This window comes from Hirundo rustica, unplaced genomic scaffold, assembly GCF_015227805.2.
Source record: "Hirundo rustica isolate bHirRus1 unplaced genomic scaffold, bHirRus1.pri.v3 scaffold_163_arrow_ctg1, whole genome shotgun sequence".
NCBI lineage: Eukaryota > Metazoa > Chordata > Aves > Passeriformes > Hirundinidae > Hirundo > Hirundo rustica.
In genome coordinates this window covers 18,309-87,880 of record NW_026690238.1, presented here as the reverse complement: position 1 = coordinate 87,880, position 69,572 = coordinate 18,309, and the positions used below count along the sequence as shown (strand labels likewise).

At 49.0% G+C, this 69,572-nt stretch overlaps 3 protein-coding genes across 3 annotated transcripts in view; all 3 read right to left on the bottom strand.

The window, feature by feature from the left end:
- Positions 1 to 8,987: 8,987 nt before the first annotated feature.
- LOC120747690 (interferon-induced very large GTPase 1-like) lies at positions 8,988 to 18,454 on the bottom strand. The gene is made up of 2 exons (XM_040053711.2): positions 18,430 to 18,454; positions 8,988 to 14,882 (listed from the first exon to the last, which is right to left on the bottom strand). Exon 2 carries the CDS (start codon positions 14,878 to 14,880, stop codon positions 9,361 to 9,363), a length of 5,520 nt encoding a protein of 1,839 aa, XP_039909645.1. The 5' UTR covers positions 14,881 to 14,882; positions 18,430 to 18,454; the 3' UTR covers positions 8,988 to 9,360.
- Positions 18,455 to 38,081: 19,627 nt separating this feature from the next.
- Positions 38,082 to 51,566, bottom strand: LOC120747688 (interferon-induced very large GTPase 1-like). Its single transcript, XM_040053709.2, has 3 exons — positions 51,404 to 51,566; positions 49,365 to 49,572; positions 38,082 to 46,380 (listed from the first exon to the last, which is right to left on the bottom strand). Exon 3 carries the CDS (start codon positions 46,376 to 46,378, stop codon positions 39,053 to 39,055), a length of 7,326 nt encoding a protein of 2,441 aa, XP_039909643.1. The 5' UTR covers positions 46,379 to 46,380; positions 49,365 to 49,572; positions 51,404 to 51,566; the 3' UTR covers positions 38,082 to 39,052.
- Positions 51,567 to 64,251: 12,685 nt separating this feature from the next.
- The window catches only part of LOC120747689 (interferon-induced very large GTPase 1-like), a 16,747-nt gene continuing 11,426 nt past the window's right edge, over positions 64,252 to 69,572 (bottom strand). The window contains exon 3 of the mRNA XM_040053710.2: positions 64,252 to 69,572. This exon is cut by the window's right edge and continues 3,077 nt beyond it. Within this exon, the coding sequence (XP_039909644.1) occupies positions 65,328 to 69,572 (4,245 nt within the window). The 3' untranslated portion in view covers positions 64,252 to 65,327.

Below are 69,572 nucleotides of genomic sequence, written 5' to 3'. Positions count from 1 at the left end.
TCAAAGCCACGGGGATGGAGGCTAAGAAATGACAGCCAGGATCTCGGTACTTAGGTAGGCTGGTGGATGCCTCCACCTCCACGTCTCATCCAGAGAGGACCGGCTCAGGGCTGCTCCCTGGGACCCAGGGGACATCTTCCTCAGCCTGAGCCAGAAGCGGGGGCAGGCCTCAGAGTCAGATGGATGTTAGCAGCTACTTAGACCTGGGCTCAGGCGGGACAGGGCATAATCCTTCCCCTCCCTTGGCCCCAGAATCATTGGGCCCACCCTGGCCAAGACGGCTGCAGACCGGGCTGGGCCCAGCCCAGGCCACCAGACCTGTGAGGGCCACGTGGTGGAGCAGGGCTGGCCCTGTTACCTGTTCCAAAGCAGAGAGGAAAAGGGCAGTTTCCCAGGATCCTCCCATATTTAACCCTGGGTGTTCACAGAGACATATAATTTGCCTATTGCCTGTATTAGCTGTCATTTCAAAACCAATCACTAATTGGTTTAGCTATAACTTCTGGAAAAATCAATTCCCTAATGTCAAACTAACACGCACAGGTGAGAGCTATGAGCTACTCCTATGTGTCACAGAATCATTGGCTATCTGTTATTCCCCTTCCGTCCCTGACAATTTTATGACAATAACAGAAAAAAAATTCACTGCTAAGCGTAAACACATAACTGGGACCCCTATGCTCCAGCAGCAGCACAGCGATCCCACTGAGCCAAAGAAGTGACACCACAGCCAGTACCTCCATTGTCAGTCTGCCTCCAGGAGCCGGCCCAAACCCTCTCCCAGTCCAACTGCCCCCAGTCCCTGGCACTCAGCCCTTACAGCACACGTTCACACAGCCCAGCTCTGGCTCCTGTCACTGGCTCCGGGTCTGCTTGGCCAGGGCTGGGCTTGGCAGAGTTTGGGCTCATTCCTCTTTTGTCCTGCAGGTTCAAAGCTGAGCAGCTCCAGAGCACAGATCCTCGATGGGCTCAACCTTCTCAGCCCTCCATGTGTGTGACAGGCCAGGCTTGGTTCCCAGCGCTGCCTCCCTTCGCACTTACCACTGACATTGGTTTCCCTGGATGTTGTGGTTTGGGGCTTCCTGCCCTCTCTGCTCTCCCTGCAGACAGTGAAGCTGCTCCTGGAGCAGAGACCCTGAATGGAGCAGAGCCTCTGCTGCCACACCCCCTGCCCCAGTGCCACCCCCTGTCCCCTGTCCACCTGCAGCGCACAGAACTCGAGTCACCCCCAGCTGTGGCTCTCCTGAACACAAAGGAGACACAGAGCAGTGCAGTCCAAATCAACTCCTTTATTAGCAGAGCCTGCAGGGGATGAGGCTGAAGCAGCCCTTCAGCCAGCTCTCCAGGAGGGCTTGGCCCTTGCATTGCCAGCAGGGTTGCAGCACCTGCACAGCAAAAGCCCCCACAGCTCCCTGGGGCAGAGACACCTGGTGTCACCTTCTCCAGAGCACGGCTCTGGTGCCACCAGCCACTGGACAGCACCAGCACTGGCTCCAGGGCTGCTGCAGAAGGTGCTGGCAGACAGGATTCTCCACATGGGGCATTCCAAAGGCTTTTGCTCAGCTGAGAGGCCAAGGACAGGAGCAGCTTCTGCTGAGGCTGAGGGCTGGAGGGAAGGGCAGCAGCCCCAGGCACCTGAGCAGGAGCAGCTGCCCTGGACAGAGACACAGCACCTCTGAGACAAGGAGTGAAAGCACTGCCTGACCACCAGGGCCGTCATGTCACTGCTTTCCTGAGCGTGGAGGTATAACAGCTCTTGCCAGGAAAACAGTTGATCCAGAAGGCTGCAATGAGAGAGGGAAGGAGGACACCCAGAAGCCGAGCAGCCCAGCTTGCAGCCAGCATGGAGCTGGCCTCAGGTCCTGCAGCCGTGCAGCCCTTTCTCCAAGCAGGACACCTCCTTGCTGCAGGAAAACTGCCTTTAGGGCACTGTCCATTGTCACCGAGACACACAAAGCAATCACACGCAGACAAGAGATTTTCGCAGAGGTTCTTCTGATCCAGCTCCCAGCTGAAAGAGCGGAGAGAAGAGACCGCTTTGTTTATTCTTTTACTTTTTATATATTTGTGGGTCTAGCAGAAGATTGGCTTTTTGGAGTTTCTACCCCTCAGCCTCAGCGGCCAGACGAATTGTCAGTTACAATTGTTTTCAGGTTAGAAATACGCAAACAAAGGACAGAGAATGAAAAAGAAAGGATTTGTTTATATTACTTCTGTGGGAAAGGTAGAAAACTGCTCTAATATTCTACAGTAACTAAAAGATCTGACTCCATTTATGAAAATCAAAAGGCTAATGAAGAAACTCAGAAAAACCAGGGTAACATCTCACCCTTTTAACTTTAAAAAAAGAAAAAACAGAAAAAGAAAAATGAACAAATTTACAAAGGGAATATGTACAAATTCAATCGCTGTCTGTGGAGGAATCATCAGAGTGATTACTCGAGGATTCATTCACTTGGTGACTTTCAAGTTGATCACGGCTTCCACCTTGCCTGTCAGCTGAATTCTGCCTCTGTGGTCACGGGTCAGGACGGACACACTTTGAAGGTAGCCAGCGTGTCCCAGTGTCCGTGGACACACACGCATACCCATGCCCCATGGCGATTAGGTCATAGGGTCCTTCCCATTGCTTGGTGACTAAATTTTGGACCTGTACCTTCACTCAAGGCTGTTGCTCACCGTCCGAAGCCTGCAATGAGAGATGATGGTTCAAAATGACAGGATTATTTGAGTTCTGCGGCACCGTAAGGTGATTGATGGTGTACAAAGCCTTTGCCAACCAACTGTGCGGGGTTTCACTCTGCATTCCCCATTTCTGCTTCTGAAGAACACGCTTGAGTGTACCATGAGCGCATTCTACAATCGCCTGTCCCGTCGGAGAATGAGGGATGCCAAAGTTATGTGACACACCCCATGACTGCAGGAACTGCCGTTCCTGCTGTGAGGCATAAGCAGGACCATTGTCGGTTTTCACAGCAGAAGGTATGCCAAGAACGGCAAAGGCCTGCCTCCAGTGGGCAATGACATCACGGGCTTTCTCTCCAGTGTGAGCAGAAGCCCACATCGCAGAGGAGAACGTGTCCACCGTGACATGCACATACTTGAGCCGGCCAAACGCGGCGACCTGGGTGACATCGGTCTGCCAAAGCTCCAAGGCTTTAAGGCCTCTGGGGTTAACCCCTGCCGGCAATGGCGCACTAAGGGCGTGACAGTCGTCACACGACTCGACAATCTCACGAGCCTCAGTGGCTGTCAGTTGGAACTGCTTCTGTAGCAGATGCGCATTTTGGTGGAAAAACCCATGCGATGCCTTGGCCTGCGCGAGCACGTCAGGCTGAGGGGCTACCCACGCTGGGTTAGCCAACTTGTCAGCCCTCGTGTTACCTTCCGCTACAAACCCTGGCAAGTTAGTGTGACTCCGTACATGCAGAACGTAGTATGGATGAACTCTGGCCTGAATTGCACACCACAGGGCCTTCAGTAAATTAAACAAGGCAGGGTTACTGACCTCCTTCAAAACTGAACAACCCAATCGCTGTGCGATGTCGGCAACATAAGCAGAGTCCGTGATCAAATTGAAAGGTTCCTGGGAAAATTTCTCAAATGCCATGACAGCAGCCTTTACTTCAACCAGTTGGGCTGACCCATTCTCATGGCCTTCCAAAACCTGCCACTCAGATCCATCCTGCCAGGTAACAATGGCTTTTCCTGTTTTGCCCGAACCGTCAGTGAAGACGGTGGGACCTTGCACTGGCTCTTGGCTATTTTTGGGTCGTAGAGAAAATTGAGTATTTTTGGCCACTTGTAATAGCTTGTGGCTAGGCAGATGATAAGTGATCTGCCCTGAAAAACCCTTGAGAGCACTTTGCAGCGAAACATTGTTCGCATAGCTCCAATCAAATTCCTCCCTCTGAACCGGGAGTATGATCTTTGAGGGATCTGCACCCATCAATTGCAAACAGCATTGCCGGCACTTGATTATCAAGCGCGCAATCAATTCAAACAGCGCCGTCGCCGTCTTATGCGGCTGATGAGGCAGGAAGACCCATTCCAAGACATGCAGAGGATCAGTCCAATCATCATTCCATTGGCCGATGATACCTGTAGGATGTAAATCAGGAGTGGTGATGAACACAGTGACATCAATGGAAGGTTCAATGCGGTACACCTGGCGAGCCAAAACAGCTTGCTGAACCTCCTCCAGCACTTTTCGTGCCTTAGGGGTCAATTCACGAGGTGACTTTGAATCAGTGTCCCCTTTCAACAATTCAAACAAGGGAGACAGTTGTGCTGTGGTCAGTCCCAAGTAAGGACGTAACCAAGTGATAACACCTACCAGCTTCTGAGCATCATTCAGTGTCTTCACCGATTGCACAAATTGCACCTCCTGGTGATGGATTGTCCGTTCCAGAATTTTGACTCCCAAATATTTCCAGGGAGGTAATTGTTGTACCTTTTCTGGAGCCACCTGCAGTCCATGTGAATGCAGAGCATTCAACAACTGAGGCTGTAGCCTCAGCAGCTCTTCCTGAGTGGGCATAGCCACCAAAATGTCGTCCATATAATGATAGACATGAACATCAGGAAACTGCTTGCGAACTCCAGACAAGGCACGAGCTACATACCATTGGCATAACATTGGCGAATTCCGCATTCCTTGATGCAAAACTCTCCATTGATACCGCTGTGCGGGCTTGGCATTATTTATTGTTGGTACCATGAAGGCAAATTTTGGTCTGTCATCGGGATGCAGAGGGATCGTAAAAAAACAATCCTTCAGATCCACAATGAGGACCGGCCAGTCCGCAGGAAGCATGGTAGGCGATGGCATACCAGCCTGCAATGTCCCCATGCCTTCCATCACGGCATTGATCTTTCGGAGGTCTTGTAGCAACCTCCATTTCCCAGACTTCTTTTTGATACAAAAGACAGGAGTGTTCCAGGGACTGGTAGATGGTTCCAAATGCCCCTGATCCAACTGCTCCTGTACAAGTTCAAGAAGGGCGATTAGCTTGTCATGAGGGAGGGGCCACTGGTTCTCCCAGATGGGTCTGTCCACCAGCCACCGTAAAGGAGGCGTGGGACACTCTGTGCCCTTCATCACAGTGGCCCCAATCAAAAATTCGTCCCCAATCGCACCCCCCACACGGCCAAAACATCCCTCCCCCAGAGGTTCTGAGGAATCTCCGTAACATGAGGCCAAATTATGGCCGTCTGTCCCTCCGGGTTCGTGATGGCCACGGGATTCTGGCTCACGTAGCATTGCTTCGTTCCTCCTAAGCCCGAGATCGATGTCTTTGCCAGGGTCAAAGGCCACTGCGGGGGCCAAGCAGCCAGGGAGAGAATGCTCACGTCAGCCCCCGTATCTAGGAGGTCAAGAAGGTGAATCTCCAACGGCGTAGCACCAGGCATGGACATGGTACACAGCGTCTCAGGACGGTCTTTGGTCAGAACAGCAGTCCAGCGCACTTGAGGCGGCCCAGTAGAGCCGAAGCCGCTGTCACCTCGTGACCGGTCCTCGGTTCTGGAAACAGAAGGCTTAAAAGGAACAAGCTGAGCAATTCCTGTGCCTTTTGGGATAGTCAGAGGAGGGGTGGGTGTGGAGACCATTGCGTGAATCTGTCCCGAAAAATCCGCATCAATCAGTCCCAGGTGCACCATGATACCCTGAATGGTGGCACTGGACCTTCCCATCAGGAAGGCACTCATGCCATCACCCAAGGGACCAAAGGCATCCAGGGGAACCTTGTGTATTTTGTCCGAATCAATCACGACAGACTCGGCTGTGCAGACATCAACACCTGCTGAACCGCGGGTGCTGGCTGCAAGCCTGCTGAGCAGATCTCCATTGGTTGGGGCTGAGGCAGAGACATTTGTGTCGGCACACGTCTCGCCTTTGCGCTCTGCGTTGCGTTTCCCGAACTGACCAACGAATTACCATTCACGTGCACTGTTGCCTTACACGTGTCTGCAGCGTGATTCGGCCTTCCACATCATGCACAATAAAACAAGACAGCCGTAGGCTTCTGTGCCTTTCTGCCCTGTTTCTTCCTGGCCTGAGCACCCCATTGCTGCTGGTGCACCCCCTGGGGAACGATTGAGGCGGGCTGCACAGCAGCAGCCACAGCTGGTTGCACAGCTGTAGGTACGGCTTGTTGGACAGCTGTAGCCACCGTCAGTTGGACAACCGTAGCCACGGCTCGCTGTACAGCCGTAGCTACGGCAACCATCTGTTGGCTGGAAGGGGTTACCCTTGCACAGGCCTCAACCATCTCCGACATGGATGGTTCCCCAGGAAGCACCTCAATTATTCTCTTGCAAACAGCATTGCAGTTGCTTCAAGCAAGGCACTGAAGCATGAGCTTCCTTGCCTCAGGATCACTCACCTGCTTCTCCACTGCAGCCGTCAGCCATCCTGCAAAGCACAGGAAGGGCTCATCAACTCCCTGGATGATTACAAAGGACTCCTGCGGAGTAGCCAGCTGTAAGGTCTGAACCAGGGCTGCCATGCCTGTCTGCTGGCACTGCTCCTGGACCAAGGGCTCATAACCAGCCTGCCCTTTGGCCCTGGTATAATTGCCTGTTCCCATTAGCATATCAATATTAACCATACGCCTAGGGTCTCCTGGACCCAGTGTCGTATTCCGTTCCACCACTCTGACTGCCAACTGAGTCCATTTATGCTCAAAGAAGTCATATTCAACCGGTGGGAAAAGGGCCCGAGCCAAGCTCTGAATGTCAAAGAGTGTCAAAAGACTGGCATTAAAATAACAGAGAACCTGCATCACCTCAGATGAGCCCAGACCATACTTCCTGACTGCATCACGCAGTTCTCTCAAGGCCTGCCAAGCCAAGGGTTGATAGGTGTTATGAGTAGCACCCTACTCATAGGGCAGGGAAGGCCTGAAGACCCTCAGATGAAGCAGCAGCACCTGCCATATTCTGCCCTGTGGGCCCCACAGGGTCAGAGGCAGGCACTCGGCTGGGGACTGGCTGAACACCAGACACTGCAGGTCCAGCACATCGCTCAGTCCTTCAACCTTAGTTTTCACCTCCCCCCAGAATCGCCTGCGGCCTTTCGGGCGTACGGTCAACTGACGGGGGGAGCGTCCAGGCTGTGGACGAAGAGCCAACAGCGTGGGGCCCTTTGCTCTTGTCAAAGACTGGCTGCATTCCAGCCGTGTCCCCATTCGTGCTGAACTTAAACACCTCAGCGCCCGCAGCTGCCGTAACGTTCGCAGCAGGAAGCAGAGGCGGGGCCGGACCAGCCGCTGGTGCTGGGCCCGCCGCATATTTAGCGGGGCTGGAGCCCACCAGCAGCGCCGCAGCACCGGCCACCAGAGACCGGTCAAAGGGCTCCGTGGCGGGCACACATCCCGGCGCAGCTGGGAAGCTGCATTGAGGCGGAGACAGCGACAGCACCTCGGCCACCGCCAGGGTCGTGCCGGTCCCCACCGGCAGCCCATCAGAGCTGGCCGTACCAGAGTCTCTCCCTGCCCCATGAGCACCACCCCCAGCCACAGCCCTCGGGGCTGGTGCAGGGAGCCGAGTGTCCAGAACCCCCCCAAGAAGAGTCCCATCGGGGGGGCAGAGGCCTGCAGGCACCGCCACCCCTGAGCAGGGCGGAGCTGTCAGCCCACCCATGGGGGCGGCGTCCATGGAAGAACTGACCGGGATCTTGCCTCCGGCAGTGTCCCCGCCCTGCGGCCCCTCAGCAGGCAGTGCGGGGACAGAAGCAGCCAACACACCCCACTCCGGCCCCAGCCCGGGTGGCAGGGCAGGGTGCTCCGCTTCACCCAGCTCCATTGGATAGGTGATGGTTGTGCCGCAGCACGGACACCACACAGTGACCAAATCCCGGTCAAACGACAGTGGGGGCTGCACTCCCGGGCCGCCCCCCCCCACCAATGCTGGAAAGGCATGGAGGGGAGGCGGCCCTGCCCCGCTCCGGTGGCTCTGCAGCACAGGGACAGGTGGGACCAGCCCCGGGCTAGGCGGGGTCCCGCCCCCCTGCTGCCTGAGCAGCGCCGATGGGGTCAGGACGCGCCCCCCCGTTGGAGATCAGCGCCGGAGCCCGAGGGGGAAAAACCACCCAGCGCAGCGACTGGGGAGGGAGAGGGAGAGTCCGTCTCACAAGAGAGCTGAAGTTTGGGCTCAGACAATACTTCTGGGTCTGATATAATGACCCCACCCCCCTCCAGCTCCCCATCCTGCTTCGAAACGGGGCTGGCAGCCTGCGAGCTGGGGGAGGTCGACCTCAACAGAGCCCTCTCAAATAACTTCCACTGCAGCAACAAGCGTGCAATCTCCTCATCATATTCTATTTCAAGGGCCTCCATCAGACATTCCCTCAGGAGGAACCACACCTGCCGACTGAGCACAGCATTTGGTGTGGGAAAGAACCCACGCTCTCTGTCCCACGCGAACAGATGCTGAAGCCCCTCCTGGGAGACCTCAGCGTGTTTCCGCTCCAAGAGGTCCCCCCAAAGCTCCAATACCAGAGCGTCTTGCATGGCAGGCACACAATTGGGAAAGAGGGGAAAGAAAACCTCACCAGACTGTTTCTCCCACACGTCGAAGAGTCACCACTTGTGATCGCAACACGCAAAGCAACCACACAGAGACGAGAGATTCGCAGGGCAGAGACGTTCCTCCGAGAGAGCCCAAGGCTGAGCCAAGGCCGAGAGCCCCTCTGCCTGTTTATTTCTTACTTTTTATACATTTGTGGGTCTGGCTGTGGATTGGCTTCTGGAGTTATCACCTCCCAGCCTAATGGCAGGACCAACAGTCAGTTACAATTGTTTTCAGGTTAGAAATTTGAAAACAAAGGACAGGGAATGAAAAACAAAGGATTTGTTTATGTTACAAGTGTGAGAAAAGACAAAAATGCTACTAATATTGTACAGTAGCTAAAAAGTCTGACTCCATCTTAAGAACAATTAAAAGGCTTTAAAAAACTCAGAAAACCCAGGGTGACATTCCCTTCTTGTCTCACAGCAGCTGATCCAAGTGGGCCTTGGAGTGCTGCCTTTGCCCTTGCCCTGGCCTTTGGGCTCAGGCTTGGCCATGAGGCCGATCACCCGAAGGAGGGGGTTTGGTTTGGCTCTAGGAGAAAGCAGAGGGAAATGTTTATGGCAAGAAGACAAGGGGATTCTGGCCTTCCCATGATGCAAAGGAGTTGATGAGTGACAGCCACAGTAACGTGCCTTATTTCACCAAATTTGGAAGCAATTGGATACTGGTAAATGCCTTCTTTGGGCTTGAGAGCGTCATCATTGTAAATGCATTTTGTGGAGAGCCTGGTACAAAGTTCTCCTGAACTGCAAAGCTGTTGTGCTTCTTCCTTCCCATGGATGTGGCCTAACACCTGTCCAGCTCAGACAGTGCTTCCTGCTTGGTAATTCTCTGCCAGGCCTCAGGGATTTCTCCTTTACCCTGAAATTTCCCATTGTACAAAGCTTCCAGCTGTGTCGTGAAATGAGACACAAACCATTTCCAGTATGCCTGCATGGATGAATCAGGGAGAATGTTCCAAGTGGCAAAACGGGGTCCTGCATCACGGTATTTCTTGTACGGGATCAAATTACTGTCACCAACTTTGAATAAGCAATCACTTCCAACGAGGCTGGAACAAATATCAATGACCAGGTGGTCTGTCTCACTCCACTTGGCTCCCACAAACGCTCGTGGGCGGTGGAAGACCAGATGATGGTCTCCATCATGTCCCTGCATGGTGTTTGTGCAGAGAGCCCCACAAAAGGGACACTGTTCCCAGCACCCCGAAAAGTGCTCTGCTAAGATGGTGTGAGGCTGTGTTGAAAACAAGCTCATGTCAGCATCAGCAAATTCATTCTTGAGCCTGTCCCTCAGGTCACCCAGAACTTCTGCCATGGCACTGCTCAGGAACTCAATGTCTGTGACCTCCTGGTGCTCAATGCCCTTCAGGTCACTTCTGGGCAAGCTGATCACCTCTGTCAGTTCCCTGCAAAATTCATCCAGCCAAAGAGAGACTTTGTCTTCTCTGTCTTTTCTGCCTTTGACAATTTGGGTTGATAAAGAAACAGCTGACAGGATGTTTCGATAGAGGAGATCAAGGGAGGAATCTAAAAACTTCTCCAGTCTCCGACTCCCATCTAAACAGTGACTCTTCACTCGTGTCTCAATGTAACTCTGAAAAAACTCCTTTGGAAACTTCAGGTACTGCTTGAAATACTCAAAATTTTCTTGTTCTGCCAGGTATCTCAAGATGCAAACTTCCAGATTGGCTCTGTTGCCCCTGAAATCTGGGAATTTGCCCTGCATGTCCTCAGCAATGTCCTTAGCCGTCCTCTCATAGACAGAGCGGCGAAGAGCTGGTTCAATCTTCTCACAAAGGAAACCAGCAAAAGTTGTGATTGAAGTGGCTCCTTGGCAGGAAATCTGGAAACATTGGAAGAAATCTTCTCTCTTGCTGCTCAGGTACATGACTGGGTCATTTGCCTTTTGGAATGCTTCATGCATAGCTTTAAACCTTTCTGCTGCCATTTTGCACAGATACAGAGACAAATCTATGCTGTACTCTCTGTTAAAAGTACATTTTGCATCACAGGGGACGGAGTTCACACCTTCCTGGACTTCATTGAGTATTTCATGGATAAAATTCTGACTGTAATCACGTTTCTCCTCTTCCTTCTTCTCAATGTTTCCTATCACACGTGCTATGATGTTGTCTGTGATGTCCTGCAAGTTGATCACATCAGCATCACAAATCCTCCCAATGGTGACACCAAAACGCTTTTTTTTCATGACATGTTTCTCTAAGTGGAAAGAAAATTGTCTGCCTTTGGGAAATGACCTGATCCGCTCATGGAAACCCGGCTCCTTAAAGTGCTCTAGAAGGACATCTTTGATTTCTGCATCAATATACACCCGTTCTGGAGGAGGAGCAGCACGGGAGACTTCAGCAATCCAGTTGTTCCAGACAACAACAAAGTTGTCTCTCAGTGCTCTCTCACTGAGGCTTTTCCCTTTCAGAGTCACAGCCAGCTCCCTACTCCTTCTCAGGAGCTCATCTACATATTCCAAGTTCCTTACATCCAGTTTCCTCCGCTCCTTCTGTAGCTTGATAAGATTCTCACATTTCTTTTTTGTTTCAAGAAGAAGAGTCACTTTTACTTCTTTCAGCTTCAGCTCTGTGCTTGATTTCCACTGCGCCAGTATCTCATGGTCTTTGTCTTCACTGAAATACTTTTCCACTCCTTTCTTAATGGCATCACTTGTCTCTTGCACCAGCCCATCAAAATGTTCTCTGGTGACATTCTGTAAGTCCCCATTGCGAATTCTGTTGTCCAGTCTCATCTGTATGTCTAAGATCTGACTCCGCAGCTTCCAGGTCCACTGACTAAAGGCACTTTCCAGTCTCCTGTACACAGCAATCTCCAGGGAATTCTTGAAGCTGAAAACAAAGTTTTCATTCAGCAAAGCATTCCAGAGGTCACCAATACGATCTTTCAGGCTCGAGAGCCTCAAAATGCTTCGCTGTGACTGCTTCTGGGCAGCCTGGAGGATTTTACTCTTTAGTTGCTGGACGTTCTGGCTGTAGCTGGGGTTGGGTGGTGCCATTGGGGGGTTTCCTTCCCACAGGTGAGCAAAGTAGTGAATGTGGGTCTTCACATCAAAGCCAATGACATCACTGAAGGAGGAGATGTCACAGAATTCCTGCTGAGCTGCTACCACGGTCATTTCATCCAGCTTTTCCTGCAAACGCCTTTGTCCTTCCATGTTCTGCTCCTTGGCAGATATTGCTCCCACATTTTGGTGGACAAAGAGGCAGCCTGGGGAAAGATTGACTTTCTTCATCCTCAGGAAAGCCTGCACAGCAGTCTGCAGAACATCTTGCATTTCTGATGGATTTTCTCCAAAGATATTGATCACGGTCAAGTTGCCAACACCAATGACAAAGGTGGCCAGCTCGTTGTCATGGTTCAGGGACTGTTTATTGACCATCTCGATGGCACGAAGTCCCTCTGTGTCAACCACCAGCACAAAATCAAAGCCCAAGTCTTGCTGCAGCTCCTCGCCCACTGGGATGAGCTGCATAAAGGCTCCGCGGGTGCATCTCCCCGCGCTGACGTTGAACTGCAGCCCAAACATGGCATTCAGCAGGGTGGATTTGCCGGTGCTCTGGATGCCCAGCACGGAGAGCACAAACACTCGTTTGTCCCCCAGCCTCTCAATTAAGCTGTCAAAGATTGCTCCCACCCATTGCAAGGGCAGGTAAGAAGCGTCCCCATCCAGCAGCTCTATGGGATACCCTGAAACCATCAGCTCTGCTGCAATTTCTGGCAGTTTGACATAATTGTAATTCTTTGTCTCCATTAATTGCAGAGCTTCATAAATCTGCCCTACTTCTCTCAGAAGGTGCTCCAGGCCGATGGATGAATCACTGATTTCATCAGCGAGGGCATCCAAGCGACTTAGCAAATCACAGTTCAGCATGGTTTTTATCTTGCTTTTCTTTTTTGCCAGGGTTTCAGACCATAAATCGTGATAGTCTCTCCTCAGTTCTTCAAGGCGACCGCAGGACAGCTCATCCATGAAGACCTTCATCCACTGCAGGAAGTATTTCTTGGTATCTGCTGGCTGGGTCTGGAGAAAGCCAAGGAATGATTTCATCAGTGGGTTGAGAGGGAAAGCTTGCTCAAGTTGCTTCCTTCTTATTGCTTTCTTCTCATATTCGATTTGGCTGCGATGATGCTCAATGCTCTTGTTCCCCTTCTCCTGCAAGCGAGTGAGTTCCTTGTCCTTTTTGCACCATTGGTCCCACAGTTTTCCTTGAAGCGGCAGCAGCTGGGATTTGATCTCAGACAGCTTCTCTTTCTTCAGAAGGTCCACCAGTTCCTTTGCCTTTGCTTTGGCCGTCACACATGCAGGTTGATCTATATCCACTATGAATCCGTGCTGGCGTGCTTTGCCCACACAGGTGTCCAGGCTGAATCGTACATTAGACACTTCCAGGAGATCCCTGATACTTTTAGTCAGCTGGTCCATCAGTTCTGCTTCATTTCTGTTCTTGATCCCTATTGTCATGGTTCTGCTGGCTTGTCTTGCTGCAACGTTTTTTTGCTCCGTGAGAAGACAAATCAATGGCCGTGGTGACTGCAACAGGCCCTGCAGAAGCTTTTTCCCCCTGTTGTCCATGTGCTCCAACTCAGATACGAGAGCCACATTGACAGCAGATATCTCCTGCAGGAACTGCAGCTGTGCTCCATGATCCCTGGCATCTCCATGCAGGTTGCAGAAAGCCACGCAGCACTCAAAGGTGTCATCGGGGCTTCCACGGGGGCAGTACCAGGCGATCTCCACCACCCCTTCCATCAGCAAACGCTCTCTGGTGCTGCCTCTGCAGTGGCGGTGGAAGAAAGTGTCATGTTTGCGTTTGCTCAGCAGAGCGTTCAGGAGCTGAGACTTGGAAGAGGAGGCCGAGCTGCCAATGCGGATGAAGGACACAATGGGTGTCTGCGCCTGAAAGATGAGTTTGTTATTGTAACTCTTTGCTCCAGCCTCCTTTCCTGACTTTGTCTCTTTCCAGCTCCTTTGGATTTGGCTGAGGGCGTAGAGCGGGAACTCGATGTGTGAAGTGCACGGGTTGGGCACCAGCAGAGGCAGCGCCAGTTGGCAGAAGGCCAGCTTGGTTGCAAAGGTCTGTCTGAGGAAGTCATCAGCACAATGGAAAATGGCCATCTGCAGGTCCATGGGGTGCACATGGCCGTCCCTGACTGCACCTTCAGGGGCTGCTTCTGGGAGATTATCAATAATGTTTTCAAAATAGTCTGAGTGTTGGTGCTCTTTCACTTTGGTTTGTGGCAGGGTTGCAGATTTTGGGTTGCTCTGATCCCAGCAAGTCAGATACCTCACCTGGTAATCCCCGATTAACAGCTTTTGCAAGAAGTAACATGGCAGTTCTGTGTCCTTGCTGGGCTGGCTGTTCTGCAGAGATATCTTGCAGATAGTGTAGAAATCTCCCATCCCCATTTTTCTTGGATAGTGACTTTGGAGTCCAAGGCGCTTGAGCAACTGCACGAACTCCTGGTTTGATCTACTGATCAAGGAATGCAAGTCTCGTTCCAGCATCTCCGATTCTTTGCCTCCACTGTGCTTTTGGAGGAGATTCAAACGCTTCTTCTGCTCAGGGGACAGCTCTTGACTTTCGGGTGTCACAGCCAGACCAAACGGCAGAAGGGAGGCCTCAGCTCTGTTGGCATCTTGCTCCTTCAGGTTCACGTACTCCTCATGTGCTGCTGCCATTTCCTTGGCCATGTACTGAATTTCTGGATGTCCAAGGAGGTGCTGGAAAGTGCTGCTTTCCACCTGGTACCCTGTGCTGCTCGCAATCAAGAGCACCAACAGTTCCATGTCCTTCTGAGCCCGTTCCTGGAGGGACTGGAGTAAGGAATAAATGGCGAGGCTGCTGGTCAGGGTGATTTTCTTCTTTGCTTCATGAATGGCAGAAGCAGAGGTTCCTGGTGCGTCAGTGACCGTATGGATGTGCTCCTTCATTTGCTGCAGTGTTTTGATGAGCTCTTCAAGGTGAGTGACTATGGGAGATTTGGGAAGTGGGTGCTCAGCCTGGAAGGTCCGTTCAACATTGATGGAGGACACTTTGTCTCTTATTTTCAGGAGTTTCTGGAGTGCCCTTTTCTCCCAGGGGTGTCGTACCTCACACTCCAGCCTGAGGTAGTCTTCATATTCCACATGTTGCAGGGCTTCTCTGCACTTGATTCCCAGGATCTGCATCACCTTGGGCAGCCAGTATCCAGCATCCAATCCCTCCTTCTCTAATTCCTCTGCCAGGAGCTGTGCTTTTCCATCCCCTTCTCGTGTGTCCTCCTGTGAAGCCATGTCTGTGGAGGAAGAAAATAGACTTTGCCTAAGGTGTTGTCAGAGGCTCCATTCTCCTGACAGAGGCCCTGCAGCAGCTGCAGCCCTGGGGATTGCTCCCACCCGGCTGCTGGAGCCCAGCGTGGGATGGCACAAGAGCCAGGGTCTCCTTCCCAGCACACTGGATGTGCCTGTTGCTTTCCTGTTTGCAGGATCAACCCTGAAATTGAGTGTGTATCCCAGAGAAAGCAGAGACACACAGACATAGAGACAAACAGACAGAGAGACAGACTCACTCACAGCCTGCCCTAGACCAGGTGCTGCCTTCACCATCACCCACATCCTCTCACCAGAACTACCCAGTTCCCAAGTGCAGACAGCCAGGGGCATTCCTGGCTCCCTGGAGCACTGGCACAGCCCCTGTGCCCATCCAACAGCCCTGCCTGCATCCTGCACCCTCTGCCCAGCCCCACACCTGCCCTGCTCACTGCCTGGCCCAGCCTGCTGCTCCCAGCACACGGAGGCAGTGCTCACACACTCCCCCCATGGGCACCCCACACTCCCCAGACACACTCCCCCCATGCCCAGCACGGCCACACGGGCTCTGAGCTGTGCTCCTGCTCCAGCTGCCAGCACAGCCCCTCCCTCGCCCCACTCACGCCTCTTGCCAGGAGCTGCTTCCTGGCACACTCAGGGGGCCCAGCCCAGTGCAGGGGCAAAATCCACCTTGTCCCTGGCCACAGCTGGGCCTGGGGCATCCTGGTGATAAAAGTATTCAGGGAAAAGCTATATGTATAATCCGTGAAATGGCATTCCTGTATGGATATACTTTTTTACTTCTGCTCTTAGCAAAAATTAGGCAAAGTGGCAATAAAAAACTAGACAAGAGGAGTTGTTATAGTTAACTGTGTGCTTTCTGGCCGTTTGCCAGACACCCCAGCATTGGATACTGTCCCTTTTTATCCCTAATTTAATTTTTTAAAATTTTAAAGAGTGAGCCTTGTTTCTCACACTGTGCAAAGGAGCGACTCCCAGCCCAGCCCTCTCTGCTTCTGCCACTGCTTTGGGGTTTTTGCTCCACTTGCGTTCCCCGCCCCGGCTCTGCGGTGGTGCTGAGAGCGGCTGCTCCCCGCAGGCGCTGCAGCGGAAGCCAACTCTCCTCTCCCCTGTCCCCACACCGCCACTGCCGGCCCAGAGGCGGCTGAGTTTGTGCCACAGCGCCCCCTGCAGACACGGGGGAATCATCGCACCTGCCCGGACAGGAGCCACCAGCGCCCCTGCTGGCTGTACCCGGAACTGCACCGAAGGGGCAGTGCCTGACTGCTGAGACAGGGCTGGGATTGGGTTTCTGGCTTTGTTTGTTGCTGCTGCTGCTGTTATTTGTTTTTCCAGGTGTGTGTGTGTGTGTGTGTGTGTGTGTGTATATATGTGTATGTATATATATATACTCTAGGAAATAGCTGTTATGCCTTTTCCCGTATCTTTGCCTGAATGCCCCGTCATTTCAAAGTTATAATAATATGGAGAGGAGGGGGTCATAGTCTCCATTCCAGGAAGGTTCCCACCTTCCTTGGCACCTGTCTGTTGTAGTGCATTAATTGGGTTTATATTCTGTTTCATTTTTATATGGGATTTGTAATGTTTTCTTCCCTGTTGCCCTTGTAAACTGTATCCCGTGGTTTGTCCCTGCTCGGCCGTGCCCATCCCACCACACTGGAATGTAACCCAACTCTGTTCCACTCCCACCTTATCCCTGATTGGGTAGTGGCTTGTCCCTGCCTCTGGGTCTGTCCCCCCTGGGAAAAAGTCCCAGGACAAGCAGGGATGGGCTCTCTCTGGCACCGATAGGATCAGGAAAGGAGCTAAAATAGCTCTGGACCAAATAAAGCTATAATTCCCTCCCCGGACAAAGAGCAGGCTCTTTCCTTTTGCCACTGGTGATCGTCTGGGTCTCTCTAAAGAACCACCACAACTGGCACCTAAACATCGGGCTCAAAGCCACAAGGGGCTCCCAAAAAGCTGGAAGAACCACACAGGGAGCATGTGGCCAAGGAATCTCACACAAGCACGTGAGTCATGAAACGCAGCCCACCCATGCAGAGACACAGACCCGTCAGGCTTGGCATTCACTGTGGAGTCTCCAAAACACAGGATTCCACAGGCCAGGGCTGTAGCTTTTTCTTTTGGACTTAAAAAACCCATCGGAGTGCTGCGAAGAAGCCCCCTGAACGGCAGGCTGCTCCCAGAGAGAGTGACCACATGTTTGTGGAAAACTGATCCTGGGATCAGAGACTGAAAGCTCTTTTTGTACCAAAAGGGTCAGTCTCAGGCAAAAGGAGTGATTGGGAAAGAAAGGAAAGATTCGTCTGAACGATGGATTTTTTTTTTAAGACGGATTTTAAGATGAATTTTTTTAAGAGGCGGTGTTCCACAGGGAAAAGGGTTTTTTTCTTTTGGGGAAGGTTTTTGCTTTCAGAGTAAACCTTCAGGGTGCTTTAATAGCACATTTGGTTTCAGTTGTGTGTGTCTGGGGGGGGGGGGGGTTAGAAAAGGTAACTGTGTCCCCTTTTGGCTTTTTTTTCTCTCCAGTGAGGGGTTTTTAACTTTCAGTTTCCCAGTCACAGTTAAAGGGGACACAGAAACTTAAAATCTGAGCCAAAAAATAGGTGCTAGGCTGTCTGTGTCTCAAAAAAGAGTCTATTATCAAATTTTAAATGCCTTGGATAATAGCTGGACCCATTGTTCAAAGAAACAATTGAAAAATTAATTCATTGGTCCGTTTCTCAATTTCCAGATGTATCATTAGAGCAAATAAGCTCCCCAGAATTTTGGGAAGCTGTTGCAAAAAAATTGTCTCAATCAAGCTCCCCTAATGATAAGGAAAAAGCAAATTTTGCTCCTTGGAGCTTGCAGATTTTATTTGCAATGCAAAAACAAATTGAAACACAATATAAACCAAATTAGTGCACTACAACACTGGTCTTTTTAGGTAATACTTTTTCATCACTACTGGTCACTTTTTATTGAAAAACCATTGAAGGACAAGGCAGTCATGGGTCACAGCCATTACAGACTAAAGAGGGAAAGTCCTGCTTGTCACCCTAAATTTCCTTCCACAACACATTAACCCATAGAGTTGATCAAGGAGAGGCAGGTAATCTGAGATTTTTGGATTTTGATCTTGCCTCTCCCAGGACCCTGGTGCGTCCCTTCCAACTCAGGCCATTCCAGGATTCTCACGCTAGCAGAGCTGGCACTGGCACTGGCCACTGGCCTTGGAACATTTGGGGGTTTTGACACACAACCCTGAAAATTGTCCTAATCTCACTTCACTTGGACACTCCAGAGATTTATTCCTTGCAAAAAATCCTTCTGAGCATTCAGCTTCCATCCCACCAAGGCCACAACACCCTTACCAGCACAGGTATCTATCCCAGGAGCTGGGACTCAGGTATAGATCCGAGAGCTCCTGCACCCTTCCAGAGCCTTCAGGGGCAGCTTTCCCTTGTGAATCCCTGCAGATCTGAGTAATCTGTGCAAGGGCTGTGGGCTCTGATTCCCCTTACTCACCTCACAGCAGATGCTCCTGTTCCTCCAAGCCTTGGCTTCCCAGCAGACACAGCAGCCGAGGGCCCCAGCTCAGGGGACAAAGCACAGCAGCAGTGGCAGGCTTGGAGCACACAGCAGGGTGTGGAGCAGAAGATGGGAACCCCTCACGGACTCAAGGAAGAGCACCAGGAAGGAAAGGCCCAACATTCTAAAGCAGAAGAGCAGACAATCAGGAGAAAATCAGACAATCAGGAGAAAATCAGACTGTCAGGAAAAGGCAACCCATGAACACAGCAGATCCATTCCAGGGAGCACTGGAGGCCAACCCTTCTCCACTGGGGAAAGCAGAAGCAGGAAAAGCCCTGTTTTCAAGATAAAGGCAGTTCAGCAGCAGTGGAAAGTTGGGAGTGCTGGCAGAGCACAGGAGGGACATTGGGCCCCCAGCAGGCACATGTCCAGCTGCTCCCTGGGCAGCAGAGACTCAGTGGCACAGCTGCTCAGGAAGGGAACTGCTGGAGCTTGTCCACTTGAGCCACTTGTCCCAGCCCTGTCCTCTTCCAAATTCCCTCCAACTGGAGCACTGCCAGCACTGGTTTAGTCTCAGGAGTCAGGGGGCTGCCCTGCACAACATTAACTCCAGCCCTGCCACACCCTGAACCTGCCCCCAGGCACCCCTGGCAGTCCCTGCACGGCTTCCCATTGCTGCAGGAATAGGGAAAAAGCCCCATGTGACTGTGTCAGTGCCCGCAGAGAGGCACTAAGCACATTGAGGGCATAACTCAGGATCGAGTTCGTAATTGGAAGCAAACAAGGGAAGCAGCAAGGCTGGCAGCAGGACGAGCCATGGGAATTCCTGCACCCCCTTTCACAGGAACAGATTCCCGAGAGTGTTTTCCCCAGCCCTGCCCCAGGGAAAGGGGCTCTGGGAACACTGCTACCCTTGGGTGCTGTCCAGGGACCACAGCGCTCTGGGTGGTGACGCTTACACTGTGAGAGAGGAGAATCCCACCCTCCCTGCATGGGGAGGGAGAGGAAGAACTGACCCCCTGGGCTTGGGGACAGAGCAGGATGTGCCGTGCCTGCCCCTCATCACCACGGAGCTGCCCTGCTCCCGAAGGAGCGGCGCGGGGCCAGGAACCTCCCCAGCACCAGTCCCATCGCTCCTGCCTGCAGGGGAGCGCAGCCATCCGGCCCCTCCTCTGACCCCGGCCCCGCTCCCAGCTCAGCCCCGCAGCGCACACGGCTCCCCCGAGCTGCCCCAAAGCGGCTGCCAGCAAAGGCGGCTTCCTGCAGCCCACGGAGGAGCAGACACCGCCCGCCCGCTGCCCTCAGAGCCCTCTTCTCCTGCCCTGCCATCTCCCCAGCCCTGGCAAAACACCGGCAACAGGAGGCAGGAGCCCGACAAGATCCCGCTCCCTGCTGCTCCCGGCCCCACCGCTCATCCCCAGGGCCCTACCTTCTCCCTCCGTGCCCCGCAGCTCCTGGCACGGGACAAGCCCAGCACAGCCCCTCTTTATGCAGCCCTGGCTCTTAACTGGGTGCGGCTTCACCTTTAATCGGGGCAGCGGGGTAATTCCTGCAAATCAGGCTTTTTACTGCAGCAGAATGTGAAAGTAAACCATTCTTTTGGAGTCAGATAATTGAGTTACAGTCCAAATCCCATGCCAGCTGTGGTTTGAGTTGGCTCACAGACAGCTCTCATCTGTTGCAGACATCTGACCCTGAACTTCTGTGCTGTTTGTTGGTAATGATTTTGTAAACCATGGGAGCTGAATATGCATACTAGTAAAAAAAGCAGGAAAGGGACTTTGGACAAGGGCTTGGAGGGGCAGGACAAGGGGGAATGGATTCCCATTGCCAGAGGACAGGGATAGATGGAATATTGGGAAGGAATTGTTCCCAGGGAGAGTTTTGAGAGGCTGGGATGGAATTCCCTGAGAAACAGTGGCTACCCCATTCCAAGACAGGGACACCTTCCACTATCCCAGGTTGCTCCAAGCACTGCCCAACCTGGCCGTCCTTGGACACCTCTCCAGCAGGGGAAGCAAAGCAGGAACAGCGCCTGGCTGCAGCTTTCATGGCAGTGAACATCCCACATCTGACAGTAACAGAGCGCTGGGGTTTGACAGAGGACATTCAACACCCAACCAGAGCAGGGTGCCTGGATTGCTTTTCCCTTGGGATGTGGACACACAAATCCTGCTCCACAGCCTCAAAACAAGCCCTGGAGTTTGGATATCGAGACCTCCAGCCTGCCAGGACCTCAGGCATCACCTGCCCCAGTCTGACAAGTCACAAGTGCTGGAGCAGACACCCCTGGCATTTGTCCAGCCTCAGGGGAAGCCTCAGCACCTGCCAGGCAGGGCTGGCACACATCACCTACAGAGCATGGATTTGGTCCCTCCCTTCCCAGTTTAGCTTAGCCTGTCTCCAGAGGGTTCTTTCCAACACCCAAAGAATTCCCTGCTCCTGCAGGAGTGTTACAGGCACAGAACCCCAGGATCACTGAGGTTGGAAAAGCCCTCCCAGCCCATCGAGTCCAACCTGTGCCTGATGCCCACCTTGTCACCAGCCCAGAGCACTGAGTGCCACCTCCAGGAATTCCTTGGACACCTCCAGGGATGGGCACTGCAAACCTCCTTAGGCAGTCCCTGCCAAGGCCTGAGCCCCCTTTCCATGGAGAAATTCCTGCTGCTCTCTAACCAGAACCTGCCCTGGCCCAGCCTGATGCCATTTCCCCTTGTCCTCTCCCTGTTCCCTGGGAACAGAGCCCGATCCCCCCTGGCTGTCCCCTCCTGTCAGGGAGTTGTGCAGAGCCACAGGGTCCCACTGAGCCTCCTTTTCTCTAGGCTCAGCCCCTTTCCCAGCTCCCTCAGCCTCACCTGAGGCTCCATTCCCTTTCCCAGCTCCGTTCCCTTCCCTGCACACGCTCCAGCCCCTGCAGGTCTCTCTTGTCAGGAGGGTTCCAGAGCTGCCCCAGCACTGGAGGTGCCCCAGCAGTGCCAGCACAGGGGACGGGCACTGCCCTGGTCCTGCTGTCACCCCAGAGCTGGCACAGCCCTGGGGCCAGTGGCCTCTTGCCCACCTGGGCACCCCTGGGCTCCTGTCCAGCCGCTGGCACAGCACCTCCAGGAAATCTTCGCCAGCACCATTGAACCATGAGCCCTACAGTTTTCTAATAGTTTATAAGGAGTCCAGCCTTGTTCAGGTAAATGCCTTAAATCACATAGCCAGACAACTTCCCCTGGCATGCTTTGTAAAATGAAAGGTTTAATAACAAGGGAAACAGTAAGCAGGTAAAGAAAATGCAGTTTGAGCACAGTGCAGAGGCCATTCTGACACTGTTATTGCAGTCCCGAAAAAGCTCTTTGGTTCTTTTCTGCAGTCCCTTTTGTACTTATCAATGTAGGTGGGTTCTACTGGCAAATCACCAATAAGGAAAGGTACAGACTTTGAAGGACAGTGACAAGATCCAACAGGTGCTTCTCTCTTGGCATTGAGCTAATTACGAAGGGAAAGACACGGAACTTTCTAGTTTGGTTTCCTTATGTGTTTTAGGGGAACTAAAACCCTTATCCTTATACAGAAATGCTCACTCAGGAATGAGAGGTGCATTACTACAGATCCCCTCTCTGCCAGCGCTGCACCTGGGGCTGCACAGCTTCCTTGGGTTCAGGAGCTCCTCAGGGTCCCTTCAGGAGCAGCCAGAGGACCATTCGCCCTCTGCCCCTGCCAGCCTGGGACAGCAGGAGCACACTCCTGCCTCATCCCCAGCCACCAGGAATGTGCACACTGCAAAATGAAACCATCTGGACTCCTGACTCCATGGCAGGAGTGACCGGGCCAGGGCTGGAAACAGCCTTACGTACTTACATAGAGCAATCAGGGCAATTAACAACAAATATACATCCACTCTGGCAACATGCAAAGATACTCCATGAAGTAATAAACAATTATACATCTGGGTCAAACTCACTTAGGGGAGACAGTTCCATCTTCATTCCCTAATCTAAATTGGTTAAAACAATTATTCATGAGAATCTTGTTAAGAATACACATTTTTGTGTACATGCATATTTAGACAGTGCTTTTTGAGGTGTGTAAGCAAACCAGAGTGTTTTATGATGATTGGAAGAGATATCAACTGAAATACAGAGTAGGAAGAGGAACATATTTGTGGAGAATAAACACACGATAACTTGTGAAAGAATTCAAAAAAGGGAAAAGAGAGGGGGGATTGAAATCTAAGAGACATGTGATGAAAATTTAACCACAAGCAATATTTTAACAACACATGCAAGTAAAGCCAGCAAGATAGCAGAGCAAACAAGATAGCAGAGCAAACAAGATAGCAGAGCAAACAAGATAGCAGGACAAGTGAGATAACATGCGCCATGAATTGCAGGATAACACGTTTTAACAGAACTTGCAAACTGCAAAATTAGCTAAAACCAACTTAGACTGAAGAACAAGAAGCACCAGGCATGTGTTGAAGACACATAAGAAGTTCAAATCTGAGGAAGAACTACAGGAGTCTTCATCAAAAGACCACCAGAAGACTGACGACCACCACAGAAGGAGCTGACGCATGCGCAAAAGCAACAAACTGTTGTAAAATCCTGACAGAGCTTTATGCAAATAGAAATATGCTAATGATATGTTGTAATTGTGACATGGAGTGGAAGGACTTTGAAGATGTAACTGCAGGCTGAAGAAGCCTGAGTGAGTTTTTGGCAAAGGGATCCCCCTCACGCCTTGTGCTAAATAAACCAATACCTGCTCTGTAGCCATCTGACGATAAAGTTTTATTTTCTTGCCCAGTTTTGGGCTTCACGAGCAACGATAGAAAATCCAGGCACCTGTTTTCTCCAGGAGCCTAAGGTGCCCATTAACTGCCGTAATTCTTTCTGAGCTAATCATGATTCCACATGCATGATTCCTCTGTTGAGTCCAGACTGAAGACATTGGTGTGGAGGAACATCGGGGCCAGACTGGGAGGGCTGTGGAGAGAGCAGGGAATTGAGGTGGAGCAGACAGGGAGCAGCTTCTGCTTTTCCAGCTGTGCTGTGAGGTGGACACAAACCTCCACACCCTGGAAGAGCTCCAGGAGCAACGGAGCCCTGGGAACCCTCCTCATCTCCTCCCGTTCTGTGACAGACACCAGAGAGCCCCAGCTCAGGAGTCCCTGCCTGTGGTGTCTCTCTCTGTCTTTCTCAGAGCCCCGGCTCTGTTTTTGCCTCGGCTAGCTTGAGAGACAAACCACAGCTGGAAGGATTTTTTCCTCAGGGCCCCAAAGATCCCAGAGCATCTGTGAACCTTTTCCTTTAGAGAGAGCAGGTCCCCGTCGATGGCAAAGGGAAGAGTCCGCACTTGGTCCGGGGGGAAACAGGGCTTGATTCAGTCTTTCTCCTGTGGTCCTGCCCCTGCAGGGTTTGGAGCCCCGTCCCTGTCCCCATTCCCAAGCCAAGAGGCAGCTCCCCCTGGTTTCCTGGCTTTTATCCAGGGAGAAGGGGCTAGAGGCGGGGACAAGCCACTACCCAATCAGGGATAAGGTGGGAGTGGAACAGCGTTGGATTACATTCCAGTGTGGGAGAATGGGTGGGGAAAAGGAGCAGGGACGAGTTCAAGTTTCAGGATACATTTTCCAGGGTGTTAGGGGTTAAGTTTGGGGGTTTGGGGTTTTTTTTGTTCCTTTCCTTATAGAATTTTCCCCCCCCCATAAGCTGTTAAGAGACTAAATACTGATGCTTAAAGTGCAGTTGACCCACACAAAAGAAGTGGTGTTAGATCACTTAGTTTGGGGGGGAGGGAAAGGCTCGGGGGCTGCGGGAGCTGAGGGTGGCTTCTTCCACTCTCGGTTTTCGGAGAGGACAGTTGGGCGATGGCTGGCTGCGTGAGGAGTCCACTGTTAACAGAGCGTCCGGTCCTGGGAATGCTACCACCATCCATCATCTGCTGGAGTGCCCAGGAATTCGGAGCTCCTGGCCTGCCCTGCTGGAGCTGGGCCAGCCCTGCCCAGCCATCGCGGCTTCTCCAGCACTGCTCACTTTGGCAGGACATCCCCCCCTTTGCCTCCCAGGACACCCCCCTGCCTGCTGGGGACACCCCACCATCCCATCCACCAGCCCGGGAGTTTTCCACCATTCCAGCTTGGTGCTCTCGGGGTCCCAAGGGATCAGGCTGCCCCGGGTTTTGTGAAACAAAGCCCCTCAAGGTTCCTGGTTCTGTTTATTATTTATGCTGTAGTTGTTGTTTGTTTGTTTGCCTCGTTATACTTACTAGTAAAGAAGTGTTATTCCTTTCCCCATAGCTCTGCCTGAAAAGCCTCTTTAATCTTCTAAATTATAATAACTTGGAGGGAAGAGATTGGAATTCCCCATTCCTAGAGAGGCCCCACCCCTCCCTAGCAGATACCTGTCTTTTCAAACCAAGACACAGGGGAACAGGGGGGTACAGAAGAAACCCTTACAAAACCCAATATAAAAATGAAACACAATGTAAACCCAAACAATGTACAACAACACCTGCCCAGCTGCCACCCTGGCCCAGGGCAAAGGGAGAGGCAGCAGGAATTCCAAGAGGACGTGCCCAGGAAGCAGCGAGACAGAGCAGAGAAGGACAAAACGGCTGGAAAAGTGGCCAGTGCCGAGGGGGATCCTCACTGTCTTGGTTTTGTGTGACCTGGTTTTTGGTAGTGAGGGGGCCAAAGAGGTCGTTTCTGTGAGAAGCTGCCAGAATCTTCCACCATGTCCAGCAGAGTCAGCTTCTGATGGCTCTGGAACAGAATAACAGTGCTGCCTTCACTGAGGCGTAGCGACCTGGTTCGGAAATGGCACAGTGACCAACCCCCGGCCACTCGGGCCATCAGCTCACAGACACCAATGTGGTGGATGGCAAATGGCGTTTATTAACGGGTTGCATGGGGTTATAACACTTCTGTTTACCGCGTCACTTCTGTCTGCTTACGTTATAAACTAGGCGTTGCTTGGCTAATCGAGGGGGCTAAACAACTAACTGTTGAGGGAGGGGTTCTGTCTACCCGTACAACGCGATATCTTCCGATCGCCTGTCCCTAATCACCCACATTTCCCCCCCCATGATTAAGTAAAAAAGGTACAAAAGTATAAATGTTATAAAAAATACAAAAGCTGTTAAAATTAGTATAATAGGATATAAAAAGTGATATAACATGTTAGTAATAGGCGCACTTCAAAGCAATTGCTGGCGTTTTGTTTCTGTTCAGTCTCAGGGATGCAAGATGTTTCTGCCCACCCAGGGACGCTAGATGTCTCTCTGAGCTCTGGGCTGGGGTCCCAGACCCCTCTGCCCAGGTCCCTGACCCTCCAGGGCAACCAAAGGAATGCCCTGGATTCCAACATCTCCCCCTCCTGTTTGAACCAAAAACACCTCCTTGGCCACTTTGTCCATGGTTTGCCGTATACATAGAAACAAACACAGCAAAATCATGAGAAGGATTACAAGCCCTACTAAAATATATATAACTATCTTCAAAATTGCCTTCCACAATGGTGAAAGGTCAAACAAATTGAACAAACCATCTATCCATGACCCAGTTACCTCTCCAAGTTTGTTGACACTCTCCTGCAATCGCCTGATGTTGTCATGAATGGATTTGGAATGATCTGACAAATTCATGCAGCACATTCTTTCAAATTCCTCACATCCATGCTCATGGGTCAGCAAAAGATAATTAATCGCTGCCCTGTTTTGGAGACTTGCTCGTCTTACACTATCAATGTCTAACAACATGTCACTCAGTGCAAGAGAGACAGCTCGGGCAGGTTTGCTCAACCAACAACCCACGTGATCCAATTGTGTCAAGGCTGCTCCTGACGCTGCCTGTGGTGAAAAAATTGCAACTGCAATTCCCTGTGCTTTGCTCCATATGTGAACATCATAATCACAATTTGGATCGTACATTTGAATTGATCTTTTCCCTCTCTGTTTTAGTTTTCTTATCAATGTCCTGTCGGGTGTTAGCAATGAAAGCATTCCAATGCTGCAAGGACCACCTGTGGCATTTGCAGGAATTGCGGGCCAAATTTTGTCCCCACAAATGAAAAAATTTCCCTTCGGCAACTGAGCTGGAACATGATTGGATGTTTTTTTCAGCATCTTAGTGTAATTACACCAAGATGATGAATTTCTGTAAAAATTGAAGTTTGGAGTGACGTCTACAGTTTTATTTTTTGACACTCCGGAAAGACTAAATTTCACACAGAATTGCATTTGGACCGATCCAAGAATTTCCAGTTCTTGAGGTTCAAAAGGAGCCGCAGGAAGGAATTTCGTCTAAACATCTCATTGGTCCACTGGATCTACAATGGACTTTGAAATCTTTGGAGGGATGTTTTCTGGAATCGGCCATTTGTTCACTGGCAACCCCACTAAACATGTTGAAAAAGGTTTCCCTGGTCTTGAGTGTGTCAGGCAGATGGTATCCAAACCTGATGCATTGGCTAGAGTTTCCTAAACATTCTCTTTTGGTTGAGCCACGGGCAAAACCGCCGCACTGCTTAAGGCAACTAAGGAGAGAATGAGGCACAAGGATAGTTCTTTCATTTTCAATGCCCTCTTTTCCCTGGGAATCTCTAGAAATGCAACACCACCCAAGCCCAAAAGAAAACAAGTCCCAAAGTCTCTTTTGCACGTAGAATGAAAGGATGTCTGCTGTCTTGACACCGGCTCACGTCTGCGTGCCCACTTCTCTTCCTCCGGTCTTGGGGTCTGTCTCTGCTTGCGTCTGGACTCGGTACGGTTTCACGTGCCTCGCCGCCAGCCACTTTGGCCTAACTGCTGTGGAGACACAAGCATATCCCTTGCCCCAAGTTATTAATTTGAATGGCCCTTCGATTTGTCCTGTTTCTGGGTTTCTGACCAAAACTAAAGGATTTTCCTTCAGTTTTGCTCTCATACTGTTTGAAAAATGTCTGATGATTGGTGGAGTTGGCTCTGCAAAAGAGCAATTTAGAAAATTCAACACATACAAGGCTTTATTCAAGCACATGTATGGTGTTGCGTCTGCTTCTCCTCCTTTTTGTCTGTCCAAAAGGGATCTTAATGTTTGATGTGTCCTTTCAATGATTGCTTGACCTGTTGGAGAGTGTGGGATACCAAAGGTATGATGGACACCCCACCTCTTCAGGAATTCGTCAAGCACTTTCCCTATATATGTTGGTCCATTGTCTGTTTTGATTTCTTGTGGCACGCTTAAAGATGCAAATGCCTGCAAGAAATGTCGACAAGCATGTTGTGCTGTTTCACTTGTGTGCAGTGATGCGAAGACTGCACCTGAAAATGTGTCAACTGAAACATGAACATTTTTGAGTTTCCCAAAAGATGGATATTTTGTGACATCAGTTTGCCATAACTGCAAACCGTGCAATCCTCTTGGATTGACTGCTCCCATGGAAGCAGGAGGCTGAACAAGCTGACGATCAGGGCAAGCACTAATGATTTCCTTTGCCTGACTTTTGGAAATGTGAAAAGTGTCCATTAGTGCTTGAGCATTCTGATGAAAGAATGCATGACTCAATTTTGCTTGTTCAAAAATGTTCGGTAAAGTCCTTGAAAATGTCATGGTCAGTTTGTCTGCATGTGCATTGCCTTCTGCTAAAAAACCTGGAAGAGAAGAATGTGCTCTGATGTGCGAGACAAAATATTTATGTTTTCTGTTTTGCAACAATGTCCTCATGCACAGTAAATATGAATATAAATTTTCATTGTCAACTTCTCTCAAAAGTGAACCCTCAAGTCTTTTGACCACATTAGCTACATAAGCTGAATCTGTGATCAAATTAAAAGGTTGCTGGAACAGCTCAAAAGTTCTGACCACTGCTGCTAATTCCACTATTTGTGGTGACCCTTGTACTATTCTTATATTTGATTTCCACTCCCCTGTGATGTCATCTTGCCATGTACTTACTGATTTGTGAGTTTTTCTAGAGCTATCGGTAAATACTGTTATTGCATCCAATGGCACCTCACTTATTTTTGGCTTTTCTCTGAAACTTAATTTTGCTTTCAACAGCCTGTGGCTTGGGAAATGAATAGTACAAACACCTGAGTAATCTAACAATGCAATTTGCAAATCCTCTGATTTCTGCAATGCCGAATCAAAATAATCTTTTTTCAAAGGCAGATAAATTGTTGTAAAATCTTTGCCTGCCATTGTTTGCAGCCTGGTCCTAGCTTTGGTGATGATTTGAGCTATCATTTCTAGACTTGAGAAGATCATCCTTGGAGACCTGTAAGATAAAAAAATCTACTCCAAAATCAACAATGGGTCTTTTTGTGATGAATCCTACTGAAAAATCAACCCATATAACTGTATTTTTTCCCCTAACACTGCAAGAAAGAAAGGTAATGATGTTACAAAACGATGTGCCTGTCTCTGCTGGAGGGCTCCAGCAATTTTCTCAAGGGCTTCCTGAGCCTCAGGAGTGAGGCTCCTGTGGGATTTGATGTTACTGTCCCCTTTCAAAAGATTGAACAATGGCGCAAGTTCATAATTTGTAATCCTCAAGATGGATCTCATCCAGTTGATCTCTCCTAAAAGTTGTTGCAAATCCTGCAAGTTGTTAACTTCTGTTCTAATTTCAATTTTCTGTGGTTTCACTGTTTGTTCAGTGATTTTTCATCCTAGGTATTTCCAAGGTGCAATTTCCTGAATTTTTGAAGTGGAAATTTCTAAACCTGCATTTTGCACTTCTGTGATCACACAGTCACAAGCCCTCTGCAATTCCTGTTGTGTCGGGGCAGCAATGAGCAGATCATCTATGTAATGAATGATTTTTGCTCCTGGATGTTTCTCTCGAGCTGGACACAGTGCCTGTGCAACAAACCATTGGCAGATGGTTGGAGAGTTCTTGAGACTTTGAGGAAGAACAACCCAATGGTATCTCTGCAGAGGCTCCTCCCTGTTGACACTTAGGATGGAAAAGGCAAATCGAGGAGCATCATCTGGATGAAGTGGGATGCTGAAAAAACAGTCTTTGAGATCAATGATTACAAGTGGCCAATCTCTCGGAATCATCGAGAGAGATGGAAGCCCCAGCTGAAGTGGTCCCATTTCCTCAATGACCTCATTGATTTTTTTGAGATCATGAAGCAATCTCCATGAGCCAGGGGCTTTTTTGCGAACGACAAACACTGGGGAATTCCAGGGACTGTTTGTTGGTACAATGTGTCCCTTTTCCAATTGTTCCCTGACCAAGTTTTTGAGAGCACTCAATTTTTTCCTCTCAAGGGGCTATTGATCTACCCAGACAAGATCGTCTGTTTTCTAGGTCAGTTTCAAAGTGGTGAGTGCTACAGTGGCCCCCACTAAAAATTTACTTCTAACCTCACGCCTCATTGCACTAAAATGTCCTTTCCCCACACTGTGATGGGTCTTTGCACAACAAATGGGCGAATGATTGCAGTCTTACCTCCTGGCCTTGAGACAACAATCGCATCTTCACTCTGCAGACACAAGGTGTTCCCCCCTATGCCTGAAAGAGGACTCAAGGGAGCAATTAAATTCCAATTCTTGGGTCAAAAAAGATATGAAATTACTGTGACGTTCGCCCTCGTGTCGACCATCCCTTTGACTGCGATTGGTTTGTCACACTGGGTCAATTCACAGACGAGAATTGGTCTGTCTCGGCTTATGTGCTTCACCCAGGAGGCATGAACCTCCATGTGCTCACCTGAAGGAGGATCTTGTTCCCGGAGCACTGGCAAGAATTGTTCTGCAGCATGGGGTGGCAATGCAATTGCCCTGGCAATTGAGGTGTTCGGGGGAATGATCAATGGTGGCTGATGAGGCTTTGCTAAAACTGTCAACTCATCATTGCGATCTGCTGAAATGACAGAAGGGTAAATAACAAGTCCTAAAACACTGCTTCTGTCCTTATCTATAATTAGAAAGTCCTGTCTCTTCCACGAGGACCCAGTGACAATAGTGGGTATCACTGCATAATTGTCATCCAAAAAACATATCACTTTGGAAGTTGCCAAATCGCATTGCGCCCCTGGTGGGAGTAACTCTGGATCGCTGGGGATCCTACAAATTGTCCTGCTGAGGGCGTCAGAATGTTGTTCCCCGATGATTGTCCCCCTTGCGGAGCCTGCTCTTGAGTCATCGCCATCACTTGTGTCGTCGCGCGCTGACGATTTGCGCTCCTTCTGGAGTTTCCCGACTGAGTTCCTCCACTTGCATTGTTTCTTGCAGGGCGATGCTTCCTTCTCCTGCATGTCGGACAATGATCTGATGAGTCTGCATTGTTTGTAACTTGTGGGCAGTCCTTCTTGAAATGCCCTGGTTTGCCACATTTGTAACACTGTCTTTGTTGGAAATTTGCAAATGCTTCTTTGACAGCTTTTTCCACATGATCTCCTAAAATTGTTGCAACGTGCTGTGGTGTCCCCACCTTGCTGCATGCCTCTAGAATTTCTGCCATGGTGGCAGATGTTTTAGCCCAGGCAGGGACGCCAGATGTTTCTGTTTAGTCTCAGGGATGCAAGATGTTTCTGCCCACCCAGGGACGCTAGATGTCTCTCTGAGCTCTGGGCTGGGGTCCCAGACCCCTCTGCCCAGGTCCCTGACCCTCCAGGGCAACCAAAGGAATGCCCTGGACTCCAACAGCGTTTAACAAATAAGATGCTAACCTTTTCTAAATGGCTCTTAACAAACAACACTAACTTGTTTAGAATGCAAGGCCCAAAAATCAGCGTCAGGAGTATCATGGTAAGAGGGCCTATTAAGGTGGAAATAAGGGTGGTCAGCCATGGGGACTGGTTGAACCACGACTCGAACCATCCTTGTTGGGCCTCTCTCTCTCTTTCTCTGGGCCAGTCTTTCCCTTAGCTCGGCCATTGAGTCTCGCACGACTCCAGTATGGTCTGCATAAAAACAGCATTCTTCTCTCAAGGCGGCACACAGGCCTCCTTGCTGCATGAGCAAGAGGTCAAGTCCTCGCCTGTTCTGCAGGACGACTTCTGAAAGCGAGGACACAGATTTCTCCAGAGAGGAGATGGATTTCTCAGTTCTTTGCAAGTCCTCATCAATGGTCATTTGCAGCTAAGAAAGTCCTTGCTGTTGGGTCACGAGAGCTGAAACACCTGTGGCTGCACCGGTGGCTCCTAGGCCGAGGAGCATTGCAATGGTTATGCCTGTTATTATTTCTCTTTTTTGGAGCTGCGTGGAATCTTCCAAAAAGTGATACATTTCTTCTTCTTGGTGATACAGGACTCTAGGAACAATTAGAACTTGGACACAAAAGTCAGCAAGGTTATTGAATTTACCAAGGTACACACAGGGGCTTATTCCGGATTGTTGACAGACCCACATTCCTGGTACGGATGGGATCGCCCACTTATCTGTCTTTCGACTAGATGAATACTGGATGAATTCAGTACAGCTATTGCCCATCTGCTTTGCTAAGGTTACATTGCCAAAGCACTTGCCTCGGCCTGTGACTTGACTCGGACTAATTCCTCTCCAGGGGGTGTCCCACCTACACTGGTGTGGATTTTCTGCTGCTGAATAGCTAAAAGGAAAATTAAGGGCAACGCCCTCATAAAAAGGGGGGTCTGCATTATAACACAACCAGCATGACTTTGTAAGGTTTGGGTTGGATTGGTTCAACGACAAAAAGGTAGCGTCTAACACACTAAGAAAGGGATTGTAAGGAGTTACTTGGGTGTTTTGTAAATAGCTAAAGGGCTGGATGGGGAGGAGGTGGTAGTTGTGGTATCTGCCTTGGGTCTGCGTGGTGTAAGAATCTGATTGGGTCCAATTGATTGGGATACTGGGGGTAGGAGCCTGACAATTTGTATGTTCGCCCAAATGTCGTGAAAGGCGCGAACAAACACTGAGCACATAACAGTGGCGGCAGTGTCTTCTTTCTCTGCGTGTTCTCCAGTCTATATACTCATAACAAAGCGTCATCTAAAGTTATTGATTACATCACAATAACTTATTCTATTCATTGGTGCAAAGCACTTAGTGTCAATGTATTTGGTAGAAGTTTTGCAGAAAGTTAATAAGGCACAATTACTTTATGTGCATAGTCTAACTACAAAAATCCTTCATGGTAAAACTGTAAAGTTTGAAAATTTGATGGTAAAATTGATGGGATAAGATTGCTTCTTGTTTATGATCAGGGATTGTTGAGGTAGCATTGGAAACAGGAGTATTAGCTATAGTATTTTTTATTTGTGAAGGATTTTGGTAAAGAAGTGTGATTGTGAATGTGTAATATAAAATATGGCTTAGTGTGTTGCTGGATTGTATTTTACAATTCCAGCAATACATTAAATAAAGGCTGATGATTAAAATTTGATAAAACAACTTTATTTAATTTTTGGGCTAAATTTGTTATATAAGTAGAATTTGTTACAATGTTTACAGTTTGAGGGAATAACTGAAATGCAGTGCTTATGGGTTGTAATTTAATAATTTGAGGTGACCTTGTTTGAAATTTTATTGTATAGTGTTAATTATTATTAGGTTTTTAGTAATTGTAGTGGGTTTTTTTGGTTTTTAGAACTATTTGTAAAAACAGTCGGTTTATTAATACGTTTTTTTTATATTTAATTGTTTTTGACTAACTGGCACTTTTTGAAAAAGGTTTAATAAAGGGTGACTTGGTAAATGATAAGATATTTGCTTCGTGAAAGTAGTTATAGTCATTTGTAACTGACAGTTGTTGGAAAGATACTACTTAAAATAGTAATTTTGAACAGGTAAAAATTTTTTTTAGGATTTTGGTTTATTAATTTAATATATTGTTTATGAGTTTTAATAATAATTTTAGTAATTAATTTAATAATACTAGGAGTAGTTTTTTAATAGGTTTGAATGGTAAAAACAATTATTTAAAAATATGTATGATTTTTTTTACTGATTATTTTATTGTACAAGAATTTTTAAAGGAGTTATTTTTTAAATTAGAATAAATAAATGTACTATTTATGTTAGAGTAATGTGAGAGGCAATTTTTTAAAATAAAGTTCTTTAAATTTTTCTGAGAAAAAAAGGGGTTTGGGGGTAATTTATGGATATTAGTAGGATTTTTTGATTTTAAAATATTTTAAAAATATTTTAAAAATATTTTAAAGTGGCCATAATTGTGAATTAGTAAGTTTTAAATAAGGTTTGATTTAATTAATTGTTTTTATCAAATTTTGTATATTCGTTAGGCTTTAATTATGTTTTTTAATTGTATTTTTTGAGGTTTTACTTGGTTTTGAGATATAATGAGTCTTAAATTTTTTTAAGGTTTAACAGAATTTTTTGAGGAGTTAAAATTAGGTTATAATTTTGTAGAGAAGTTATTGTAAAATATTGTAAATGAGTTGATTGTTTTTGTTCTTTCGTTGTTAATAAAATATTATTTATGTAATGATAATAATAGCAATTAGGATTTTTTTTCTGGAGTTAAAGTTTGTGCTGTAAACTGAAACTAGTAGGGCAGTTTTTTATGCTTTGGGGAAGAAATTTTTGTGTTGGTTTAGAATGATTAACTGTTGGTACTGTGAATGTAAATTTTGTTTTGTTTAGTTACAGAAACTGTAAAAAAATTTTAAAAATTTGATTAAAACAGTATTTTATTTTATAGGAATTATGGTAGGGGATGGTAAACTGGGTTGTAAAGCTCTTATTGTAGCTATTACAGTATTAATTTGTTTTAAATTATGTAAAAGTTGCTACTTGTTAGATTTTTTTTTAATAATAATAAGCACAGGAGTGTTCTACGGAATGTGTGAAGGTTTCGTATGTTTTGTGGTTAATTGTTTTTGAACTAATGTTTGTAGGGTAATTAATTATTTACTAGGAGGGTTCTGTTGATCAACTTGCACAGGTTTGGTGGTTAACTAAGTTAGAGTGGGTTGCTTAATACTTTGTAATATGGCGATTTTTGTTAAAAATCTGGAGCAATTTTTGCTTTTTATTGGTTGAGGTAAACTCGACTTTATAGATTTAACAGAGTAGAGGTAATATGTGGCTTTATAGTTGCTTTTTGTCTTTTAGGGCTTGTGATTAAGATGGTGTTAACTGAAATTTTTACTTATTGTGGCGCCTTTTTAACTTGAATATTCTAGTGTTACTTGTTTGCGCAGGCTGTTGTGGGGGTTATGAGTGTAAAGACACAATTGTTACATTAGTTTTAGTGCTTAGTAAACTGTTTAATGGTATTTGTTGAGGTTTTGTATTTTTAGAAGTTAAGATGTAGGTTAATGTGGGTCGTTGAGTAGCCATTGTGCTTAAAAACCTTGAGGTGTCTTGGTAAACCTGAAGCTTTTAGTGGAAAGTAGTTGATTTTTTGTTTTGGGAATACAGAAAATAATGCAGAATAATTTGAATAAGGTAAGTTCTTTTAGGCATAGCAACTGGCAAGTAAGTAGTTGAAATTATAGTATAAATTTGTTTTGTATAGTTAGTATTAATTACATTAATATGTACATTGTTTGAATAAGGTGGCACTAGATTTTTTAATTAAAAGAGCACTGAGACATTTTCTAATAGGTTTTCATGCTTTTAAGGGTAATTTAACAACAGCATGAATATTAATAGTTCCTGTGTTTGCAGTGGGTATATTAATTTTTGCTGCACTAATTATTGCTTTTGAGTATTGTTTATAAATGGATAACTTTGCAGTGCTGGGAGGGCCTGTGGTTGCTGAAGTATTTGTGTTTGCAAGCGCTTTTTCATGTTCTCTTTTTGTGTTCTTGCAATAATTGTTTGTTTGTATGGTATTTTGTTTTACACTGTTTTGCAAAGTGTTCAGTTTTACTGTAACAATTACAAGTAAATTTATTATTTGGATTCATTTTAGATTTTACTTTTCCTTTAACATTTTTAGAGTACTATGCTTTTAAATGTGTTTGTGTATTACATGAGAAATATTTTTGTGGAGGCTTTAGGATTGCTGCTAATGCAGCTGTTTTATGCTGGGCTGTGCTAATTTTGAGCAAGGTGTAATTGTTTCTGGAACAGAGGGATCTTTTGGTAGAGCTTCAGTAATTTTTTGGCAGTTTTTATTTGTATTGGGTTTGGCTGATTGTTTACATAGAATTTGTTTTGAAACTTTATCATTTACTTGTTTTTTAATTCCTGCAGCAATTTTTTTCTACAAATTGCAAAAAAAGGTCCTTTAATACTTTGTTTCATAGTGTCAAATTTGGGGTTTGGAGCTGCTATTTGTATTGTTTTAATTGTAGTACTTATACTTATTTGCTGAGCTTGTGCTAAAACTAGAGGATTTTACTATGCTTGTATGTTTGGATTAGTAAAATGTTTGTTGCTGAGCAAAGTAGCAACTCTTACAGTGTGATGAGGATTGTGTTGAGGTAGTTATATTTAAAGCTGTTTGCTCAGCTAGTTGCTTCCAGGTGTTTTGAAATACTCTATGCTGTACTGGCTGAAACAAAATTGAAGATGAGTTCATAATATTATAAATGTAAATGTAAATGTAAATGTAAATAAAAATATTAATACAAATGTATTAATAACACAAATTAATTGTATAACTTTTGCAGAATTAATACTAAACTCAGCCACCTTTTTTTGGAGGTCTTGTACAACTGTCTATGCAAAAACTTGATGAGATGACGATCATTTTGTCTTGAGTTCAGAACTGTTTTAAATACAGGAAAAGCTATTTTATTATCAGCAACATTTATATCAACATTCTGTATATCTAATGTTTTTGGTGGGCTTATTTTTTCCAATAAATACTAGTTTTTTACTTCAGCTACTTTTTACTTCACCTACTTTTTACTTCAGCTGTTTTTTACTTCAGCTGTTTTTTACTTCAGCTGCAGGAGTGGCAGCAGCTTCTCCTTCCTGGAGCCCCTTGGATTCCCAGGAAGGCACCAGCCACAAGCCCAATGGGCAGAGGCCTTGGAGACTCCCACAGAAGCCAGCTGGGCACCTCTCCCTGCCCCGGTGCAGGATGCAGAGTGTGGGGATCTGTGCCGTGCTCCCACCACATTCCCCTGGGACTAAAGTCTAAATGGAGCACACAGGGAAAGAATGCAAAGAGGAGACCCAGCAGCAGCAGGGAGGAGACCCCCAGGGCTGCCCAGAGGACACGGGGAGGAGGACATGGAGCTGGGAAGGTTGTGCAGGGGGCTGGGGACATGGGAGAGGCTCTAGAAGGAGCTCTGAGGTCTCCCTGGATCCTTCTGCAGGCAAACATCCTAAATTCTCTCAGCCTAGCTCCAGAGCGGATGGATAAAGGAGAAGAGGAGAAGGAAGAGAGCAAAAGGAGGAAGGGAAGCTAAGAGCAATATTGCTCTTCTCAGAGCTCCCCACCTGCCCTTCCATCCCCATCCCAGCTCCACCCAGCCAGGCACCCCAGCCCTGTCCCCCTCCATCGCCAGCCCTGTCTTTCCCAGCGTGTGCAGCAGACAGACCCCACTGGACAGTTCCTGCTCCGCTTTACAGTCACACCCCAGCACCAGCAGCTCTCCTCGGGACCATGCAGGGTGTCAGAAAGTAGAAAAGATTGATCAAATTCCTTGATTTTCTATCTTTTACCACCAAAGTTCTCTGTAATTTTGACCTCTTGAGAATATCTAGTCCGTATTTCTCCTGTGTGCCAAGCCAGAGTAAAGGAACCTCAGTTTATTCCCGTCCATGTAAATGTTCTGGATGTTACACAGGGTCAGCGCACCCTTAGTCCCAACTGGTGCAGCCTGGGAGAGCTGCTGCATCCCGGTGTCACTGGAAGGCACGGCTTCTAAGAACTGCTGAGGTTGGAAAAGAGCTTTAAGCAATTTGTGCTCCTCCCTAGAGCAAGGCCTACAAGGAAGGAGGTGCCAGACGATCCCACTGAGGGAGATTTTGGCCAAAGGATCCTGGCAGAGACAGGGAAAGGTGCAGAGAAGTGTTTGGTTGTAGTGCAGAGGGAGCTGGGACAGCTGGCACAGGTGAGGGCAGCAGGTGAGGGACGCTGCAGCCTCCTGACACCCCAGCCCAGGCCTGAGGCCACCCCCCCTTGCTGCATTGGGTCCTCTGCACTGCACCCAGCTATGGGCACTGGGTCCCCCCACTCACTCCAGCAGCTGCACTGGGACATTCCCCATGCAGCCCAGGAGGTGACACCATGGCCAGGGTCACCTTCACTGCCAGTCTGCCTCCAGGAGCCGGCCCAAATCCCCTCTCAACCCTTGTGTCCCCAGTCCCTGGCACTCAGCCCTTGCAGCACACACTCACATGGCCCAGCTCTGGCTCCTGTCACTGGCTCCAGGTCTGCTTGGCCAGGGCTGGGCTTGGCAGAGTTTGGGCTCATTCCTCTTTTGTCCTGCAGGTTCAAAGCTGAGCAGCTCCAGAGCACAGACCTCGATGGGATCAACCTTCTCAGCCCTCCATGTGTGTGACAGGCCAGGCTTGGTTCCCAGCGCTGCCTCCCTTGGCACCTGCCACTGACATTGGTTTCCCTGGATGTTGTGGTTTGGGGCTTCCTGCCCTCTCTGCTCTCCCTGCAGACAGTGAAGCTGCTCCTGGAGCAGAGACCCTGAATGGAGCAGAGCCTCTGCTGCCACACCCCCTGCCCCAGTGCCACGCCCTGTCCCCTGTCCACCTGCAGCACACAGAGCTCGAGTCACCCTCAGCTGAGGCTCCCCTGAACACAAAGGAGACACAGAGCAGTGCAGTCCAAATCAACTCCTTTATTAGCAGAGCCTGCAGGGGATGAGGCTGAAGCAGCCCTTCAGCCAGCTCTCCAGGAGGGCTTGGCCCTTGCATTTCCAGCAGGGTTGCAGCACCTGCACAGCAAAAGCCCCCACAGCTCCCTGGGGCAGAGACACCTGGTGTCACCTTCTCCAGAGCACGGCTCTGGTGCCACCAGCCTGCCTGGACAGCACCAGCACTGCCCCAAGGGCTGCTGCAGAAGGTGCTGGCAGACAGGATTCTCCACATGGGGCATTCCAAAAGCTTTTGCTCAGCTGAAAGGCCAAGGACAGGAGCAGCTCCTGCCAGGGCTGAGGGCTGGAGGGAAGGGCAGCAGCCCCAGGCACCTGAGCAGGAGCAGCTGCCCTGGACAGAGACACAGCACCTCCAAGACAGGGAGTGAAAGCACTGCCTGAGCCCCAGGGCAGTCGTGTCACTGCTTTCCAGAGCCTGGAGCCACAACAGCTCCTGTTGGGAGAACAGCCTCAGTTGATCCAAGAGGCTGCAGTCAGGGAGGGAAGGATGATGCCCAAAAGCCAAGCAGCCCAGCTTGCAGCCAGCATGGAGCTGGCCTCAGGTCCTGTAGCCCTTTCTCCAAGCAGGACACCTCCTTGCTGCAGGAAAACTGCCTTTGGGGCACTGTCCCTTCTTGTCTCACAGCAGCTGATCCAAGGGGTGCTTGGAGTGCTGCCTTTGCCCTTGCCCTGGTCCTCAGGCATGGCCACGGGTCAGTCACCCCAGGGAGGGGGTTTGTTTTGGCTCTACAACAAAGCAGAGGGAAATGTTTACGGCAAGAAGGCAAGAGGATTCTGGCTTTATCATGAAGAATGGAGTTAATGAGCACAGGCACATTATTTTAAGAAATTCTAGAATGTTGAATAAAATTGTCTTCCTTTTGCACGAGAACACCATTATGGAAGTTCATTTTCTGGGGAGTCTCGTATGAAGTTAAGTTGCAAATCACTTCCGGTTTTCCTTTGGGCATGGCCTATACTTGTCCAGCTCAGACAGTACTTGCTTCTTGGTAATTCTCTGCCAGGCCTCAGGGATTTTTCCTTTGCCCTGAAATTTCCCTTTGTACACATCTTCCAGATCTGCCTGGAAATGAGACACAAACCATTTCCAGTACGCCTGCACGGATGAATCAGGAAGAATTTTCCACCTGGAAAGAGGAGGTCCTGCATCACGGTATGTCTTATATGAGATCCATTTGCTGTTATCAAACTTGAATCTGAGCTTCGTTGCAACAAGGCTGGAACAAATATCAGTGACCAGGTGGTTTGTCCTCTGCCACATGGTTCCCATCAGAGCTCGTGGGCGATGGAAGACAACCTGATGGTCTCCATCGTGATTCCACATGGTGTTTGTGCAGACAGCCCCACAAAAGGGACACTGTGCCCAGCAGCCCGAAAAATGCTCTGCCAGGATTGTGTGAGGCTGCCTTGAAAATGAGCTCAGGTCAGCATTAGGAAATTCTTTCTTGAGCCTGTCCCTCAGGGCAGCCAGATTTTCTACCATGGTACTGCTCAGGAACTCAATGTCTGTGACCTCCTGGTGCTCGATGCCCTTCAGGTCACTTCTGGGCAAGTTGATCACCTCTGTCAGTTCCCTGCAAAATTCATCCAGCCAAAGAGAGACTTTGTCTTCTCTGCCTTTTCTGCCTTTGACAATTTGGGTTGATAAAGAAACAGCTGACAGGATGTTTCTGTAGAGGAGATCAAGGGAGGAATCTAAAAACTTCTCCAACCTCTTGCTCTTACCTGAACAGTAACTCTGAACTTGTATCCCAATGTATTTGTGAAAAAATTCCTTTGGATGCATAAGGTAACTTTTGAAATATTCAAAATTTTCTTGTTCTGCCAGGTATCTCATTATGGAAACTTCCAGATTGGCTCTGTTGCCCTGGAAATCTGGGAATTTGCCCTGCATGTCCTCAGCAATGTTTTTAGATGTTCTTTCATAGACCGCCCGGCAAAGAGCTGGTTCAATCTTGTCACAAAGGAAACCTGCAAAAGTTGTGATCGAAGTGGCTCCTTGGCAGGAAATCTGGAAACATTGGAAGAAATCTTCTCTCTTGCTCTTCAGGTACACGACTGGGTCATTTGCCTTTTGGAATGCTTCGTGCATGGCTTTAAACCTTTCTGCTGCCATTTTGCACAGATGCAGAGACAAATCTATGCTGTACTCTCTGTTAAAAGTATGCTTTGCATCTCTGGGGACAGAGTTCACACCTTCCTGGACTTCATTGAGTATTTCATGGATAAAACTGCAACTGTAATCGCGTTTCTCCTGTTCCTTCTTATCAATGTTTGAGCTCACACGCGCTATGATGTTGTCATTGATGTGCTGAAAGTTGATCACATCAGCCTTGAGAATGCTCCTGGGATCTGGGATATAGCCAAAATACTTTTTCTTTGTGGTGTGTTTCTGCTGGTCAAAAGAAAATTGTCTGCCTTTGGGAAATGACTTGATCCGCTCATGGAAACCCGGCTCCTTAAAGTGCTCTAGAAGGACATCTTTGATTTCTGCATCAATATCCACCCGTTCTAGAGAAGGAGCAGAACAGAAGACTTCATCAATCCACTTGTTCCAAACACAGCTAAAGCTGTCTCCCAGTGAGACAGAATCTAGGCTCTTCCCTTTCAGAGTCACAGCCACCTCCCTACTCCTTCTCAGGAGCTCATCTTCATATTCCAACTTCCTTGCATCCAGTTTCCTCTGCTCCTTCTGTAGCTCAATGAGATTCTCACATTTCTTTTTCGTTTCACGAAGAAGAGCATCTTTTAGATCGTTCAGCTTCAGCTCTGTGCTTGATCTCCACTGCACCAGTATCTCACTGTCTTTGTCTTCCCTGAAATACTTTTCCACTTTTTTCTCAATGGCATCACTTGTCTCTTGCACCAGCTCTTCAAGCTCTTCTCTGGTGACATTCTGCAAGTCCCCATTGCGAATTCTGTTGTCGAGTCTCATCTGTATGTCTAAGATGTGACTCCGAAGCTTCCAGGTCCACTGACTAAAGGCACTTTCCAGTCTCCTGTACGCAGCAATCTCCAGGGAATTCTTGAAGCTGAAAACAAAGTTTTCATTCAGCAAAGCATTCCAGAGGTCAGCAATACGATCTTCCAGGCTCGAGAGCCTCAGAATGCTGTGCTGCAACTCCTTCTTGGCAGCCTGGAGGATTTTACTCTTTAGTTGCTGGACGTTCTGGCTGTAGCTGGGGTTGGGTGGTGCCATTGGGGGGTTTCCTTCCCACAGGTGAGCAAAGTAGTGAATGTGGGTCTTCACATCAAAGCCAATGACATCGCTGAAGGAGGAGATGTCACAGAATTCCTGCTGAGCTGCTACCACGGTCATTTCATCCAGCTTTTCCTGCAAACGCCTTTGTCCTTCCATGTTCTGCTCCTTGGCAGTTGCTTCTCCCACATTTTGGTGGACAAAGATGCAGCCTGGGGAAAGATTGACTTTCTTCATCCTCAGGAAAGCCTGCACAGTGATCTGGAGAACATCTTGCATTTCTGATGGATTTTCTCCAAAGATATTGATCACGGTCAAGTTGCCAACACCAATGACAAAGGTGGCCAGTTCGTTGTCATGGTTCAGGGACTGTTTATTGGCCATCTCGGTGGTACGAAGTCCCTCTGTGTCAACCACCAGCACAAAATCAAAGCCCAAGTCTTGCTGCAGCTCCTCGCCCACTGGGATGAGCTGCATAAAGGCTCCGCGGGTGCATCTCCCCGCGCTGACGTTGAACTGCAGCCCAAACATGGCATTCAGCAGGGTGGATTTGCCGGTGCTCTGGATGCCCAGCACGGAGAGCACAAACACTCGTTTGTCCCCCAGCCTCTCAATTAAGCTGTCAAAAATTGCTCCCACCCATTGCAAGGGCAGGTAAGAAGCGTCCCCATCCATCAGCTCCATGGGATACCCTGAAACCATCAGCTCTGCTGCAATTTCTGGCAGTTTGACAAAATTGTAATTCTTTGTCTCCATATATTCCAGAGCTTCATAAATCTGCCCTACTTCTCTCAGAAGGTGCTCCAGGCCAATGGATGAATCATTGATTTCATCAGAGAGGGCATCCAAGAGACTCGGCAAATCAGCATTCTCCATTGTTTTTTCTTGGTTTTTCTTTCCTGTCAAGCTTTCAGTCCATAACTTGTGATAGTCTCTCTTCAGTTCTTCAAGGCGACCACAGGAGAGCTCATCCATAAAGACCTTCATCCACTGCAGGAAATATTTCTTGGTATCTGCTGGCTGGGCCTGGAGAAAGCCAAGGAATGATTTCATCAGTGGGTTGAGAGGAAAAGCTTGCTCGATTTGCTTTCTTCTTATTGTTTTCTTCTCATTTTCAATTTGACTGCAATGTTCCTCAATGCTCTTATTCCCTTTCTCCTGCAAGCGAGTGAGTTCCTTGTCCTTTTTGCACCACTGGTACCACAGTTTTCCTTGAAGTGGCAGCAGCTTGGATTTGATCTCAGACAGCTTCTCTTTCTTCAGAAGGTCCACCAGCTCCTTTGCCTTTGCTTTGGCTGTAACACATGCGGGTTGATCTGCATCCACTATGAATCCGTGCTGGCGAGCTTTGCCCACGCAGGCATCCAGACTGAAACATGGATTAGACTCTTCTAAGAGATCCCTGAAAATTTTGGTCAGCTGAACCGTCAGTTCTGCTTCATTTCTGTTCTTGATCCCTAATTTTAAGTTTTTGCTGGCTTGTCTTGCTGCAACCTTCTCTTTTTCTGTGAGAAGACAAACCAGAGGCGTTTGTGACTGCAACAGGTCCTGCAGAAGCTTTTTCCCCCTGTTGTCCATGTGCTCTAAGTCAGATACGAGAGCCACGTTGACAGCAGATATCTCCTGCAGGAACTGCAGCTGTGCTCCATGATCCCTGGCATCTCCATGCAGGTTGCAGAAAGCCACGCAGCACTCAAAGGTGTCATCGGGGCTTCCACGGGGGCAGTACCAGGCGATCTCCACCACCCCTTCCATCAGCAAACGCTCTCTGGTGCTGCCTCTGCACTGGCGGTGGAAGAAAGTGTCGTGTTTGCGTTTGCTCAGCAGAGCGTTCAGGAGCTGAGACTTGGAAGAGGAAGCCGAGCTGCCAATGCGGATGAAGGACACGATGGGTGTCTGTGCCTGAAAGATGAGTTTGTTATTGTAACTCTTTGTTCTGGCCTCCTTTCCTGACTTTGTCTCTTTCCAGCTCCTTTGGATTTGGCTGAGGGCGTAGAGTGGGAACTCGATGCGTGAAGTGCACGGGTTGGGCACCAGCAGAGGCAGCGCCAGTTGGCAGAAGGCCAGCTTGGTTGCAAGGGTCTGTCTGAGGAAATCATCAGCACAGTGGAAAATGGCCATCTGCAGGTCCATGGGGTGCATTTGGCTGGTCTTGCTCACACCTTCAGGGTCTGCTTCATCTAAATCAGCAAAAAAATGGTCATAGGAATCTGAGTGTTGGTGCTCTTTCGCTGTGGTTTGAGGCAGGGATACAAGTCTTGGGTTGCTGTCATCCCTGCAAGTCAGGTACCTCACCTGGTAATCCCCGATTAACAGCTTTTGCAGGAAGTATAATGGCAGTTCTGTGTCCTTGCTGGGCTGGCTGTCCTGCAGAGATATCTTGCAGATGGTGTAGAAATCTCCCATCCCCATTTTTCTTGGATAGTGACTTTGGAGTCCAAGGCGCTTGAGCAACTGCAGGAACTCCTGGTTTGCAATGGCTTCATCAGATTTGGATTCACCGCTGTCAGACTTGGATTGGGACTGACTGGGGGGCTCAGGTGTTGAGAAAGTGTCTTCCAGGTCAATGAGTATGTTCTGCATCCTCTCTTCATCCAATTTCTCATCCAAGCACCCACTGATCAAGGAACGCAAGTCCCGTTCCAGCATCTCCCAGTCTGTGCCTCCACTGTGCTTTTGCAGGAGATTCTTTATCTGTGGGGACCACAAGCCTTTCCTGTGATCTTCCATGAAAACTAATCGCTCCCTCTTCTGCTCAGGGGACAGCTCTTGACTTTCAGGGGTCACAGTCAGACCCAACAGCAGAAGGGAGGCCTCAGCTCTGTCGGCATCTTGCTTCTTCAGGTTCACGTACTCCTCATGTGCCGCTGCCATTTCCTTGGCCATGTACTGAATTTCTGGGTGTCCAAGGAGGTGCTGGAAAGTGCTGCTTTCCACCTGGTACCCTGTGCTGCTCGCAATCAAGAGCACCAACAGTTCCATGTCCTTCTGAGCCCGTTCCTGGAGAGACTGGAGTAAGGAATAAATGGCGAGGCTGCTGGTCAGGGTGGCTTCTATCTTTGCTTCATGAATGGCAGAAGCAGAGCTTGCTGGTGCGTAGGTGACAACATGGATGTGCTCCTTCATTTGCTGCAGTGTTTTGATGAGGTCTCCAAGCTCAGAGACTTTGGGAGAGCTGGGAAGTTGGTGCCCAGTCTGGAAGATCCATTGCATAATGAAGGAAGCCTCAGGGAAGTCCTTGACAGAGTAGATATGAGGATCCAGGAGGCTTCTCAACATTACCTTGATGGAGCTGGTGTTTTCTGGAGGTGACTCCTGGCAGCTGCGCACGGTGTTCACCAGGAAGTCCTGCAGGGCTTTGTCTGACAGGCACACGTTGATCCACACACTGGGGTTCCTGGTTCTTGCATTCAGATCATTTTTTAGCTCCATCAGTCTAAGCAACTTTCTTTCATCCACCGTCACCTCCCAGGCCTTCACAGTCCCCATGAAATCTCTGGCCTTTTGCACTGCAATATCTATTTCCTTCCCAAAAATGGTGCCTATGCTCTGATTTGTCAGCTCTTTGTATGCATCCCTGAGGGCTCTGCTCATCTGACCCACGGACTTAAAATCCCTGCTGTGATTGTACAGGATGACATCCCACACTGGGACCAGCTCAAAGCCACGGTCGATAACGCACCACGTTGTGTTATCAGACACGAGCCCCGTTTTCCACTGAGGAAGAGAAGCTGTGTCTGGTGGGCCCCCTGTGTTGACCACCGAGAGATGAATTGCTGTCTGGGAACTGTCTCCAGCTTTACCCAGGACAGAAGCCTTTGAGCTGGATTTAGAAACATCCAGGGGCCCTGCAGCATTTGCCAGGAAGCCTCCATAGTTCATCCTGACAAAGCTGTTCAGTGCTTCAGACGTTTGTTGCTTCATCTCTTCCCTCTGCTCAGCTTGGAATCCTTCTGTGGATGCCTTCCACCAGAATATCCCTCCAAAGTGAAGGGGACCCTGGTTTATGTGGGACCCAAACCTGCTGAACAACCTCTCACACCTCTCCAGCAGGGGGGCCTTGTCCTCTTGAGTGAAGCACAAAAGCTGCTCCATGTCTTGCAGCTCCTGCAGAGCCGCATCCGAGAGGCGAAGCTGATGTCTTTGGAAGTAGCAGGAGGCCAGGGGAATGTACTGGTACATGGTGGTGTAAAAGTAACTCTGCTCGGAGTGGGACTGGTGGGTGTCCTGTGACTGTGAGGAGCTGCTGTGATCTACGCCTGCTCCCAGATTAATCCCCCAGAATCCGGCTTTGGCAGAAACGCTCATGCTGAACCCCAGCTGCTCCATGGACTTGGTGAAAGTGGATTCTGCTGCTGCTGCGAAGAACTCCTTCCTCTCAAGCAGCAGTCCTTGCTCCGGACCAGTGAGCTGGAATCCCTCAGGAACCCTGAGGAGCTGCTCTCGCGTTGCCAGCACATCTTCAGGTCTGCTGGTTCTGTAGATGCCCTGCAGGGCCAGTCCCCCCGACGCCCGCCTCAGCACCTCTGTGTCAGGGATGTTCTCCATCCTGACTGCTGACAAATCCTGCTGCTCCAGCTGCTTCTGCATGCTCTCCAGCATATCCGCCAAGGGTTTCTTTGGTGGTGGCCAGAACTCCTTGGGAATCTCCATGGCTTGCCACAGAGTCTCTGCTTTCTCCCTCACAGCATCCTGGCTTTGGTTACTGCTGTTGAGCATTTCAGTCAGATCATTCAGGGCTTGTTTGGCCACTTCTTGTCTTTGCTTTGTCTTCTCCAAGTGCTCCTTCTGCACCGCTTTAGCGGTTGTTTTCTCATCTGTTATTTTCAGGAGTTTCAGGAGTGCCTTTTTCTCCCAGGGGTGTTGTACCTCACACTCCAGCCTGAGGTAGTCTTTATATTCCAGATGTTGCAGGGCTTCTCTGCACTCGATTCCCAGGATCTGTGATGTTTTGGGCAGCCAGTATCCAGCATCCAATCTCTCCTTCTCTAATTCCTCTGCCAGGAGCTGTGCCTTTGCATCCCCCTCTTGTGTGTCCTCCTGTGAAGCCATGCCTGTGGAGGGAGAAAAGAGACTTTGCCTAAGGTGTTGTCAGAGGCTCCATTCTCCTGGCAGAGGCTCTGCAGCAGCTGCAGCCCAGGGGATTGCTCCCACCCGGCTGCTGGAGCCCAGCCTGGGATGGCACAAGAGCCAGGGTCTCCTTCCCAGCACACTGGATGCGCCTGTTGCTTTCCTGTTTGCAGGATCAACCCTGAAACTGAGTGTGTATCGCACAGAAAGCAGACACACACAGACACAGAGGCAGAAACACAGACACACACACACTTGGCCACACAGCCTGCCCTGGACAAGGTGGTGCCTTCACCATCGCCCACATCCTCCCAGCAGAACTGCCCAGTTCCCAAGTGCAGACAGCCAGGGGCATTCCTGGCTCCCTGGAGCACTGGCACAGCCCCTGTGCCCATCCAACAGCCCTGCCTGCATCCTGCACCCTCTGCCCAGCCCCACACCTGCCCTGCTCACTGCCTGGCCCAGCCTGCTGCTCCCAGCACACGGAGGCAGTGCTCACACACTCCCCCCATGGGCACCCCACACTCCCCAGACACACTCCCCCCATGCCCAGCACGGCCACACGGGCTCTGAGCTGTGCTCCTGCTCCAGCTGCCAGCACAGCCCCTCCCTCACCCCACTCACGCCTCTTGCCAGGAGCTGCTTCCTGGCACACTCAGGGGGCCCAGCCCAGTGCAGGGGCAAAATCCACCTTGTCCCTGGCCACAGCTGTGCCTGGGGCATCCTGGTGGCCCATCAGGAGTGACTGGAGACTTTGGGTGCCCACTCAGAGAGGTGCCCTCTGTGACTTGCTGCTCATTAGCACAGATGGTCTCATCAGCCAAGTGCCCATTGGTGGCCATCTGGGCCACAGCCACCACGGAGACACTGAGCTTAAAATCTCTGGTGACAGGCGGAAAGTGCCAGAAAACCTTCAACTCTGGCTGTAGGAAAAGCAGAGTTCAGGTTGCTCAGGGGCATGTTACACAGGGCCCATGGGAAACAGGTCTAATAGGTGCTGGGGTCCATCAGTGCTGGTCACTTTTGACTGAAAAACCTCTGAAGGACAAGTCAGTCATGGGTCACAACCAGTACAGGCTCAGGAGGAAGAAGTCCTTCTTGTCACACTGAATTTCCTTTTATAACACATTAACTCTCAGAGCTGATCAAGGGCAGCCAGTTAATGTGAGCTTTTTGCATTTCAGTAAAGCTTTCAGTCCTGCCTCTCCCAGGATCCCTGTGTGGCCCTTCTGAAGTACTAAGGCCGGAGGAACCGGCCCTGACTGAGGCCACAACAACAGGCCCTGAGCCAAAGTTGACCTCTAGATGAACCTTCAACCCAATCTTTATATATATTCATAATTAACAAAGTATCAATAGCAATATGATCTATGTGACTGTTCCTTGACAAAAACATGCATTTACTTTTCCATATTTGGAAAAATGGACACGTGGCCTTTCTTGGGGCTGTAGGATCAAAGCCCACTCCCTTGGTTCCCCCTTCATCCCTGGCCTGGCTCCAGGAATAACCCAAGAGCAGAATGAAACCAGATGTTCCTGCACTGGAAGAGGTGTCAGCTTGTTTATTCAATGTTATAAAAGCTGGGTTCTCTCACAGCAAGGCTGGAGCCTCTCTGCCTTCAGCCGGAAGCACCACAGGAATTGCCAGTTTATACCAGGAGGGCCTCCCCAGCTGATGTGTGTGTCTGGAGGATGGTAAAGTCTAAGGGTAACTGGTGATGAATCTTTCTTAATCACTACAGGAAATCTTTGCAGTAATAATCGAATGTATTGCTGAACTCATCCCTTTGTGATTCTTTGCAGTTCTGCATTACAGTAAATTTCACCTTAAGTTGGGGTCTTAGGTTACAATGTAAGATGTGCCCAAAGTATGTTTTCTATCACCATCTACATGAGCTGTTGAAGCTAGGTTGGGCAGTGTTTTCCTTGCCCCCTCTCTCCAGACTATCTTCTGTTAATGGCCCATCAATGCCTTCCTGCCTGACTCACAGATAACTCCCTCCAGGAGCTATCTCTGTTTAATGGGCAATCAAGAACCCATTGCAAAACTCATAGAATGATCTCAGTCCATGGTGAGATGCTCCGCCCAGGGGGAGGAGCCAAGCATTCCCACCTGGATATAATCTGGGATTTGGGACAGCACAGGCAGCCCTTACCCACTGGATTCCCAGAGAACAAGAGCTACCAAAACTTTTTACAGGATTACTGCTTCAACAAGACCACTTCATCTGGACTGATACCACCACCATAACTAACAGGGTGTCAGGTTGTATTCTGATTCAGTCAGTGATCTTTTGTACTATTGCATTAATTTTATTTCATTTTACTTTTTTTTTCGCCTCCTATTAAATTGTTTTTCTGACTTAGAGTCTCTCACTGGTTTTGCCTTCAAGCCAGCACAGTTGTGTTTGTGTCTTTTCTCCAGACTCTGCCCCCTGGCAAACCACCTTTGAAGTCAGGCCATTCCATGATTCCATGTTCACACGCTAGCAGAGCTGGCGCTCTCATTGCACAGCTGCCTTTACAGCTTTGGGGGTTGTGACGCTGTCACATGTGGGAGATTAGGGACAAGCGGTCAGAAGATATCGCGTTGTACGGGCAGACAGAACCCCTCCCTCAACACTTAGTTGTTTAGTGTCCCTGATAAGGTAAGCAACATGTAGTTTGTAACATAAGCAGACGGATGTGATGTAGCAAACAGAGGTTTTATAACTCCATGTAATCAGTTAATAAAGCGCCGTTTGCTGTCCACCACATTGGTGTCTATGAGCTGATGGACCGAGCAGCCTAGGTGAGGCTGCCGTGTCGTTCCTTGAACCAGGTCGCTGCGCCTCAGTGGAGGCAGCAGTCACACAACCCTGAGAATTGTCCCAGTGTCCATTCAGCTGGATACTGGAGAGATTTGTTCCATGCATAAAACCTTCCAGAGCACTCAGCTTCCACCCCACCAAGGCCACGAGACACTTACCAGCACAGGTATCGATGCCGGGGAGTTGGACTCAGGATCTGAGGGCTCCTGCACTCTTCAAGAGCCTTCAGGGGCAGCTTTCCCTCAGGAATCCCTGCAGATTTGGGCAATCTGTGCAAGGGCTGTGGGCTCTGATTCCCCTCACCCACCTCACAGCAGATGCTCCAGTTGGTCCAACAAGATCGGTGGGAAGAAAAGGCCTGAAATCCTAAAGGAAAAGACCAGACCATCAGGAGAACCCACCCATCAATGTAGAGGATTTATTCCAGGGAGAACTGGAGCCCAGCCCTTCTCCTCCACTGGGGATTGCCCAGGCAGCAAAGACTCCTCAGGGCTCTTCTGGGGAGGTGACCAGAGCAGGGTTTCACCTGGGACCTATATCCATGTTCCCTCACCAGAAGGAAGCTGGGCATGCTGGAGGCATGGGACACAGCAAAGCCCCTGAAGGTCAACAAGGCCAAGTGCAGGTGCTGTCCCTGGGTCTGGGCAATGCCAGGCACAGACAGAAGCTGGGAAGAGAATGGATTGAGAGCAGCCCTGAGGAGAAGGACGTGAGGGTGCTGATGGGTGAGAGGCTGTCCTGGGAACATCTGTGCTCTCGGGGCAGCAGACAAGGTGTGGAGGGGGCACAGCCAGGGGAACAGCACTGACAATGGGACAGCACGGGCCCTGTCCCACCACTGCCCACATCACACAGCTGCTGCTGGGGGCAAGCTCAGGGCCTTGGAGAGGGGGGAGAAGCAGCGCAGGGCTTGGATCCCAGCAGCCACTGAGCCTCATCTGCAGCTCGTGTGCTCCCACCAGCAGGATGGGGACAGGAAGGGGAAAGCAGAAGCAGGAAAAGCCACTGGCTCAAGATAAGAGCAGTTCAACCACAGAGGAAATCTGGGTGTGCTGGGAGAGCACAGGAGGGACTTTAGACACCAATTGTTTTCTTTGGGCACATGTCCAACTGCTCCCTGGGCAGCAGAGCCTCAGTGCAGGATGGCTGCTCAGGAAGGGAACTGCTGGCTCAGGGTCACTGCTGCAGCTTGTCCACTTGAGCCACTTGTCCCAGCCCTGTCCTCTCACAAATTCTCTCACAATGGAGCAGTCCCAGCACTGCTTTAGTCGCTGGAGCCAGAGACTGCCCTGCACAACATTAACTCCAGCCCTGCCACACCATGAACCTGCCCCCAGTCACCCCTGGCAGTCCCTGCACGGCTTCCCATTGCTGCAGGAATAGGGAAAAAGCCCCATGTGACTGTGTCAGTGCCCGCAGAGAGGCACTAAGCACATTCAGGGCATAACTCAGGATCGAGCTCCTCCTTGGAAGCTATAGAGGGAAACAGCAAGGCTGGCAGCAGGATGTGCCATGGGAATGCCGGCACCCCGTTTCATGGGAACAGCACCCGAGAGCTTTTTCCCCAGCCCTGACCAGGGAAAGGGGCTCTGGAGGCGCTGATGCCTTTGAGGGGCTGCCCCAGGAACCAGAGCTCTCTGAGTGGTGACGCTTCGACTGTGAGAGAGGAGAATCCCACCCTCCCTGCACGGGTAGGAAATGGAATGATCCCCCATGGCTCCTGCCATCAGCAGAGCGCAGCCATCCGGCCCCACCGCGGGGCTGGGGGTGCCCGAGCCGGGCACGGGCTGGCGGCATGGAAGGGGCTCCGCAAGGGCTCTGTGCCCGGCCAGCCCCGCTGCCAGCTCTCAGGCCAGGCTTTGCTCCTCTGCAGACTTCGCTCTGCCCCTCCATCCGCCCGCATCCCTCCTCCTTCCCTCGCCGCTCCGCTCCCACCCCTCTGACCCCGGCCCCCGCTCCCAGCTCAGCCCCGCAGCGCACACGGCTCCCCCGAGCTCCCCCAAAGCGGCTGCCAGCAGAGGCGGCTTCCTGCAGCCCACGGAGGAGCAGACACCGCCCGCCCGCTGCCCTCAGAGCCCTCTTCTCCTGCTCTGCCATCTCCCCAGCCCTGGCAAAACACCGGCAACAGGAGGCAGGAGCCCGACAAGATCCCGCTCCCTGCTGCTCCCGGCCCCACCGCTCATCCCCAGGGCCCTACCTTCTCCCTCCGTGCCCCGCAGCTCCTGGCACGGGATAAGCCCAGCACAGCCCTGGCTTCTTTATGCAGCCCTGGCTCTTAACTGGGTGCTGCTTCACCTTTAACGCGGGCAGCAGGGTCATTCCAGGAAAAGAGGCTTTTTACTGCAGCCGAACGTGAAAGTGAAACCACTCTTTCAGAGTCAGTTTATTTGAATTACACTCCTATTTCCTCACCAGGCGTGGTTTTAATTGCCTCACAGGACACTCTCAGCGCTTTGCACATATTTGACCCTGATCTGCTGTGCTGGTACCTGGAGGGCACGTGAGGCTCTCAGCCCTTCCTGGGGCTGGTGCTCCATCAGGAAAAGGAGCAGAGGGAGCACAGCAGCATTGTTATAGACATATTTGTGCACAAATACATCTTCCATAAGTTTCTTTACGGTTACATCATGTAGAAGTTTTTCTTCAGCAGTGATAAAATTGTAGTGATTGTGGTGGTGCATTCTGCCACCTCTCTCCTTTTCCGGCTGCAGTGGGATCTGAGAAAATGCTTGTCAGGCCTTGAGAGCACCACCTGGGCTCAGCTCTTCCTGAGCTTATCAGAAACACTGTCTGCTCCCTGGAACTGCTCACAAGCTCCTGCTTTTCTTATGACCAGCCTTGGAAAATATTCCTCTGGCCTGAATGGCAAAAGCATCCCTGTTGTCTGTTGTCACACGTTCAAAGGAAGTGCTGACTAAAACTATGGCCAGGATGAAACATTGTTATAACTGCAGCCCACTCTCCTCTGACCCTATAAACAGGGGTCCAAAATGAGCCCCTTCTGAGCTCTCCTGGAACCACAGTGGGCTGTGTGCAGCAATCTCCCTCTGAGGAGGGACACCTCTCAGAGCCAGCAAACCCTCATGATTGCTACGCCTGGAGGATCACCAAAACACGATGTGTCCTGGGCTGATGCCTTCACTCCTGGAGGCTCCATCCTTCCCCCATCGGGAGATACAAAGGCCTCCAAAGTGAGGATTTCACCAACCTCTGGGGGAATTTTTCACAGGTACCTTGCTTGCATTGACTGCTTCTGACTGAGTGCATAAAGATGCACATATGCTATAGCAAATCTGGGGGAAGTACGGCTTTCTTAGATGTTTAAGTACCTCAGATAGCTAAGTAAGTGAGTCCTGTAAGTAAGGTTAACATATATGTATAAGCTTACTTACAAGCTGCTGAGTGTGGTTCTTTTGCTAAGTTATTAAACATAAGTTAAGTGTTGCTAAGTGTGCTTTTGTTAAGTTGCTAAATTTGACATCGAAGTTATAGCTATAAGTTAGCTTAAATGTTAAATGTTATTGCTCTGTTAGATTGTTAACTTGAAGCTATAAATGGCGTTATAAGTTACTCGGGTCTAAGTTAAATGTTTCCCTGTACTAAATTACTAAACTTAAGGTATAAGTTTAGTTAAAGTACTGCTAGGTTTGAGTGTTGTTCAGCTTTTGGACCATACCAAATAGCCCTAGATAGTTCTCAATTTCTGTTTTAATTGTCTACATTTTCTTTGGTTTTGTTAGTGCTTGCTTTCCCCTGTCATCCCTTGGCTGTCCTTTTTAAGTAGAGAGAATCTTGCCAACAAACCTGTTGTGCTTTGTCCACTAATCTTAAATCTGCCTTTTGCTCATATCCTTGTCAGTGATTTTTTAAGCAATCTCAAACACACTCATTTGTGACAATTTGGCATAGCCCACAGGATGACAAGTAGTATCACTAACTACTTACAAAGGCATGGACCAAATCCAAGCCTCAGTTTCTCGGACAAATGGCTTCAGGATAATTGGCAAGACTGGGAAGCTGTGGAAGAACATTTAAACTTTACTAGAGGCTGTTCAAAGGATGGGAAAGATAAAGGAATTTTTTTGTAAAATGTTAGGTGCCTGTCTAGCAGCTGCTTACAAATACTGAAAAGATAGTATTAAAGAGAAACAAGATGTCAAAACTGAAGTAGAAACAGGGAAGAAAAGGAGTTATTGTTGTCCTTGCAAATAGAACAGATGAGGGAACAGCCACAGAAGGAACAGAAAGAGGAAAAAAAGCTGGGAGAAAAAGCTGAGCTAGTGCAGACTAACGATTCTGTATATGAAGCCAAACCCCTTATAAAAACCAAAGGGACCACTGGATCTCGGGGTGGAGAGGGAAATCATACTCAAAAGACAATGCCATATGATCCAGTTCAGATGGCTGATTTACAAGAATGCTATGGCTCTAAGTTTCCTATCTAGACATCTCAAGACTGGCAATTATTATTAGACATTGCCAGAAAAACACCATTCAAAATAGGATGGGTCAGAGCCCAAGCCAAAAAAAAAAAAACAAACTAGCCACAAACTGGAATAGAACGGTGGGTTAATTAACTAGAATCAGGGAAATAAATATACAAGGTTCCTCAAATCAGAGATGGTACCAGTTGGGAGAATGGTTACATCAGAAATTAGGTGACACTGGCAAAGAAGCACTTAATTTTGCTGCACAGAGCAAACGTTGTCCTGTAAACAGGAAAACCTGTGAAACTATTCTTACCGAATGCCCATAGTGTATATTAAAATTGCAATTGGATCATCCTGCTAAAGCTCCACCCCCACACATCAGTACAGGAAAAGCTCTATGGTCCACAAGGCAAATTGTTTACATGGGGCCGCTCAAAGCCGCTGCAGAGACCATTACGTCCTCACTGGGCCCCTCACTCATGAGGGGACAGTGACCGCTTGTGGCGCGGGGAGCAGGCGCCTGGCTTTCCCTCCACAGAGCTGCATTGGGGTTTGCTCACAGGGTCTGGGGGGGTTTCTTTGCCTTTTCTACCCGATGCCAACATGGACTTGTTAGAAATGAGCAGGGCAGGAGAACAAGTTTACTCCTTTCAGCGCCTTTATTTCTCAGCTGTTTTTGAAAGGGGTAGCTCGGGGAAGGCCTACGCCACCACTGCTCCCGATGGACACCGCTGAGGAGGAGATCATCGTCGAATCTGCGCAGCCACAAAGTTGGGAGCCTTGCCTCAAGGGAGTCCCTCAGGTCTCGTTCCCAGTGTGGTTTAGGCCAGGGGATGTCTCTCAGTGGGTGCCTCTCAGGTCAGGGTGAGAACGTGGACATTCGTCTGACCAGGCCTGCCGGTGTCTGAAGGTCTCCCTCACCTGTTGGTACCTTTCATTCCGTTGGAAATTATGCTGGCTCGTTATTACTAGGGGTTGTTGGTATTTACCCCACTTCCGGCTGAGAGGTGAACCTTGGGAGTCCCCCTTATCTCCATACTGGGCGGTGTTCGATGGAAGGTGGTCGGTCTCTGGGCGGTGCCTCCAGGTTGATGGACAGTTGAGGTGGAGCTGATGGGAGGCAGGCGGTGTCAGTTGTCCTGATGGGCGTAGACATGTCGTGTTGCTGACTCAACAGGCCAATCGGGGAGCAGCGGATACTTAACTTGGGATAAGGTAAGGGGAAACTGGGACTGAACAATGGAGTCTAAGGGCCTAACTCGGAATAGGGTAAGGGGAAGGCACAAAACTGGGGTCTAGGGTACACAGAACTGGTTTCTGGGGGTACCTAGAACAGATAACAAAGACAAATAACATTAATGCATAACACTGGTAACAAGAACAAGTAACATTAATACAAACAGCTGTTCAACTTAATACGAACTCCTAATACTCTGCACCTTGTTTAATTTTATTCCTCACAGACTGACTGCTCAATTGGACCTGCCTGCCTTCACCATTTCTGACAGCCGCCGGAGAGTGAGGCCGGGGGTCAGTGCTGCCCAATCAGCCTGCCTGCCCACACTCTTTTCCACTGCTGCTCCAGGGTTATTGCTACACTTTGGTTTGTCGCCATGGGTCTGCTCGCCTCTGCTGTTCCAGCCCCCTGCTCCGAGGTTCCCACTGCAGTCCAGCTCACCACCCGGAGTGGCACTGAGAGTGGCTACTCCCTATGAGTTTGGCAGGAGGGGCCATCTCCCCTCTGCCCCCTTGCCCAAGCCGCCATTGCCAGCAGAGAGGCTGCTGGGCTCGCGCCACAGCGCCCCCTGCAGCTGCGGAGGAATCATCGCCCCCGCCCCGCCCTGGCCAGCGCCCTCTGCCAGCTGCAAGGGGTCACTGCAGCCATTGCCTTGCCGGGGCCCGCCAGCGCCCCTGCTGGTTGCTGTCATAACTACACCACAGAGGAAAGAGCTGGACGGGCAGGAAAAGGCTGTCAGTGGCTTTTCTGGTTTCAGTGTTGTGCCCGCTCTTGTTGTTTGTTTGTCTTCATATATGTGTGTGTGTATATATTATAGTAAAGATCTGTTATTCCTTTTTCCACATATATGCCTGAAAGCCCTGTAATTTCAAAGTTATAATACTTTGGGAAAGGAGTCAGGGTCACTTTTCCATTCCAGGAAGGTTCCCGCTTTCCTTCGCAGACCTGCCTCTTAAACCAAGACAGTCCCCTGTTGGAGATTAGATTTGTTTCTTTTTTACTTACAGATTTTTTCCTATAAGTTGCTAGGAAACTAACTAGTGGATACTTACAGGTACTTAAGCAGAACAAAGGGGCCTAAGGATAGGACTTGTAGCACCTGGCTACACTTCTTTTGTCTCAGGGACTTTTATCTTGGAGGGAGAGGATACCATGAGTTTTAGGGGGCAGAAAAAGGACAGTGCTGGGGGCAGCTTCTGTCTCTTGCTCTCAGCTTTTGGAGAGAGAACAGCCAGCTGCTGCTTGCTGTGGGAGGAGTTCACTGTCACCACCAGGTCCAGTCCTGGGAAATCTACCATCATCTGCTCGTGTGCCCAGGAATTCTGAGCTCACCTCCTCCAGTCCTGCTGGAGCTGGGTCAGTCCTGTCCCACTGCTGCCCCTTCTTTGGCGCTGCTCTTTTCGCTACTCTGTAGCCCGCACCCCATGCCTGGCAAGACCTTCTGCATCTTCAGCCACAACTCCGGAGTTCCTGATATATCCCTACAATCCCTTCCTGTCTCGGAAAAAGCCACCATCACCACGTGTACCCTGAGCCTATGCCACAGCTCCTCTTGCAGCCATGTGGGGATCATTGCACTTGCCCTGCCTGCTGGGAGCCTGGCAGCACCCGGTGCCAGCTGTGACCTTAGCTGCACAAAATGGGGAAAATGCCGACGGTCAGAGAAGCTGGTACTGGGTTTCTGGTTCTGTTTCTTATTAATGCTGTAGTTGCTGTTGCTTGTTTGCTTTGTTAGACATACTAGTGAAGAACTGTTATTCCTAACTCCATACCTTTGCCTGAGAGCCCCTTCATTTCAAAATTATAATATTTTGGACAGAGTGGTTTTACATTCTCCATTCCACGGGAGCTCCAGATTTCCCTGGCAGACACCTGTCTTTCAAACTAAGACCTGCCCCCAGGCCAGAAGGATCCCGAGGGAACAAAGCCATGTGGGGGAATGCAGGGTGTCTACAACAAGTGCAGTCCTCAGGAGGCAAACCCTCCCTTTTCCCCACCTTTATGGTGATCTCCAGATTATCGTTCTAGCCTCTGGTCATGAAAGGGCCACCAGCCCTTGACCTGCTTCTGCCTGAAGATGGAAACCATGGACAGCTCGACCTTGTTGGTCACCATCTCCAGGCTGCACTGCTTGGACGTCTTGGCTCCCCAAGAGAAGTGGTTCAGATCCAGCTCGATGGGCCCTGGCAGGACAAAGGGGAGAACAGAGGCTGGCATGCCAAAAAGACCAATGCCTTGTCTGGAGATGGGCTGGACCAGCATCTCCTGCCCTGGGCTGCAGCTTTGGGCCAGCTCTGGGAAGGAAAAATGGGGTGTCTTGACTACAGGAGCAGTGGAGAAATGATATTCATAATTATGAATACAAACCCGGTTACCCTTTCTATTTCAATTTGTACCAACCATTTTCTCCATGGGGTAAGTCCTAAAGACTTCAGGATGGTAGCAATCCACGATTCAGGATCTAATCCATCAAACCAGTCTCGTGGCTGCCTAGATTGAAACAATTCTCCCATCTGATCACTTGATCACTTATTTCTCTCATTTTAGCTCTTGCTTCCTCAGTGGAGGATGAGGCATTGTTACTAATTGTACAACATCCTGCTTCAGACAATTGTAACATTCCACATACATCTTGTTCTTTCAAAAAAACATCTCTAGAGATTATCTATTTTGTCATGTCAAATTGGAAGCCTGATGGACGTGGGTGTTCAGCTTTCCAAACACATGCTGTGTCCAGTTGTTTGGCAAATGAAATTGCCAAGTAATGTTTTCTAATACAATTTTTAGAGGAACTGAAGGGTGTGAAAATGTTTTCAAGTAATAGTGCTATTCAAGTGGTATAATAATTCAGAATGTGCCATTTTGATCTTTGTGTTGCTTCTGAGGAAGGAACACTACAGTAATTGTGTCTTTTGGACACTTCAGCAAAATTGAAGATGCAGAGGGCGGGGATTCTGACTCTACACCTCAGTCCAGCATTCTCTGGTTCCAGAGGTAGGTGGGAATAAAATTTTCCTTTGGAGCACCTCCTTGGCCATTCCTAGGAGAGCTGAGTACTTGGCTTCTTTACAACAGGTTTTATCTCTAAAGCCAAGAATGGTGATTTTTGGCTGTGCATTTATTATGGCACCTTGGATTGGGAGACAGGTGACAGGAATTCTGCTTTAATTAATTAGATGTGAGCTATAGTGCTCATCTTCGTTTTTCCAGCCTTTTGAGGCATGTCCCCAACAACTACATATGTCCCACGTTAATGTTCAGACTCAGGACAAAAAACCTTTCAGGTTTCAATTGCTTTTCCTTCCCCAGTAACCAGCATTTCGCTTTACCTGTCATTTGGGGGTTGTTGGTACCCCCAAAGCACCCCCTACAAATATACCCTTACACAAGGGTACAAAGCCCCAGGAGAAAGCGTCTTTGATTTTGAGGGTGGACGCCTGTGCCCCAATATCTGTGAAAAAGGTTGTGGGGACTTTACAGGGACCAACAGCACAAGTGATTAGTAATTCTCCTTTTGAGTTTTAGTGAGCCTTCTGATAAAAAACCATCCTTCATCCCGTGGCTCACAAACTGGGGATGAAGAACAGGGTTTCCCGACATCTTTTCTTTTTGTGGATCTTTTAAGGGAGGAGCTGTAGTGGGGTAGCAGCTTTGGCTGATTCCTCCTTTGTCAGTCACCCCTTCACTAATAACTCCTGGTTATCACTGGGCTGACCATCCATAATTGTTTTAGGGATTTCTGTTTGCAAACCAGACATCCAAAAATGATTTCTTTTTTTTCTCCTGTTCATCACTACTGGAGATCCTGGCTCTTTCCTGCTCCAAGGCCAGGGTGAATAAAACTCAGGAGACATTGTTTTTGAAGTCTCACTCTGAAATTTATTATTTTTATCTATTACAAACTCACAAGATGGGAGCTCTCTCTAACAAGCTGAGAAAGTGAGCCTAAAATGCTGTCTATTCAAGAGTATTTAAGTTCCAATTATCCAATAAACAGTTGACATCTATATTACTTGTACTTCTAATCCAAATATGATCACCTGAAACCCGCAATGCAGACATCTTTCACCCAATTACAGAAAACTACCCAGATTCGTGAAGAAGGAAGAAGAAGGCACAAAAAAGATAACTAATCCACACCCAAAGTTCTCTATCTTGGCTCTCATATATCACCATACACTAAAATCCCAATTCTAAGTTTTCCATCCTGTGAGATCACACAACACCACTCACACTACACACCCACAACCCCTGTGCTATCACACAAACTCAGAAGCCTGTTCCAAGGCCTCAAGTCAGGTGCTTATCCAAGGGTCAGAACCCCTCAGCTCAGAAAGCTTGACATTTTCAGCCTCCAGGGTTCCAACACATCACTTGTGTAAACCCAACCTCCCTGTCCAGGGGAAAATGCCACCTTTTTGGGTATTGTCAGGAGCATTGTGGTTTTCCATTCACATCCATCACAAAACTGAGTTGGAATCAGTTTTACTGGGAAGCAATGGACTGTATTTTCTGCCACAATTCATTAATTCTTCTGCCACTTTTCCCCATGCCCACATTAGATGCTCTCCGTGACAACGGTCAGTGGTTATAGCCCCTTCCAGGGTGGCAGCAGCTCTTTCCCCATTTGTGAGGCTTACTATCTGACCTTGGAGCTCAACACCCCCCGGTTTTAGGGACTCTGGAAGTCCTCTGACAAGGGAGGACTTTCTTTAGGAATCTACTGGCATCATCTTGGGAGATCCATGTCAAAGTTTTAATTCTCGCTCATGCATCATTTGCAAACAGGCAGCTTTTTGCACATTCTCAGCTCTTTGATCAGTAGTTCCTGCTGTCACCAGGGACTCTCCCCTTTTCAGGGGATTTAGTCCACCAGCCCTGTCAGCTGCTCCCTGTGTGAGAGACCAGGGAGCTGCGCTGTCTCCTGCAGCCAGGAAGGCTCTGAATCCCCAATACCCTTCAGCCTTTTTATTTGACAATAAAATGTGATCACCTCTACTGAGGGACACTCTCCAAGATATTTCTTCTCTGACTCCTTAGAGGCTTGGCCATATTCACTTATAATATAGCTAACTCAGTAACCATGTATGGGACTTTGTGAGTTGTTATTTGAGGTGATTCATCCTTTCAACCATCATACACCTATTCAGTTTTAATTAGTAGCCATTGTTACCAAAATCAGCTTGAGAGAAAACTTCTAACACAGTTTTGAGTATTAGAAAGCAGTCATTCTTTATTCCAGTACAGGTGACTCAGGGGATCCTTCCTCTAACTGAGTGCACAGAGCATGGAGTTCTCATACACACTGAGCTCTTCTCATACACACTGATCGCACCTTCATTAGCTGTCCACACTTACTTGATGGATATGTTTTACTTTATTTTACACAGTGTGATGGATTTGTTCATAAACCTGCTGGAAACACCAATACATGTAATGGTTTCATGTTTGTAAAAGTCTGGTTGCCACATTTAATGTAGTGGTTAGAGTGTCTTCTAGAACTCTGCTGTGAGATAGGATCAGGAGAAAAGCAAAGCAGGCTCAAATCCTAAAGGGTACAAAGGTACATTTATTAACACACACTAAAAGAAGAAAATGAAAATCAAAATGAAACTTTCAAAACACTTTTCCTCCTTCCCCACAAATGTTCATTTTCCCACTGACAACACAAAGAGACAAAACCTGTGATTTTCAGTCTGTTTAACCATTTAAAAATAGTCTTTCATTAGTTCTTTAGGGAGAGGAGTCTCTCTTAGGATTCCCATGGAAAGATCGCCACAAGAAAACAGTCCACTGATGGCTCCCATGTCTCAGCGGCCCAGAAATTCTGCAAACCATGAAATCCCTCCCATTAGCAGTTTTTTTCAACAACTGCCTATGGATCATGGACTCATGCAATACTGGGGATATTGTTTTAAAGATAAGCAACTCCAAAGGCAAAGGATTTTTCATCTCAGGGAACAGATGTCTTCTCTCTTCTTCACTGACGCAGAGGGCTTGTTATCTCTCTGTTCAAACATCTCATGGGATTACAGGATCACAGCTCCTAATTCAGTATTCACTCAGTCCATCACAAATACCTTTTCTCAAATCCACAAATCTGAATAATCATGTCCCCAAAATGAATATTTTTATCATGGTTTAAAGGGCAATACCAATATATTACAATTCATTACCATGGCTCATAAGAGAAGTCCAGCCTAAAATGGCAACTCCTCAAATCCCTCCTCCCAGACAGTCTTTCACTCTCTCTTCACTGACTTCCATCTCACGCCGTGTCTTCTCTACGCTCACTCTGTCCCTTTCCTCTCACTCAGAGAAGGATTAGGGCTTTGGAAGTTTCGTCTGTGCAAGGAAAGAATTAACATCTTGCTATCATGGCTTGGCATAGTTTTGTTTTCTAGATATAAAGAAATGTAATATGTTTTTCCCTGCCCTGACCGTAGAGCGGGGGGAGGACGAGGACCTATCAAAAAGCTGGCGGAAATATTGGCAGCTAAACTGACCGACGAGAACTGTCGACGTGACTTTGGATGGGACATTTAAAACTAATCTGCTGGGACCGCCTCGCTCTCTCGCTTTGGGAACAGCAATAAAGTAACATCGTGGGCGGCCAGGCCAGGCCCAGCCAGGCCCCCAGAAGCTGCTGCCTGCATGGAGAGTGGGGGAAGCTCAGGTCGGGCCCCCACTGCCAGCTGGGTGGCTGGGCCAGGCCTGGCCGGGCTTTCAGAAGCTGCTGCCCGCGTGGAGAGCGGGGGAAGCTCAGGTCGGGCCCCCCACTGCCAGCTGGGCAGCAGGGCCGGGCCTGGCCAGGCCTCTGAAAACTGCTGCCCGCATGGAGAGCGGGGGGAGCTCAGGTCAGGCCCTGCTGCCCTCTGGGTGGCTGGGCCGGGCCTGGCTGGGCCTCTGAGAACTGCTGCCCACATGCAGCGCAGGGGAAGCTCAGGTCAGGCCCTGCTGCCCTCTGGGTGGCTGAGCCCGGCCCGGTCCAGCCTCTGAGGGCAGCTGGGCTGGGCCTGGCCGAGCCTCTGAGAGCTGCTACCCGCATAAGAGCAGCCTGGATGAAGCCTTTTTTCATCTTTGTAGTAGCTCTGAGCTGGACCGCCCTGGATGAGACCGAGGGGTGGAAAAAAGGACATCTACTAGCTTCTTCTATCAGCACAGGCTTGCATTTTTTCTTTGGCCCCGCAGCCCGGCGCGTGCACATGGCCTTTGCAAGCCCAGGTGGATTTAACCCTTTACTAGCAACATAAAACTTTAAAGCACAATTCTTTCTTGAGAGAAAGAAGAAAAAAAACATAAGGGTACATAAAACAGGCACCGAATGAAGTCAGTTAGATGAGAAGTGAAAGAACTAATAATTTTGGAATAGGATTGAAGAAGTGGACATTTTTAACCGGACTTTTCTAAGGTAAATTATGAAGAAATGAACTGTTCTTTACAGCATCTTAGTATTATTTGGGTAGAATGCTATTCTAATCAAAATTAAGGACTGATGTAATGGAGATTTATTTAGGAACTTTGAAACCCCCACTCCTCGGTCAAAGGGAGGTCTCAGCCTTTGAGACAAAGATGATTTTAGATCAGAAGAAGTATTCGTAAATAATACCCCAAATACACTGAGAAGCTTTGCTGATAGAACATCACAGTCTGCGAAAACTCCAAGGGGCAGCAGATGTGTGACATTGAGAGCACTGGACTATTTTGTCTTGTGGCAAACGTCTTCATAAAAAGATCTTAGTAGGACTCTTCTCCTAAAGTAATGAGTGGTTATGTCTAAGTGGTGAAATTGACTGAAAATCCTAAGTTGTGTCTTTCTATGTGGTTCAGTAAGAAAGTTAATAGTTTGTAAGAGGAAAGAAGCGTGTTTCAAGGTATCATTCTGTTTAAGTTTTTCTTGTTTCTCAACTTCTTTTCTCCTTTTCTCAGTCTTTCAATATATGTTAATAAAACTATTTTTGTTCATTTTTAAGCTTAAGCCTGCTTTGTTTTTTTCATAATCTCTCCTTCCCAAAAAATATTAACACTAAAACCCCTTCAATAATTAGTGTTTCTGCCCAGTTTTATTAACTTAAAACCATTACACTTCCTGAAGGCCTGCAGTGGCCACATGATCTGTGATTTGTGCTGGGCAGCAGCATCTAGGATTTTCAAAGCCATGGGGATGGAGGCTAAGAAATGACAGCCAGGATCTCGGTACTTAGGTAGGCTGGTGGATGCCTCCACCTCTACCTCCTCGCCTCATCCAGAGACGACCGGCTCAGGGCTGCTCCCTGGGACCCAGGGGACATCTTCCTCAGCCTGAGCCAGAAGCGGGGGCAGGCCTCAGAGTCAGATGGATGTTAGCAACTACTTAGACCTGGGCTCAGGCGGGACAGGGCATAATCCTTCCCCTCCCTTGGCCCCAGAATCATTGGGCCCACCCTGGCCAAGACGGCTGCAGACCGGGCTGGGCCCAGCCCAGGCCACCAGACCTGTGAGGGCCACGTGGTGGAGCAGGGCTGGCCCTGTTACCTGTTCCAAAGCAGAGAGGAAAAGGGCAGTTTCCCAGGATCCTCCCATATTTAACCCTGTGTGTTCACAGAGACATATAATTTGCCTATTGCCTGTATTAGCTGTCATTTCAAAACCAATCACTAATTGGTTTAGCTATAACTTCTGGAAAAATCAATTCCCTAATGTCAAACAAACACGCACAGGTGAGAGCTATGAGCTACTCCTATGTGTCACAGAATCATTGGCTATCTGTTATTCCCCTTCCGTCCCTGACAATTTTATGACAATAACAGAAAAAAAATTCACTGCTAAGCGTAAACACATAACTGGGACCCCTATGCTCCAGCAGCAGCACAGTGAGACCACTGAGCCAAGGAAGTGACACCACAGCCAGTACCTCCATTGTCAGTCTGCCTCCAGGAGCCTGCCCAAATCCCCTCCCAACCCTTGTGTCCCCAGTCCCTGGCACTCAGCCCTTGCAGCACACGCTCACACGGCCCAGCTCTGGCTCCTGTCACTGGCTCCAGGTCTGCTTGGCCAGGGCTGGGCTTGGCAGAGTTTGGGCTCATTCCTCTTTTGTCCTGCAGGTTCAAAGCTGAGCAGCTCCAGAGCACAGATCCTTGATGGGATCAACCTTCTCAGCCCTCCATGTGTGTGACAGGCCAGGCTTGGTTCCCAGTGCTGCCTCCCTTGGCACTTACCACTGACACTGGTTTCCCTGGATGTTGTGGTTTGGGGCTTCCTGCCCTCTCTGCTCTCCCTGCAGACAGTGAAGCTGCTCCTGGAGCAGAGACCCTGAATGGAGCAGAGCCTCTGCTGCCACACCCCCTGCCCCAGTGCCACCCCCTGTCCCCTGCCCATCTGCAGCGCACAGAGCTCGAGTCACCCCCAGCTGTGGCTCCCCTGAACACAAAGGAGACACAGAGCAGTGCAGTCCAAATCAACTCCTTTATTAGCAGAGCCTGCAGGGGATGAGGCTGAAGCAGCCCTTCAGCCAGCTCTCCAGGAGGGCTTGGCCCTCGCATTGCCAGCAGGGTTGCAGCACCTGCACAGCAAAAGCCCCCACAGCTCCCTGGGGCAGAGACACCTGGTGCCACCTTCTCCAGAGCACGGCTCTGGTGCCACCAGCCACTGGACAGCACCAGCACTGGCTCCAGGGCTGCTGCAGAAGGTGCTGGCAAACAGGATTCTCCACATGGGGCATTTCAAAGGGTTTTGCTCAGCTGAAAGGCCAAGGACAGGAACAGCTCCTGCCAGGGCTGAGGGCTGGAGGGAAGGGCAGCAGCCCCAGGCACCTGAGCAGGAGCAGCTGCCCTGGACAGAGACACAGCACCTCCAAGACAGGGAGTGAAAGCACTGCCTGAGCCCCAGGGCAGTCGTGTCACTGCTTTCCAGAGCCTGGAGGCACAGCAGCTCCTGCTGGGAGAACAGCCTCAGTTGATCCAAGAGGCTGCAGTCAGGGAGGGAAGGATGATGCCCAAAAGCCAAGCAGGCCAGCTTGCAGCCAGCATGGAGCTGGCCTCAGGTCCTGCAGCCCTTTCTCCAAGCAGGACACCTCCTTGCTGCAGGAAAACTGCCTTTGGGGCACTGTCCCTTCTTGTCTCACAGCAGCTGATCCAAGGGGTGCTTGGAGTGCTGCCTTTGCCCTTGCCCTGACCTTGTGGCATGGCCATGGGTCAGTCGCCCCAAGGAGGGCGTTTGATTTGGCTCTAGGACAAAGCAGAGGGAAATGCTTATGGCAAGAAGGCAAGAAGGTTCTTGCTTTCTCCTGATGCAAGGGAGTTGCTGAGTGATGGCTGCAGTAAGGTCTTATTTCACCAAATTTGAGAGCTTTATGATATCCTTATCTTCACTGGGTTTGAGAGCACCATCATTGTGACTGCATTTTTTGGAGAGCTTGGTACAAAGTTCTCCTAAACTGCAAAGCTGTTTTGGTTCATTCTTCCCTTGGATGTGGCCTAACACCTGTCCAGCTCGGACAGTACTTCTTGCTTCGTAATTCTCCGCCACGCCTCAGGGATTTCTCCTCTTCCCTCAAACTTCCCATTGTACAGAGCTTCCAGCTGCGTCCCGAAATGAGACACAAACCATTTCCAGTATGCCTGCATGGATGGGTCAGGAAGAATGTTCCAAGTGGAATAAGGAGGTCCAGCATTACGGTATGTCTTGTACGGGATCCATGGGCCTTGGGATTGTCCACCTTTTCTGAATAAGGCATTGCTTGACACAAGGCTGGAACAAATATCAATGACCAGCTGGCGTGTATCATAGTCATTTTCCCCCCATGTGATTCCTGATAAAGCTTGTGGGCGATGGAAGACCACCTGATGGTCTCCATCATGTCCCTGCATGGTGTTTGTGCAGAGAGCCCCACAAAAGGGACACCGTGCCCAGCACCCTGAAAAATGCTCCGCCAGGATAGTTTGAGGCTGCCTTGAGAATGAGCTCATGTCAGCATCAGCAAATTCATTCTTGAGCCTGTCCCTCAGGTCACCCAGAGCTTCTGCCATGACACTGCTCAGGAACTCAATGTCTGTGACCTCCTGGTGCTCGATGCCCTTCAGGTCACTTCTGGGCAAGCTGATCACCTCTGTCAGTTCCCTGCAAAATTCATCCAGCCAAAGAGAGACTTTGTCTTCTCTGTCTTTTCTGTCTTTGACAATTTGGGTTGATAAAGAAACAGCTGACAGGATGTTTCGATAGAGAAGATTAAGGGAGGAATCTAAAAACCTCTCAAGCCTCCCACTCCCATCTAAACAGTGACTCTTCACTCGTGTCTCAATGTAATTCTGAAAAAACTCCTTTGGAAACTTCAGGTACTGCTTGAAATACTCAAAATTTTCTTGTTCTGCCAGGTATCTCATTATGGAAACTTCCAGATTGGCTCTGTTGCCCCTGAAATCTGGGAATTTGCCCTGCATGTCCTCAGCAATGTCCTTAGCTGTCCTCTCATAGACAGAGCGGCGAAGAGCTGGTTCAATCTTGTCACAAAGGAAAACAGCAAAAGTTGTGATCGAAGTGGCTCCTTGGCAGGAAATCTGGAAACATTGGAAGAAATCTTCTCTCTTGCTCTTCAGGTACATGACTGGGTCATTTGCCTTTTGGAATGCTTCGTGCATGGCTTTAAACCTTTCTGCTGCCATTTTGCACAGATACAGAGACAAATCTATGCAATACTCTCTATTAAAAGTATATTTTGCATCTCTGGGGACAGAGTTCACACCTTTTTGTACTTCATTGAGTATTTCATGAATAAAAATTCGACTGTAATCGTGTTTCTCCTGTTCTTTCTTATCAATGTTTGATCTTACACTTGCTGTGATATTTTCTGTGACGTGCTGCAAGTTGATCACATCAGCACTAGAAGAGTGCCAAAAATCTCGGATGTAGCTAAAATTCTTTGTCTTCATGATGTGTTTTTCCTTGTCAAAAGAAAATCCTCTGCCTTTGGGAAATGACCTGATCCGTTCTTGGAAACCCGGCTCCTTAAAGTGCTCTAGAAGGACACCTTCAATTTCTGCATCAATATCCACCCATTCTGGAGGAGAAGCAGCACAGGAGACTTCAGCAATCCAACTGTTCCAGACAAGAGTAAAGTTGTTCTTCAGTTCTCTCTCACTGAGGCTCTTCCCTTTCAGAGTCACAGCCAGCTCCCTGCTCCTTCTCAGGAGCTCATCTTCATAATCTAACTTCCTTGCATCCAGTTTCTTCTGCTCCTTCTGTAGCTCAATGAGATTCTCACATTTCTTTTTTGTTTCACAAAGAAGAGCCTCTTTCAGTTCTTTCAGCTTCAGCTCTGTGCTTGATTTCCACTGCACCAGTGTCTCATGATCTTTGTCTTCACTGAAATACTTTTCCACTTCTTCCTCAATGGCATCACTTGTCTCTTGCACCAGAACTTCAAGCGGTTCTCTGGTCACATTCTGCAAGTCCCCATTGCGAATTTTGTTGTCCAGTCTCATCTGTACGTCTAAGATGTGACTCCGCAGCTTCCAGGTCCACTGACTAAAGGCACTTTCCAGTCTCCTGTACACAGCAATCTCCAGGGAATTCTTGAAGCTGAAAACAAAGTTTTCATTCAGCAAAGCATTCCAGAGGTCAGCAATACGAACTTTCAGGCTCGAGAGCCTCAAAATGCTTCGCTGTGACTGCTTCTGGGCAGCCTGGAGGATTTTACTCTTTAGTTGCTGGATGTTCTGGCTGTAGCTGGGGTTGGGTGGTGCCATTGGGGGGTTTCCTTCCCACAGGTGAGCAAAGTAGTGAATGTGGGTGTTCACATCAAAGCCAATGACATCGCTGAAGGAGGAGATGTCACAGAATTCCTGCTGGGCTGCTACCACGGTCATTTCATCCAGCTTTTCCTGCAAACGCCTTTGTCCTTCCATGTTCTGCTCCTGGGCAGATATTGCTCCCACATTTTGGTGGACAAAGATGCAGCTTGGGGAAAGATTGACTTTCTTCATCCTCAGGAAAGCCTGCACAGCGATCTGCAGAACATCTTGCATTTCTGATGGATTTTCTCCAAAGATATTGATCACGGTCAAGTTGCCAACACCAATGACAAAGGTGGCCAGCTCATTGTCATGGTTCAGGGACTGTTTATTGGCCATCTCGATGGCACGAAGTCCTTCTGTGTCAACCACCAGCACAAAATCAAAGCCCAAGTCTTGCTGCAGCTCCTCGCCCACTGGGATGAGCTGCATAAAGGCTCCGCGGGTGCATCTCCCCGCGCTGACATTGAACTGCAGCCCAAACATGGCATTCAGCAGGGTGGATTTGCCGGTGCTCTGGATGCCCAGCACAGAGAGCACAAACACTCGTTTGTCCCCCAGCCTCTCAATTAAGCTGTCAAAGATTGCTCCCACCCATTGCAAGGGCAGGTAAGAAGCATCCCCATCCATCAGCTCCATGGGATACCCTGAAACCATCAGCTCTGCTGCAATTTCTGGCAGTTTGACAAAATTGTAATTCTTTGTCTCCATATATTCCAGAGCTTCATAAATCTGCCCTGCTTCTCTCAGAAGGTGCTCCAGGCTGATGGATGAATCATTGAGTTCATCAGAGAGGGCATTCAAGCGACTCAGCAAGTGATCATTTACACTGCTTTTTTCCTTGCTTTTCTTCTTTGCCAGGATTTCAGACCATAACTCGTGATAGTCTCTCCTCAATTCTTCAAGGCGGCCACAAGAGAGCTCGCTCATAAAGACCTTCATCCACTGCAGGAAATATTTCTTGGTATCTGCTGGCTGGGCCTGGAGAAAGCCAAGGAATGATTTCATCAGTGGGTTGAGAGGAAAAGCTTGCTCAAGTTGCTTTTTTCTTATTACTTTCTTCTCGTTTTCAATTTGGCTGCGATGTTGCTCAATGCTCGTGTTCCCCTTCTCCTGCAAGCGAGTGAGTTCCTTGTCCTTTTTGCACCACTGGTACCACAGTTTTCCTTGAAGCGGCAGCAGCTGGGATTTGATCTCAGACAGCTTCTCTTTCTTCAGAAGGTCCACCAGCTCCTTTGCCTCTGCTTTGGCTGTCATGCATGCAGGTTGATCTGCATCCACTATGAATCCGTGCTGGCGAGCTTTGTCCACGCAGGTGTCCAGGCTGAAATGTGGATTAGACCCTTGCAGGAGTTTCCCAATTGTCTTGTTCAGCTGGTCCATAAGTTGTGCTTCGTTTCTGTTCTTGATCCCTATTGTAATGGTTTTGCTGGATTGTCCAGCTGCAACATTCTCTTTTTCCGTGAGAAGACAAATCAAAGGCCTTTGTGACTTCCATAGGTCCTGCAGAAGCTTTTTCCCCCTGATGTCCATGCGCTCTGAATCAGATACGAGAGCCACGTTGACAGCAGATATCTCCTGCAGGAACTGCAGCTGTGCTCCGTGATCCCTGGCATCTCCATGCAGGTTGCAGAAAGCCACGCAGCACTCAAAGGTGTCATCAGGGCTTCCACGGGGGCAGTACCAGGCGATCTCCACCACCCCTTCCATCAGCAAACGCTCTCTGGTGCTGCCTCTGCACTGGCGGTGGAAGAAAGTGTCGTGTTTGCGTTTGCTCAGCAGAGCGTTCAGGAGCTGAGACTTGGAAGAGGAGGCTGAGCTGCCAATGCGGATGAAGGACACGATGGGTGTCTGAGCCTGAAAGATAAGTTTCTTGTAACTCTTTGTTCTGGCCTCCTTTCCTGACTTCTCCGCCTCTTTCCAGCTCCTTTG

Bases quoted from the DNA above. Each gene is read 5' to 3' on its own strand.
- LOC120747688 (XM_040053709.2), bottom strand. From the start codon at position 46,378: ATGGCTTCACAGGAGGACACACAAGAGGGGGATGCAAAGGCACAGCTC.
- LOC120747690 (XM_040053711.2), bottom strand. From the start codon at position 14,880: ATGGCTTCACAGGAGGACACACGAGAAGGGGATGGAAAAGCACAGCTC.